Source organism: Microtus pennsylvanicus, chromosome 4 (assembly GCF_037038515.1).
Source record: "Microtus pennsylvanicus isolate mMicPen1 chromosome 4, mMicPen1.hap1, whole genome shotgun sequence".
Taxonomy (NCBI): Eukaryota; Metazoa; Chordata; class Mammalia; order Rodentia; family Cricetidae; genus Microtus; species Microtus pennsylvanicus.
The window spans coordinates 71,416,053-71,487,603 of NC_134582.1; the positions used below are offsets into that span (position 1 = coordinate 71,416,053).

Consider the following 71,551-nt stretch of genomic DNA (forward strand, 5'->3'; position numbering starts at 1 on the left):
CACCTGCCTGGGCTGCCTGTGTCACCTTTAATGTAATTGGCAGAATCTGGAGAATTTTTGGTGAGATAATAGCTCAGAGCATGCATCAGCTCCTGGGGTTCCATATTTCTTGCTTATTGTTGGACAGTGTTATCCAAGAGGACCTTTCAAGTACTGTTATCAGGCACAAAAAAGAATGTATTTTACCACAGTGTAGTACTCTAATGTGTATATATTCCACACTTTCTTCATCCATTCTTCCATTGAAGGACATCTAGGTTGTTTCCAGGTTCTGGCTATTACAAATAATACTGCTATGAACATAGTTGAACAAATGCTCTTGTCATATGATAGGGCATCTCTAGGGTATATTCCCAGGAGTGGTATTGCTGGGTCCAGGGGTAGGTTGATCCCTAATTTCCTGAGAAACCACCACACTGATTTCCAAAGTGGTTGCACAAGATTGCATTCCCACCAGCAATGGATGAGGGTACCCCTTCCTCCACAGCCTCTCCAGCAAAGGCTATCATTGGAGTTTTTGATTTTAGCCATTCTGACAGGTGTAAGATGATATATCAAAGTTGTTTTGATTTGCATTTCCCTGATCGCTAAGGAGGTTGAGCATGACCTTAAGTGTCTTTTGGCCATTTGAACTTCTTCTGTTGAGAATTCTCTGTTCAGTTCAGTGCCCCATTTTTTAATTGGGTTAATTAGCATTTTAAAGTCTAGTTTCCTGAGTTTTCTATATATTTTGGAGATCAGACCTTTGTCTGTTGCAGGGTTGGTGAAGATCTTCTCCCAGTCAGTAGGTTGCCTTTTTGTCTTAGGATGGAAATAGAAAACACTATACTGAGTGAGGTAACCCAGACCCAAAAAGATAAACATGGGATGTACTCACTCATAATTGGTTTCTAGCCATAAATAAGGGTCACAGAGTCTACAATTGGTGAACCTAAAGAAACTAAATAAGAAGGTGAACTCAAGAAAAAAACATATAGTTATCCTCTTGGCTATGGGAAGTAGACAAAATTGCCGGGGAGAAAATTGGGATCTTGGGAGTGGGGTGGGATAGGGGTTAGGGGAGATGGGGAGAGAAAAGGGAGAAGGGGAGGATGGAGGAACTTGGGGAAAAAGGATGATTGGGATAAAGGAAGGTTGGATAGGGGAGCACGGAAGCACAATTCTTAGTTAAGGGAGCCACCTTAGGGTTGGCAAGAGACTTGAACCTAGAGTGGCTCCCAGGAGCCCAAGGAGATGTCCCCAGTTAGTTCCTTGGGCAGCTGAGGATAGGGAACCTGAAATGACCCTATCCTATAGCAATACTGACGAATATCTTGCATATCACCATAGAACCTTCATCTGGTGATGGATGGAGATAGAGACAGAGACCCACACTGGAGCACTGGACTGAGCTCCCAAGGTCCCAATGAGGAGCAGAAGGAGGGAGAACATGAGCAAAGAAGTCGGGACCACGAGAGGTGCACCCACCCACTGAGGCAGTGGGGCTGATCTATTGGGAGCTCACCAAGGCCAGCTGGACTGTGACTGAAAAAGCATGGGATAAAACCGGACTCTCTGAACATGGCGAACAATGAGGGCTGATGAGAAGCCAAGGACAATGGCATGGGGTTTTGATCCTACTTAATGTGCTGGCTTTGTGGGAGCCTAGCCAGTTTGGATGTTCACCTTCCTAGATATGGACGGAGTGGGGAGGACCTAGGACTTACCACAGGGCAGGGAATTCTGACTGCTCTTTGGACTGGAGAGGGAGGAGGAGAGGAGTGGGGGGAGGGGGAGAAGGGTGGGAGGAGAGGGAAAAGGGTGGGAGGAGGGGGAGGGAAATGGGAGGCTGGGAGGAGGCGGAAACTTGTTTTTTTTCTTTTTCTCAATAAAAAAAAAATTAAAAAACCACAGCATGCTCAATGTGATATTTGGGACACTGCCTAAATTTTTAATACTTTCATGAACAACTGAAGACTTATAAACTCAAAGCTTCATATACAACCATGACCAATCAGTAGTTGTTCTTTGCAACTTCTATAAATCCAGGCTTAAAAATAACAAGGAGAAAAAAATAATTGTATATAGTCTTTAAAATTTTCATACATGTACATGATGTATTTTTATCTTATCCACCCCTACTTCCTCCCTCTAACTTACCCCCAGGACCTACCAACCGGCCTCCCTCCCAACTTCAAGTACTTTTAAAAATTCTTTAACTCTGTAAATAACCTACTGAGTCCAATGAGTGCTGACCTTGTGCAAATGGTCTTTTCTAAAAATGTCTTTTCTAAAAATCTAAATCAAGAGGCTCCATAAGCAATCACACAGCACAGAAAGGCTTCAGACTTAGTCCAGCCTCGTTACTAAATAAACACATCTCACAACTGCACTCTGCTTCTGCATGCTGTCACGGTGGGTGATCGTGATGTGAACAGAGCCCAGCAGATGCTGAGCACAGTGCAGATTCAGAGAGGAAACACGAGCTCCTCAGCATCGCACCCCTGACATCCACTCCATCAGCTGACAGTCTTAGGCAGTCTGAGACCTTTTTGACCACTCAGCCTCCAGTGCAGCCCTCTTCTCTCTTCTCCCCTCCCCTCTCTCTCCTTTTTCTCCTCTCCTCCCTTACAAACCATTTCCTTGCCCTGCTCCCCTCTCCACCAAGACAAATTCTGAGGCTGCTTTCTCTTCCACAGCCCCTCTCTCCCACAAATGCTTCTCTTTCAAAGCCAGATAATTTGTGGGTTTTTTTAGTCCCTGCTTCTATTAGTATTTCCCTTAGAGTATGTCCCTTCTGGTCCATAATTAACGTTTGGCACTATTTCTATCTATTTTATAAGAGCCTTATCTCAGTATCCTTTTCTTACCCTCCTTCTCCTCAGAAACACTATCCTCCTTAGATGCCATATTTATAAGACTTCATCACCAGCTTTCTTCAGACTCAGTGAGGAATGTGTACACTTTGAGAGTATTTTTCTCTGACAGGTAAGGGATTCCTAAATCCTGTTCCATGTGCTTTAGTAAGCTAAGAGTGCTGGTCAGACTTCATTCCTTTTCTATGGAACCTGCTCATTTACTTTAGAACTAGTATTAGTTCTTCTCACAGCTGTGCAACATACCTGACCAGAAGCAACTGTGGGAGTGGATTCTTATTTTGGTCCATCATGGTTTGTAAAGGCACAGCTTACAGAAGCAGGAAGCTAACTGGTCAGATGCACACACAGTCAGGACACAGAGAGTGAACAGGAAAACAGATATGTAAAGCCTCGCGTCCTCTCTTGACCTACTTCTTCCAATAAAACTCCACATCCTATAGGATCCACAACAGTATCGCCAACTGAAGACCAGCTGGAACACATGAGCCTATCAGGTGCGCTTTGAATTCAAATCACAGCAGATTTCTAACCTGTCTTTCCTTCGTTTTTACAATTCAGGGATTTTGCCAGGATATTTCTAAGTGGGATTGCTTTGTTTTTCATTAAGTCTACCCTGGGAATGGATGGATTTATTCACCCTAAAGACTTCCATTAGGGCTCCAAAACCACAGAGAAACCCTGTCTCGAAAAACCAAAAAAAAAAAAAAAAAAAAAAAAGACTTCCATTAGGAAACTTCCTTCTACTATATGCTAAACAATTAATTTTCTTCCATCTGTTCCTTCTTTTGTTTTTGTTTTTTTTTAGACTTCTGATTCACTGTGATTTGCATATTGCCATAGGTTCCAATCGTCCTTGTTTTCTGTTTGTGGTATTTCAGTTTTATTATCCACAGTTGGTCTCTGGTCCACTCCAGAAACCACTCTGTTTTTATAACAGATGAACTGATATCTTGATGTGTTCAAAAGTTATGCTTTTTGAGTTCCAGGAATTTTTTTTTCTTTACTAAGTTCTCCTTAGGAGTTCTCTCTGCTTCTGCGCAAGTTCACTTCAGGCTGTGGAAACTGGCTGTGTCTTTTTTTTTTTTTATTGAGAAAAGGAAAAAAAAGTTTCAGCCTCCTCCCAGCCTCCCATTTCCCTCCCCCTCCTCCCACCCTTCTCCCCTTCCCCCCACTCCTCTCCCCCTCCCTCTCCAGTCCAAAGAGCAGTCAGGGTTCCCTGCCCTGTGGAAAGTCCAAGGTCCTCCCCCCTCCGTCCATGTCTAGGAAGGTGAACATCCAAACTGGCTAGGCTCCCACAAAGCTGCGGTAAAAAACAATGACTTTTCGAATTTTGCATGCAAATGGATGGAAATAGAAAACACTAAGCCGGGCGGTGGTGGCACACGCCTTTAATCCCAGCACTCGGGAGGCAGAGGCAGGTGGATCTCTGTGAGTTCGAGATCAGCCTGGTCTACAAGAGCTAGTTCCAGGACAGGCTCCAAAACCACAGAGAAACCCTGTCTCGAAAAAAACAAAAAAAGAAAAAAAAAGAAAACACTATCCTGAGTGAGATAACCCAGACCCAAAAAGATGAACATGGGATGTACTCACTCATAATTGGTTTCTAGCCATAAATAAGGGTCACAGAGTCTACAATTGGTGAACCTAAAGAAACTAAATAAGAAGGTGAACTCAAGAAAAAAACATATAGTTATCCTCTTGGCTATGGGAAGTAGACAAAATTGCCGGGGAGAAAATTGGGATCTAGGGGGTGGGGTGGGAGGGGGGTAAGGGGAGATGGGGAGAGAAAACTGAGAAGGGGAAGATGGGGGGAACTTGGGGAAAAAGGATGATTGGGATAAAGGAAGGTTGGATAGGGGAGCACGGAAGCACAATTCTTAGTTAAGGGAGCCACCTTAGGGTTGGCAAGAGACTTGAACCTAGAGTGGATCCCAGGAGCCCAAGGAGATGTCCCCAGTTAGTTCCTTGGGCAGCTGAGGATAGGGAACCTGAAATGACCCTATCCTATAGCAATACTGACGAATATCTTGCATATCACCATAGAACCTTCATCTGGTGATGGATGGAGATAGAGACAGAGACCCACACTGGAGCACTGGACTGAGCTCCCAAGGTCCCAATGAGGAGCAGAAGGAGGGAGAACATGAGCAAGGAAGTCAGGACCACGAGGGGTGCACCCACCCACTGAGGCAGTGGGGCTGATCTATTGGGAGCTCACCAAGGCAAGCTGGACTATGACTGAAAAAGCATGGGATAAAACCGGACTCTCTGAACATGGCGAACAATGAGGGCTGATGAGAAGTCAAGGACAATGGCACGGGGTTTTGATCCTACTTCATGTTCTGGCTGTGTCTTCCCTGTACAGACTGCTTCATGACTTCTACATCAGAATTGATGTAATTAGGAGCTAATTAGAAGAAAATAGTGTGAATATAGATCTAAACTGTATTTTCACAACAAGCACACGGCCTCCTACCTGGTCTAGACTGATGAGATGAAAAAATGGAGGCTAAAGTTAGGAGGACCTTAGGCACAGACATTAAACTGTTATTTCATATGGACCTCCCATCCTTTGACTGGGCTGTTCTTCCAGTTGGTAGTTGATCCCTTAACCTACAAACATCAAGCTATTTGTGCAACTGCAAACAACAAAATGATAGTCAGGCATCTGTGGCTGATTCTATTGCATATGCTGAGCCTAGGGGAAAAAAACTACCTCTTCAAGCTGAAGGGCGTTGAGGATATATCTCTCCTTCTTTGGTTCTCTGGACTCAATAACGGATCTTGCCCAGTTAGGGAACTGTAACATCACAGCCCATCACTGCAGCTCTGTCAGGCTGGTGTGCCCAGAAAGCCCCACCATCACCTCCCCCACCAAGAAGAATAGATGGAACATTTGCAGTGTAGTCACTGCCCAAGAGAAACAAGGCTTCTCTCTGACTCCAGTCGCATCCCCACAGGCCCTTAAATGAAGAGGCAGTCTGCTTCTCTGGCACTACAGGAGAATTTATAGAATCATATAGACTCCCAAATTCTTAGAGTGTCATAAAAAGGAGTCTAGAAGAGATATGGTCAGGAGAATGCACTGGCACTGGTCACTGCCTCCCCAAATTCAGTGCTGCCTTCTCGTGACTACACATCACTCAGGGATTGTTAACTCATCCAGCCTGAAACCAACACTCTTCTATTACCATATTGTGATGGTTTGAGAGAAAATGGCCCCGAAAGGGAGTGTACTATTAGAAGCTGTGATCTTGTATAGCAAACATGGTCTTGTTGGAGAAAGTGTGTCACTGTTGGATGGGTTTTGAGGTCTCCTATGCTCAAGCTACTCTCAGCGTCTCAGTGCACTTCCTGTTGCCTGCATATCAAGATGTAGCCAGCATCATGTCTGCCAGGATGTCATCATCTCTTTGCCATGATGATAATGGACTGAACCTCTAAAAAAATGTAAGCCTCCCCAATTTAATGTTTTTCTTTATAAGAGTTGCCATTGTCATGGCATCTCTTCACCACAAAAGAAACCCTAACAAAGACACTCAGGATGATTGACTATCTTCTCAATTCTTCAGCTGATGCACCCAGACATCTGGGAATATTTCATTTACTCAGTTTTTCCCACATGGTTTGTGGATTGTGAAATATAAACAAAAATTGTAGGTTCCCACTCTGATTACTCTAAAGTTATTATTATTATTATTATTATTTTCACAGACTAAAGTGGTAGGGTTTTTCATTTAGTTAGTCCTAGTGAATAGTTTTTTCTCTTTATCAGTTTCTATGACTAGTAAAAGTAAAAAATAATACACCTACAAATAACGAATGAAAGGAGCTGGAAAGATGGATAAGTGGACCAGAGTTCAGTTCTAAGAACCCAGGATAAACTGCTCACAACCATCTGTAAGTCAGGCTCTGGGGGACTTGAGGCCCTCTTCCAGGTTCCATGGGCACCTGCAGCCACCTGCCATACACAAGTACATGTACATAAATAAACAATAAAATAATTTTTTCTTAAAGAATTAAAACTATTTTTTGTTAACAATTTTGATAAAAACCACCATAATCAAATGAAGTATGTAATACTCCATTTTATATACACTCAACATAAGTATGCAAGTGTTCAATATATGTATGTGTATATTGTACACCTATTCATGTAAATGCAACTAGGCAGGTTCTTGATTATTTCATTGATATTTGTCTTAACAGCCAATACTATGACATAAATAAATACTATCAAATTTTAAAAGATCCATCTATGATTGACATATTAGGGGACTCTACAATATACACCCTTGAAAAACATACATCTTGTATTATGTAAGATGTTCACAAGAAAGTGTGCCATAAACACTGAGATTCATGGGAACTCCATAATTTTCTTCTAACTATTAAGTTTTTAAAAAAGGTAAAAAGCTAGGCATAGTGGCACATACCTTTAATCCCAATACTTGGGAGGCAGAGGCATGCAGATCTCTGTGAGTTTAAGGATAGCCTGATCTAGATGCCAAGGGCTATGTAGACACACACACAGAGAGACTAAAGGTTTTAAAAATATTTATGATTCCCCAATCACTACTAGATGTCTAGACTCTGTAGGTACTAACCCCATCTCAGCACATGCCCAAGGCACATGAGCGTCCTCCATAAATAACTTCCTATGGATAGTTCTGCTCTGAGTCACTTTCTGCTTTTCACACTTGGGTTGAAGACAGATGACACAACCCAAAAGATTCATGTGTTTGGATCTGAAGTCAAGTCACATCAGCCAGTTAAAAGAAGACTTCAATCTTACCTTCAGGACCGTTTTCACCTAATCCATCCGCGGTCAGGATGTCCTTTCAACAGGAGACTGTTATTACCATTAATTCTGAGACCACTGTTTCCTATCATGTTCACTCAGACCATGCATGCCTCCACCTTTGGGGAACTGTGGTGAATTCTGAAGTAGAGGCCGGCGGTATAAACTAAAATCCATTTCTATTTACGAACACCCCTTCTCAGCTTTTCTCTCAGGCCACACCCACACCTAGCGATCTATCATAGGTAGGAGGCACAGGCAACTTCTGATGAGTAAGGAGAGATAAGGTGTGTTTCTAACAGTCTCAAAGGGTGCTTTGTCTTAACATCAAGGTCTTGGCAGTTCAGTGTAGTGGTTCATGTGGAAAAACACAAGTTTTCTGTAAAGGACAAGCCTCTACTAAATTCCATTCTAGACAATTCCTAAATGAACAGATATGTGTGTCGGCACTAAGGCATGATTTACAAAACCAGGCAGAGCCAGAACTAAAGCCGGGTGTTCAAACAAAACCTTGTGCATGAGTTTCAGAGCCACATGATTCACAAGAGCCAAGAAAGTGGAAATAATTCGGTTGTCTGTCAATCAATGAAATAAGAAATAAAACACGGAGTGATTTAGGGTTGTAGCTTCTTAGCAAGAGAGCACCTTCCAGCATCATGAAGACCTAGGTTCAGTTTCCAGTACCACCAAAAGAAAAGTTTTACTTGTATATTGGAGGAAAAGGATTTGCTTTTGGAAGTAGGGTGGTAATCCACCATTCCAAAAAAAAAAAAAAAAGAAAGTTTTGAAAATAAAATAAAATATAAGGTATATCCATACTTGGGCTCAAAATAAAGTTCAAAATGTGAAAATCAGAACTAAATCTCTAGTTCCACAATAAGGACAAAGAAGGACTTCTGCAGTTACAGTCTTGTTGTGCCAAAGAACTACACATGGAGCAACATCTTGAAATATTGAAGTGGGTGCCTGCATGTAGATTTGAAGTGGTTTCTTCTCAGCTGGGTGAACCTGCTTTCCTCTTGACCCCCTTTGGGCATTAACTGGGTCACAGACCACGATTGTTATCAATGTTCCACCTTCCAAAAGGAGGGTCCTACAAAGGCTCTGACATGAGCATATGTCTATCATTTCTTCATCTTTCAAATAAACCCTGTTGATTTGAAAATGGGTGGAAACGCTGTAAGCTTTTGGCTGAGACATGAGCCTTCCTATAACTGAACAATGAGAGCATTTAGGCAAGAAAATAAGAGTTAGGCACCTTGGGTTCAGATTCTAATATTGCTATTACTCCATTAAGTGATCTCATCTCTCTGAATGAGACAAGAGGATCTGAGTTTGAGACCAGCCTGGTTTACAGGGCAAGTTCCAGGACAGGCTCCAAAGCTGCACAGAGAAACCTTGTCTCAAAAAAAAAAAATGAATTGATGTGGGAAGTCTTTCTGTATATGTGTTCCTTTTATTGGTTAATGAATAAAGCTTTTTCGACCAGTGGCTTAGCAGAGTAAAGCCAGGCGAGAAATCCAAAAAGTGATATAGAGAGTAGGCAGAGTCAAGGAGACACCATGTAGCTGCTGAAGGAGAAAGATGCAGCCAAATTTTACCTGTAAGCCACAGCCTCATGGCGATACACAGATTAATAGAAATGAGTTAATTCAAGATATAAGAGGTAGCTAGAAATATCCCTGAATCATTGGCCAAAAGGTGTTGTAATTAATATAGTTTCTATGTGATTATTCGGGTCTGGGTGCCTGGAAAACAAAAGAACAACAAATGATTAGATAGATAGATAGATAGATAGATAGATAGATAGATAGATAGATAGATAGATGATAGATAGATAATTGATAGATAGATAATTGATAGATAGATAATTGATAGATAGATGATAGAGATAGATAGATAGATAGATAGATAGATAGATAGATAGATAGATAGATAGATAGACAGATAGATAGATGTTTGTGGAAATCCCAAGTATGGTAGCAACCCATAAGAAATATTTTTATGTTTCTTAAACTTTTTCTTATGGCTTCAAATAAGAATGAAGAGTCTCATATAATCAACATAGTTGTCAGCACTTTTGTACCATATGATAAAGAAGAGACAAGAAAGAGGGAAGAGGGAAGAAGGACAAGGGATGGAGGAAAGGAGAGGGCAGGGAAGGATTGAGGGGCAAGAGGAGAAGGAAGAAGAGGGGAGAAAAGGAGAGGAGAGAGGGAAATGAGAAAGAAGGCAATTATCTTACAGTAATTTGCTATTCGCTACTTAGTTTTACTGCATTTAGTTTTACTGCATTAAGTAGAAATATATATAAATGCAAAATATTAACATTCATTTGAAGTTTTAAGATATACATCTAAACTTCATTGCGAATCTCATTGTGGCTTCAATGAATACTTTAGAAATGTTTTCATTGAGGAGGTTTTTTTTTAATTGTTGCTTTTGTACAGGCAGTTTCCAGAAAAACTATTTTCAAACATAATTTTAAAAAAAAAATATGTTGTAAAACTTATTTCTGCTATTAAATTAGGCATCTAGTTTACAGTAAGTGGCTTATTAAGACACTTTTACAGACTTAACATTAAATATTATCATTTCAGTAAGCTAAAATCTGCATATCAGTGCTGGATGAATTGTCACATGTTATGTAAGTTGCAGATTTATAGCCCACTGTACCATGTAGTGGGTTTGTAATTAGCAGAAGAGTCAAAGGATTTGATGAAAACCGGAGCTATTTCTGTGAACAGATCAGTGACAGTTCCAAATGTTTTTCCTAAGGACAAAGTGTGCTTCTCTGTGATGGGACAAGAGCCACTCTAAAAGGAGAAGTCGATCTCACTTGGATGCGTTTGATTGGAAAACACTCTCCAGAGGTCAATTCCTTCTCCAGCTGGTAGAGTGCTAGCAGGCCGTGATATGTCATCACCGATTCTATTCAAGGATTAATGGCTCCAAAGAACAAGATGCCTCACTAAGTCTTCCTGTAAGATTATACCCAAGTGTGGCTCGTCCCACCATTCCAGTCCCCTTTGCACACTAAGGGGCAGAGGGTGGCTTTTCACGAGTCACAGAGCAACAGGGCACGTGGGTAATCCGTACATGTTCTAAACCCCTCTCTAGGTTCAGGCCAAGTCATAGCGTTCATGAGAAACTGCCAAAACAGAAGCTTGCCTGCTCAGGGGCAGGCAGGGGAGGGAGAGATGGGATTTCTTTAGAACCATCTCTCACCATGAGGGAAGGCTACAGTGTCCCTGGAGAAATAGTGCCTGATTCTACTAATTTGGCTCAAATGACCTTGAAAGACGGAGGGATTTCTGTTACTCCCTCTACTCCATATATAAAAGCTCCAACAATGAGGTTTCAGAATAGCGCCTGTGGCTTTCGCAAAGCGGGGCTGAGGAGGCCAGAACCAGAACGCTTGCCCTTCTTTGCAGCCTAACAGGATATCAGCTCACCTGCGATTCATCTTTAAGGTATGATGCGTTGAGCTTGTGTTGTCACATGGGACCAGCCCACTGCAGCCAGTTGAGATGTCTTCGGTGAGCTGAGGTTTTATTTTGGGTCCCCCCTCCCCACATCTCTGGTTTTCTTTTCCCTAAATGTCAGTGATTAGTGAATTTCAAGCTCAAGGGTGTGAAAAAGCCAATCAGTATCAATCTCACAAAGTGAGGCTCTGTGAAGATTAACCAAAATAAGAAATATACTTCATGTTGATGGTTGGATAAACAGTACTGAGAAACATTTGTTAGAGGTTCCAGACCACAGAAGCTCCTCGGGGAGCCAATAAATAGGAGGATTAAAAATTAATTTGAGGTTTTTACTTGACTGAGTAACCTAAGACTTGGAAAATTAAGCTGGAGAATTTTTGCTTGTTTCTGTTTTTACAATTGGCCATTCTGTGTTCCTTCATTGCAGAGATAGGAACTCATGTGTCCTCCAAAGTCAACTTGCAACAAATGTTACTTGTCTAAGTGGCTATTTCATGTAAAGCTGCAAGTGAGTTGTGCAACTCTTAAGGGGAAGTTAATCAGTAAATGAAATTTAAGAATCAACAGTTGAAACCTAGCTGGGGGACAGTCACTTACTCACATAAGAGCAGTCTTTTTTGCTATGGGTCGTTGGTACCATTTGCCCTTCCCATATATGCAAGACAGCCAGATAGTCTCATCTGGAAAGTGAAGAAACTGAAACCTACAATTTTCTATTCCCTAGATCTGGCAATTTCCTTAACTATTCAAGTCAGGGGGACCCCCAGAGAACACACACCTCAATTCATAATGAGGCGATGAAAGTATCTTTCCCAAAATTTAAAAGAAAATGTCTTTCTCTTAAATTATAGATCAATAAGCCCTATAAAATAAAAGGTATTTAAAAACTAACTATAGTCTGAGAGTGTAGCTTGGTTAGTAGACTGCTCATCGAAGATACATGAGACTCTAGGTTTGATCCCCGACGTTGATAAAAAGACAGATGGAAAGGAAGGAAGGGAGAACTACATGCTGCTAACAATATGGTAAGCATAGATCATTTTGCTTTTATTACTTAAAGCATTTCATTCGAAAGTAGGAGAAATTGGATTTACATCTGACCATTTAGAGACCTATTTGCTATTAGAATTTTGAATATTTCTTTCTACTTAAATGGGATTTTGTGTCTTTCCTATTAGCAAAAATGTGCTGTGAAGTTGGTTAAAGTCTGTGTTTACTAGTACAAATGATGGTGTTCCTTTTTATGGATGCAGCATAATTAAACTGTGATACATATTGATTACCTGTCTAGGAGTCTGGCCTGGTGCAGTTCTTTATCCGCATAAGATGTGTTGAGTGACAGCTATGTTGGGCTTGCTGGAGTGCGCATTCAGGCGCACTCTCTTGAATCTGCGCTGTCTTTTCACTGAGGGGCAAATGGGTGAACAGCCTGGTTTTTCTTCCCTAAGGAGAGGGGCGAGATGGAAGTAATCTATAAAAGAGACTCATCCACGTACGCAGAAAAATTAATGATCATATGAACTACAGGGGCAATGAGAGGTTACATAGTAAACATTTCGTGACTCCATCCTGTAATGATACTTCCAGGAGCTTATGCTTCAGGCTACACCTGGTGGTGTGAACAAAACATCGCTAGCCCAGATGTTTGTTTACTTGTTGCAGTAGACCCAACCAGGAATTAGTTAAATGTCTATCAATACATGAATGGTTAAATAAGTTATAGTATATCTGCAGTTTACTATGCCTCTGTGGGATCAACATGCAAATAAGTACTAAAGTGAGAAAATCAAGGCCCACACACACATTGGTCCTGCTTGGAGAGAATACACACATATATGCACCTATACGCTTTCATTAAAATTGAAACACCAATAAGGCATTGGTAACAGTGATTGACATTAGTCAGTGTTGCTGGCTGCAAGGAGATAGGAGAGAAAGACTTTTTCTCCTTTCTTTTTTCTTTTTCCCTTTTTTGGGGGACAGAGTTTCTCTGTAGCTTTGAAGCCTGTCCTGGAACTAGCTCTTGTAGACCAGGCTGGCCTTAAATTCACAAAGATCCACCTGCCTCTGCCTCGATTAAAGGCATGCACTACCACTGCCCAGCAGGGAAAGGCTTTTATAATTAGCTTTATAACCTTCAGTAATTATTGAAATATATTATCATATGCATGCAACTTTTTAGTGATCTTAAGGAGATCTTTATGAACTTCATAGCCCTTTCAGAAAATATTCTGAAGATTTTAACAAGAAAGATTGAATAAATCATAGTTTACAATAGCTTTTACATGCCTCTTCAGACACAAGGACCAACACAACAAAAAAGGGAAGAGAGGAGTACCCTAGAGAGTCTCCAGGCCAGGAAGGGACATCAGGTGCTTCTGGGAGTCCATGGGTTTTTTTTCCTTGTATCATTTCCTCCTATGCAGCCCCAGTGATTATGCTAAGGGCCTTGTCGCTGGGCCAGCTCACATTGGTTCCTCTGCCTTCTGACATTGTCCTCAATCTGTTGCATTTGGCCACTCCTGCTTCCCGTGTGTCCCTTGGGGTTCTGATGAATCCCTCTGTTATTGATTAAAATGATCAATCCAATCTATTCAGAAAGCAGGCCCTGTGATTTGGTGTGGGACAGTGGGGGTGCCAGGATTAATCTCACTAAACAACACCATAAGGCACTGAGATGCCTTCCTTACAGATACCCCATTCCAGTGTCTATGTCTTTCTGTGTGTTGTGTCCTTGTGTACAATGGCCAGTAGAGGACATCAGGTGTCTGGCTCTATACTCATAGTTTTATTCGCTTGAGACAGGATCTCTCACTGAGCCTTAAACTATACATGTCAGGCTGGGCTGGCTTGCAAGTGAATCACCCCACCCTATCCCTCCATTGCTGGAGTTACAGGCACAAGCAGCGATTCCCATCTTCAGCGTGGGTACGGAGAATTCAAACAGAGGTCCCTGTGTTTGTGCTGCAAGAGTTCTCACCGACTGAGTCATCTCCCTAGGCCCCAATTTTGCTGGATTTTTTTTCACCTGCATTCTGGGCAGTGAATGTACATTCCAACGTTTACAGGGCAAGTACTTTACCAACTGAGTGATCTCCTCAGCACCCCCAGATTTTTTTTACAAGAAATGTTAAGATCAGAGTGGCTGGAGTCCATTGTCTCAGAGGAGATGTGTAGCCTCTTATCATTATCCCTATGGGAAAAACAATGGCATTGACTAGTGACAGTTAAGGCCATTGGGCTGGAAGTTTGAGGAAGGGAACTAAGAGACGGTGTTTAAAGAGCAAGCAAGATTTATTAAAACAGAAGAACAGTTTCCTGAAGTAGAAAGGAAAATGCCACTGAGATTCCAGGAGCTTTGCCATCTTCCCAACCCCCAGAGAAAGCAGGAGGATCAAGCAATGCCTTTCCACTGCCATCTGAGTGCAGATGAAGTATATGATTGATGATTTTCACTGGCTCTACCCGGGTAGTTCCAGAGACAGTAAGTCACAGCTGACAGGAAAACAGAATGGACCCATTTGAGACCTGTTTCCTGCCTTAGACCTATGTTTTCCTAAAATCGCTACCAATTCTTTTTCATTTTTGATACAAGACCTCAAGAACTCTGTGCTGGCTTCAGACATGCTCGGTAGTGATGGATGACCTTAAACATCAGGTCCCCAGCCTCTCCTTCACACATGACATTGGTGGTGATTCATGTGGTACTAGGAATTGACCACAGGGGTTCACGTATACAAGGCAAGCTATATTAGACAAGCACTCTACCAAAGTAGCTACATTCCCAGTTCACAATTTCATTTCTTGTGGACCCAAGCTGCCAATGCCAGCCACTACTGTGCTGCTCACAATCAGCACAGTAAAGGAAGTAGAGAGTATAAAACGTATTTTAAGAGAGAGAGGGAAACCAGAAAGAAGACCTGGTCTAAATCAAAGTGCACTTTATGGTATAGAAGTTGTCAAAGCTTCAGTTTTCCAGCAGCACAAGCAGCTGTGAATAACCTGTAAGAGAGTGATGACAGCAATCGTTTTTAGGAGACCAGTCACTTCTTCAGCATGCTCGGCATCATGCAGTGAATGCGATTATTCCGCCTGATCACAGAGAGGGCACAAATCTAGCATCCTAAGTGGCACCAGAAGCTTTGCTAAAGGCATCTGTCCAGGCTCTAACACTGGGCCTTGGACAAAGGGGAAGCCTCTTGTCCCTGTCATCTCAGATTTTCTAATCCTAATAGCCCAGCAACAGAAATAAATAAACCTTAAGAATGAGCTGAGTCAGTATGCAGCAAAGCATCTGATATGGTGCATAAACCAACGTTGATGAGTATATGTTAGGGTGGTTCAAGGTGGTTAACATTTCTTATGCTTGCCATGGGTGATCAATAGATTGTGAGAATCCTGCAAACATCAATGTCATCTCTGAAGAATGATACAGCAGTCCATGCATGAAGTACCATGAGCTGGATCACAACAATTAGTCTCTGTCTCGTGGGTAATGAAACTGGGACTCAGTACGAAAAGCTCATGGTAGTGACCAGCCTAATGTCCTCATTCTTGGTTCCTTCATATACCTGACTGACAAAACACAACCACAGAGTTGGTGAGTCCTGGGATGGAAGCTGTAGGGAGGACCGTGCCCACTTGCCCACTTATGAGACATGGTGAAGACTGCTTAAATGACAACCAGTGGGCTCTGTTTCGTGAAGTCAGATAGCATTTGTTCAGGTGTGGTATAAGAAAGCTGTTCCAGGACAGCCAGGACTGTTACACACAGAAGCCCTGTCTCAAAAAACCAAAAAAAAGAAGAAGAAGAAGGAGGAGGAGGAGGAGGAGGAAGAGGAAGGGAGGGAAGGAGGGAGAGGAGAGAGAGAGGGAGAGAGAGAGAGAGAGAGAGAGAGAGAGAGAGAGAGAGAGAGAGAAGTTTTTCTTTCTCTTCTAACTGGCAGCGAGGGAAAGAAAGCCACAGGGAAGAAGGCGGTCCCTGCCCTCGCTGTCGCGAAGAAACAGGAGGCTAAAAAGGTAGCGAATCCTTTGTTTGAGAAAAGGCCTAAGAACTTTGGCATTGGGCAGAACATCCAGCCCAAAAGAGATCTCACACACTTCATCAAATGGCTGGCTACATTAGGCTGCAGAGGCAAAGGGCAGCCATCTTCTATAAGCAGCTCAAAGTTCCTCCTGCCATTAACCAGTTCCCCCAGGCCCTGGACCTGCAAACAGCTACCCAGTTGCTTAAACTTGTCCAAAAGTACAGGCCAGAGGCTAAGCAGGAGAAGAAGCAAAGGCTGCTGGCCCATGCTGAGAAGAAAGCTGCCGGCAAAGGGGATGTCCCAACTAAGAGACCACCCACCTATCCTTCCAGCAGGACTCAGTCATTACAGTCACCACCTTGGTGGAGAACAAGAAGGCTCAGCTAGTGGTGATTGCCCACGACGTAGACCGCATTAAGCTGGTGGTCTTTCTGCCTGCCCTGTATCAGAAGATGGGGGTCCCTACTGCATCAAGGGAAAGGCCAGGCTGAAGCGGCTGGTCCATAGGAAGATGTGCACCCCTGTTGCCTTCACACAAGTTAATCGGAAGACAAGGGTGCTCTGGCTAGGCTGATCAAAGCTATTAGGACTGATTACAACGAGAGATAGGGTGAGATCCGCCAGCACTGGGGATGCAACGTCCTGGGTCCTAAATCTGTGGCTCAAATTGCCAAGCTGGAGAAGGCAAGGCAAAAGAACTTGCCACTAAACTGGGTTAAATGTTCTGCTCAGTTTTCTATACATAAATATAATTATAAACCTTCAGAGAGAGAGGGAGGGAAGGAGGGAAGGAGGGAGGGAGAAAGGGAGGGAGGGAGGGAGGGAGGGAGGGAGGGAGGGAGGGAGGGAGGGAGGGAGGGAGACTTGGGGGGCTAAGAATATTTGCTACTTTTCTTTCAATATGACCAAGTATCTGACAAAAATGCAACTAAAAGAAGAAAGGGTTTATCCAGGTTTAGAGTTCAAGGGGTTTCAAGCCCTAGTGTCGAAAAGATAAAGTAGGAAGAATGTTAGGCACTTGGCCACATCACTTCGGTAAGCAGGAAGCATATAGCAGACAGGAAGTGGTCCACGGTCCCCAGTGACCCATTTCCTCCAGCAATGCTCTACTTCCTAAAGATTCCATAGCCTATCAAAACAGTACCAACCACTGAGGATCAAGTGTTCAAACACGATCAAACCACAACACTAAAGGAAAAAGTTCAAGGTTAGCACTATGGATAGATAATACACCCCAGACCCTGAGGAGAAAAGGGCAGGCCTTGGACTATACTCAGAAAAACCCATCTTTTCTATGATGTGAAGAAAACCCGTCTTTTAAGCCGGGCGATGGTGGCGCACGCCTTTAATCCCAGCACTCGGGAGGCAGAGGCAGGGAGATCTCTGTGAGTTCGAGACCAGCCTGGTCTACAGAGCTAGTTCCAGGACAGGCTCCAAAGCCACAGAGAAACCCTGTCTCGAAAAACCAAAAAAAAAAAAAAGAAAAAAAAAAGAAAACCCATCTTTTATGGCCAAGATGACAAGATGAGGTTGCACTTGGTTTTGAACACATTGTCTTGAAGCAGTTAGTGCAGGTACTACTCAGGACCACAGGTCAATGCCACCATTGCCTTCCTTGTCACTTAGTTCATGACCCATTCCTAAGGGGAAATTCCTCCATGGAAACAGAACCCCTAAGTTCTTTTTGTTTTTTTCTGAGACAGGGTTTCTCTGTGTATTCTGTAGTTGTCCTGGAACCTATTTTGTAGACCAGGCTGGCCTTGAACTCACAGAGATCTGCCTCTGACTCCCTAAGTGCTAGAATTAAAGACGTGTGCCACCACCGCCTGGCTACCCCTAAGTTCTTTCTGAACCCAAACAGGCCATCATACTCCAGATCCCTAATAGTCTCTCATCCAACTTGCCTTGGACAGGCTCAGCCTCAGTTTACCCCTTGGGTATGTGGACATCTATGCTTTTAGCTGATTAGTTTTCCCCAGTTCCTGGATCTACAAATGCCTTGCCTGCTAGACTAGATGTTCTCCATAGCCAACTCACCTTTCAGTCAAACAAACAAAAAAATAAATAAATGTCAGACTTCATGAGGTGACAGCTTGTTGGAGGAGTGCGCCGATTGTTGGTTCCCCGGCCACCCAGCTAGATTAGACCCGAAATAACCACACAGAAACCAGCACTGCTTGGCCCATTAGCTCTAGCTTCTTATTGGCTAACTCTTACGTCATAATTTAACCCATCTCCATTAATCTGTGCATCACCACGGGGTCGTGGCCTACCAGCAAAGTTTCAGTGCCTCTTTCTCCAGCGGTGGCAGCTCCATGGCTTCTCTCTGACTCCACCTTCCTTTCTCCCAGCATTCAGCTTGGATTTTTCCCACCTACCTATATTCTGCCCTGCACAGGCCCAAAGCAGTCCTTTATTAACCAATGGTATTCACAGCATGCAGAGGGGAATCCCACGTCACAAGCTGGCTGGCTACCTGCTGGGCTCTCCTCTCTTCTCCATAATGCTGTTTAGCTTAAAATGTCAATTCTCATTTTAAATAAAAGAAAGACATTTCTATGAGTATGTATTTGGCCATCCTTTCTATGAGTACCAAATATGTGATTTGAATTTGAAAGCTTTAGAAGCAGGGTTTGGAGCTACAACACCGTTAGTGGAATGCTTGCCTGACATGCATGAAGCCCTGGGTTGCAACCCCAGCATCACATAAACCCAGTGTGATGTGCACACCTATAATCTTTGGAAGGTGGAGCAAGAGGATAAGCTTAGCAAATCTGAGGCCAACCTAAGCTAGAAGAGACTCTGTCTCCAAAAAAAAAAAAAGTGTTTGTATTAAATTAATCTATAAGCCATATACCTGATGGCTTCTTACTTTGCACACACATTCCCCCCAGCTCAGCATAACAGTGTTGGGTCTGTCTGTCTGTCTGTCGTGTGTTTGTGGACACACATTTATGGGATGCAGGTGGAAGTCAGAGGACAACTTTTAAGAATCGGTTCTGGCCAGGCTGTGGTGGCGCACACCTTTAATCCCAGCACTCGGGAGGCAGAGGCAGGCGGATCTCTGTGAGTTCAAGGCCAGCCTGGTCTACAAGAGCTAGTTTCAGGACAGGACAGGAACCAAAAGCTATGAAGAAACCCTGTCTCAAAAATAAAAAAAAAAAACCAACAAGAATCGGTTCTGTCCTATCTTGTTGGGGCCCGATGTCTCTTGTCACTTCTTCTTCTGAACTTTGCACTGTAGCTATGTGGTTCCTCAGGCTTGCTGGTGGCTCTGCTTTCTCCTCTTCCCTTCCTGCCTTAGGAGTACGAGACTACAGATGTGAGCCATGGCATCTGGCTTTGTACAGGGGTCCCAGCGATCAAACCTGGGTCGTTAGACTTCTGCACCTAACACCTAGCGCTTGTCCTCACTGACCCATCTCTTCAGTTCAAGCAATGAACTGCTTCTCACATGTGCACCCCAAGCAAGTGAAAGGCCGTGGATTCTCCTGTAGGTACAACTAAACCCGCAGGGAACTCAAGTGCATGGAGATGCAGGCATTCCGTCTCCTGGTCCTATGAATAAAAATGTAAAATCTAACCTATTTTTGTTAACAGTTCCTCTTCCAATAAACAATAACTAGAAATATGTTAGAGAGCTCCACACTGAATCCATTTTCCAGGAAAAGACTAAGTGGGAGATGTGTGTGCCCCTGAAGACAGGAGACTGTGCAGTCATCAGGCCTTAAGACAGCCCAGGTCCACAGACGCTCAGAGCACTGTCCCTGCTCGGAGAGATCTCAAAAAGTCTTACCCAGAAAGGGTAAAAATGGTCCTCCCTCCCACCTTCTTTCATTGTCTAGGTCCTGGGATAGTTTAAAGGGCAATTTTCATTTCTCAGAAAGTTCTTTTTATAAAAAACAGTCATTTGAAAAGAATCATTAAATTAATTTGAGAACAAATGAATATCTGTTAAATTCCTCAAGTCACCAAAAATAACAAGACCGAATTCTTCTCTTAAGGAAACTAGGCCCCACTAAGTCACAAACATCCAAGCACTGAGGTACCTGTCAGTCAGGGGAGAGCTCTGAGATCCTTGGCAGAGAGAGAATGTGAAGTCACTTTGCCTTCTTTAAGGGACCGAAGTGTGGAGGAAACTCGAAAGCTGTGTGGACAAAATCAACTAATGCCTCTGAGCATCTGCTTCCTCATGCGCAAAATGAGAAATTAATTAGCTCAAGTTAGCCATCCATAATGTACGAAGAGAGTCCTCTGTGAAGATGAGCAGACCTAGGTTTAAACTCGGCTCTGTTTTAGTCACTAGGGAGGCTAATTCTATTGCTCAGCCTCCTCATCTGAACAATGAGTGTAAAACCACCCATCTCACAGAGCAGCACCGACGGAAAACAGTACAGTGGGTAAAACACTTCTCATCAGGCAATGTGCTTGTTGTGCAAGTGTGAGAAGCTGAGTTTGAAACACCAACACCCATGTAAAAGCCAGGTTAGCTCTGTCCCCACATTGGGAGGATGCAAAGACAGACAGGTTCCAGGAACATATTGGCCAAAGACTTGAGTCAAATAAGTGATCTTTCTAGTGAAAACTCCTGCCTCAAGATATCTCTGGTCTCCACATGAGTACACATAGGCAAGTGCACCCACATACACACACGCACACCACACACACACAATCACAACTGATTCAAAGAAATTTGTTTTTAAAAAAATCAATAAATTTGTAGTAGAAGAAAAATTGACATCCACAGGTGTCTCATTTGGGTAAAATTTATTTTAATTTCTGTGTTTTAGAATCATTTACATTACTATATTTTTCTATACTTTACAGTATAGCAAAATGGCTAAAAGACAACAAAAAAAGCCAACTGCTTAAGAATCAGATTACCTTCATGAGCTACAGATTTCTCTTTGTTCAACTATTTTCAGAGGGGCTGGAGAGATGGCTCAGAGGTTAAGAGCATTGCCTGCTCTTCCAAAGGTCCTGAGTTCAATTCCCAGCAACCACATGGTGGATCACAACCATCTGTAATGAGGTCTGGTGCCCTCTTCTGGCCTGCAGACATACACACAGACAGAATATTGTATACATAATAAATAAATAAATATAAAAAATAAATAAACTATTTTCAGAATACTTTTTGCATCATCATGATTATCTTCATCTGCAGATCCAAAAACTGAGTCATTCCATGAGCGTGTGATGATGGGAAAAGTGTCAATTTAAGCTCCTCAGGTGCATCCCCAGATCAGGGTGTCACTACTTGCTGGGCTATGCTCTATCTTTCATGTTGCAGGGATGAACAGCCAGTACATGCGCAGGGAAGTCTTCTGCTGTGAGACCTGCGATGAGCTCAAAAGCTTCTGGGAAAAGGAAATTAGCAAGCAGACTTGCTACCGAGAACTTGAAGAAGATCGTCAGGAGAGAAGCGCTCTGAGAAAGTATGTGGGTTGCTTTTCTGTCCTGGATTCCTTGGGAATAAACCAAATGTATAGAGGGGCCCAGTTCTTTTTCATCACTCACTAGGATAAGAAGGTGGGTGGTGGATTCTATATTACAGAGGAAGGAAGCAAGAACAAGATCTGGAGGAAAAGAAGTACATTAAACTCACAAGTCCCAGAGAAGTGTCACCACAAATTGCTCAGTACATCAAAGAAGGAGCAGGTTTTAATCAGAACATAGCAGCCAGGAAGGAAGTGTAAGCCGCACCTTTTGGTGGATCTCCATGGCAAAGCAGGAAAGAGAGGACAGTTAAGGGTTGACTAGTTTGAGCAATCCCAGTGGGCTTCTGACTGGCTAGACACCAGTACTGACTCTGGGATGCTTTCCAAAGGGGAACACAGTGACTGGTGTGGAAGCTGAATATGGAAAAAGTTGAAGCTACAGACTTTGGTGGAGATGGTTTGGAGATTGGCTGAACCTTTTACTGGGATGAGAATGTAACTCAGTTCTTTACCTAGAATGTACAAAGCCCTGGGTCAGATCCCAGCACCAAAGAAGGTGTGATGCAAACATCTGTAATCCCAGCCCTGGACAGGTTAACGCAGAAGGTTCAGAAGGTCAAAGTCAACCACTTAGGCTACATGAGACCCTATCTTATAACAGAGGGTGAGGAATTAGTCCTGGGAAGAGCAGTCTTTCTCCAGTCAGGACATTTTTAAAAGAAGTCAGAACATAAAATACAGAAAGTCAGAAACCAAGGTTAATAGAACTACTCATTCAATATTGCCAGTCTTCACAGGGTTTCTTGGGTCTATCTACAGCCTGATTCTCACTCAACTGTCAGCACCGCTAATAGTTTCAGCCCAGAGAGCTGCTTGCAGCGGAGGGCTTTCTTGCTGTTTGGAACAAGTTCAGTAGTATTTCTTGCCTCAAAACATTGGCTGTCAGCAGGATTCCCATTCCACACTGTGGTAAAGGTGCCTGGAGGGCAAAGTGGTCCCTACTGAGGACCAGTAGCTTACAGACATCAACAATACTTTCTTCAACACAGACAGAATCAAGTTTCAGGTTGTCCAGATGACTCAGCATGTGAAGGCACTTGCCACATAAGCCTGAAGGCCTGTGTTTGAATCCCATAACCAACATAAAGGTGAAGGAGGGGCCTGACTCCACAAAGTTTTCCTCTGACCTTCATATACCTGTCATGACATGACACACACACCCACATATACACAACATGCATACACACAGGCACACATACACAATAATAATAATTTGAATTAAAAAGATTCTGTTTCCTATAATTGTTTACTCAAGAGATGGGTGTGTTGATACAAGCCATAATCCTGGAAGTTAGGATGTAGAGGTAGAAGGATTAGAAACTCAAGATCATTCTCAGCTACCTTAAGAGTTCAAAGTCAAAGTTGGGCGGTGGTGGTGTGGCGCACTCCTTTAATCCCAGCACTCTCTGTGAGCGCGTCTCTGTGAGTTCGAGGCCAGCCTGGTCTACAAGAGCTAGTTCCAGACAGGAACCAAAAGCTAAGGAGAAAGCTTGTCTTGAAAAATCCAAAAAAAAAAAAAAGAGTTCAAGGTCAGCCTGAGCTATAATTAGGTAGCTCAACACCTCTCTATATGCTACAGTACAATTGGCAAGTCGGGCAAGGGCCTGGAGATTGAAACACACACACACACAGAGAGAGAAAGAGAGAGAGAGAGAGAGAGAGAGAGAGAGAGAGAGAGAGAGAGAGAGAGAGAGGGCTGCCAAGATTGCCCCAAGAATGCCTTGAATGCACTCTTTAATGTGTTCCGGGGCAGCTTATATAGAGTCTCCTTAACTAATAGCCATGCCCTAACTCTCAGCTGCAAGCCCACCAGAAACCACTCCTCGGACATCAGGAACTCATGAGGGTCTTGTGCTCAGAGCAGCAAGCACAGGAAAACAAGTTGTTTACTCTGGCAGGCAGGAGGTCACAGGAAATTCAGGGTCTGGGGTCCACAGTCCCCAACATTACATAGAGCCTGTCTCAAAAATAAATAAATAAGAATAAGAATAAAGTAAAATCCCTCTTCAGCTATTCACAATTATAATCCCAGTACACAAGGGCTACATATATTCACCAGCTCTTTCACGATCAACTTGTTGATGACTCAAAAAAAAAATTTAAAAAAAATTTTTTTTACTGGGATTTTGACTGGAATTTCATTAAGTCCAATAGTAATTTGAGAAGGCTAAATTAAATTTGATGGAAGACTACCTGTTTGTAGTCTTCACTTGTTTTTCTGTTGGGACCAATTGGAGTCCTGGCCTTCAGCTGTTCTTCCCTTCTGATTGGAGTTACTAAAAGCTGTGCCTTGAGGATCAGAGGATGGGGTTCTCACCTGTTGGCCCACTTGACTGCTGGATATTTAAGCCTCCATGGTGCTATGAAATAGAGAGCTTTGTTCCAGTGATTAGACGTCCGTGTGTCTGTCTGTCTGTGTATGTTTGTGTATTTCAACCTCCAGCCCCTTGCCAGAATCTTGCGAACTGTATTGTAGCTCTCTATGTGCAGTGAGCTGCATTTTTCTATTTTCTTTCTGTTCTTTACTCATTCACAACAGTCATGGGCTTCTTTGGACAATATTTATGAATCAGTGGACCAGCAGGCATGGAAACAAATGCACTAACCAACTGCATTGTGGTGTCTCCTCCTCAGGCTTCGAGAAGAATGGAAGCAGAGGCTGGAGAAGAGGCTGAGAATGCTGGACAACCCTGATGAGGAGGGAAAGCAGGCTAACCCCGAGAACTGAGTGTTTCTAGCAAACCATCAAGGGCATCCTTTCCTAGGAGGAGAAAGACTTCTACCGAGTTAGACTGACTTACTAAGCAGAACTTCCCCTATTTGCTCTCCCATTTGAGAAAGGACACACATGTAAACCCCACCCTGTGCTAATAGGAACTGTTATTCAGCTCAACACGCTCCACACACAGGACAGGGTGGCTGCAGGGGTGGGATGCTTGGATTGTTTAATGCGAAAAACTCTTTGAATTAGCACCCCTCCCCAGGTTTCAGAGACCCACGTCGTATAAGCTGGTTCTGCACTCTGCCCTCGTTTTGAAATTTAAATGCTTCCTCTGAGCTTGCTTGAGGCAATGACCTTGCTGGGATCTGGCTTCCCCACCTCTCCAGAAATTGATCACAAAATCTTTGTCTCCTTTCTCCCTTTCTTGTGTATACAGATTTGCCACAGCCTATCTATATGAAAGTGAAAATCTTTTATGTTGCAAAATGAACTGTGAGCAAAGTAGCTTTGGCAGTTTTTCAATTTAAAATGATCATTTGGCTGCAGCTGGGAAAATGGATTTGAGAGATGACAGGAGATGGTTTGGAGATGAGTTTCTGTAACTTCTGTGGTTACCACGATAAAGGCCATGAGCAAAGAGAATGTGTGGTCTCGCAGATGGGTTAGAAGCCATGAGACATGAAACATCTAAAATTATAGGTGTTCATTTATCTTAACCAACACTTATATAACATGGGCTAAATAAAGAGAATATGAATTCTAAAAGCTGTTGAACTGGTTTTATTAACAACCAAAGTTACTAACCAGTGAAGTTATATGGTGTGTACAGTGCCTAGCTTCCTGGGCGTTGGTTTCCTGGTGTAACAACACTTTACCACTGTGCCTTTCCAGGTGGCTGGATAGATTATCAGGTGTATGGTGTAGGAGTTCCTTCTGTTTGTGTGCTGCTTACATTGGTTAATGAAGAAAGAAACTGCCTTGGCCTAGTTGATAGGGCAGAACTTAGGTAGGAGGAGAAAACAGAACTGAATGCTGGGAGTAAGAAGGGCAGAATCAGAGAGAAGCCATGGATTCTCTGCCAGAGATGGACGCCAGTTAGCCACTGCCACGTGGTGATACACAGATTAATGGAGATGGGATAAACTAATATGTGAGAGTTAGCCAATAAGAAGTTAGAGCTAATGGCCAAGCAGTGCTTTAAGTAATACAGTTTCTGTGTGGTTATTTCAGGTGTAAGCTAGCAGGGCTGCCAGGACAAACAAGCAGCCCACCCTTCCTGTCGTTGGCGCAAGGGCCCTCTCATTACAACAGGTGTAATGTTTCCTAGCACAGGACTTGGTACAGAGGGGACCCTGGATGTGTCTGAGCTCTCATCTCCTCCATTCTTCTGCCTTCTGTCTGTCACTAATCTGGGCCCATAGAAAATTCCTGGCTCACCCTAGAGCAGGGATCCCAAGCATGCCTGTGCCTACAGTCTCAGTTGCCTAAAAAAAAAAAAAACTGTTTTAAATTTTAAATTCATAGATTTCTTGGGCCCTACTCTCAGAGACTGATTTTGCTGATCTGACATGGGATTCAGGAACTGTGTTTATATCAAAATACATGGGAAACCTTGATGCTCAGCTAGTCTTGGAGCCAGTTCCCTAGAAGGCATAAAAGAGAAGGAGGGAAAGTACTGAAACATTCTGTGGTCAGACTAAAAAGAATATGAGTGATGCTCTCTGCAGGTGCAGCCCAGGGAGGGCCTGGTCAACTCCCAGAGTGCATGAGGTCAACCTTGGAAGATCAGCTGGCAAAGGCAAGAAATAGCCTCTGCCTGTCAAAGCAGGGCTGGAGGAAGGGAAAGGAAGCATAGGCTGGGTTAAGTAGGGGAAGGTCCTTAAAATGCTACTGTAGGCATTTGGTCTTCATCACTCAAGCCATGGAGACTCATCAAAGGTTTCTAAGCAGGCTGGTAACCTGCTAAGAGTTTGTCTTAGTAACTTAGTGAGGCAATGCTGGCAGCAGAGTGGAGAATACACTCTACAAACATGAGGGATTGCCCTTGCTAAAACTGTGATTATCCAAACACAAAATACATCGCTTCTGTGATCCTGAACTCTGCCCAAAGCAATTGGAAGTGCAAAAAAGAGTGGGATCTCAGTAACAAGATGCAAGGATCGCGGTGACCTTACACTACAACTCTTGGTTAGCGACTTCAAACTTGTATATTTTATCACAAAATTAATTAGCTCTTTCTCTTTAATCAGATATTACATTATACCAATTTAGAGGTGAGATCAACTGCCCTGACCCCCAAAAAAACTAAGTTAATTTTATGCCTGCATTGTTGTTATCAGGGGAAGTACAACAAAAGGTTCTTTTTCATAGGGACAGTTAAAAAACATCTCTCTGTATTAGTGACAGCAGAACTAAAGACAGCAAGTGTCCCTTTCCACAAAGTAATTTAGCAGCAAGATTGCAGAGCAGTGTACAAGCCCTTTGGGGTATTTGGGGAGGAAAAGAAGCCTGAAATGCAAAGAGATACAATGGCATTCACAGGCATCCCAGTTGACAGGCGGGAGACACTGGTTAGGAAAGATTTACTGTCCTGGACTGACAGAGGAGATGGGCAATACTCAGCCAGCTGGGCAAATCAGAGGATCATTTATAATACAACACTGGGCAGCCCCACTCCCACCCCAAATACCATGACAAAGTGCAGACCAGGCACAGGGCCAGGTCTCTGAACAAGACCTTGACAAGGACAGGGGTTGGGGGTATGTTAGGAAGGAGCCCAAGTCGGTTCCGTTAGCTCTGACTTACACAATTCTCTTTTTGAATATATAGACTGTAAAGAAGAAAATGGGATTGTACCACTAACATGACACTCTTACATTAGCTTTGACTGTAACAAATTTTCCTCTGAAATAATAAATTACTTGCATGTTTGTGGCAAAAAAAAAAAATCAGGAAAGGAAAAAAATATACAAATGACCTACAGGTGGCTAGTGGCAGTAAACATGGCTGACATTATAAAGATTAATAGTCATCATATACACTCAAAAAGATAGGCAAGTAATTTTTTTTTTTTTTTTTTGGTTTTTCGAGACAGGGTTTCTCTGTGGCTTTGGAGCCTGTCCTGGAACTAGCTCTGCAGACCAGGCTGGGGCAAGTAATTTTTTAGAATATGATGTTATGTCATCCACGTAAACTGTTCTGTTTTAATATACTATAGACCTATTAGAACTGAAGGAGCAAGATCTGCTTCTTGTTACTGTTGAGTTCAGTGCATCTAGATGCAGATTATTTACTTGCTATTCCTTTATTTTTATTTATTCATTTATTTTGGCGAGTGTCTCAGTAGCTGATTCAAACTGTTGATCCTCCTGCCTCAGTGCTGGGATTATAATCCACTACAACTGGTCCTCTTTTCTCTCTCATTTCTTGTCTTTCTGGCTTTTCTCTCCATTTCCTTCCCTTTCTGGGTCCAGGCTGGTCTTGAACTTCTGGATTCAAGTGGAATTCAGCCTTCTGAGTTCTGGAATTACAGATTATGCCACCATGTCCCGTTTACAAAGAACTTCAATTCCTGCCAGACAAAGTGAGGTGTCTTCCCTTAAAGATATCTAAGGGAAGGAGAAGTCCTGTACCACAATGAAGCAGACTGAGTTAATATATGATCTGTGCTATATGATGGAGGTAAGGAGTGGGGTCCACATGGCTTAGGCTATGTCATGAGGGTCACCCTTTCTTTAAGTAACGGAGCAGTTCTTGGCTCATGTATGACCAAGAAGACATTAAAGTTGTCCATCTCTCCTCTTATCCCATACCCTAGCATGAGTCAGGGTGGGCTGGGTGTGGTTTTGCTATGTTTACAAACCTTCTCTGCTAAGGCCCCAAAGGACCTGGGCAAGGAAAAGCCAGAATCTTGGCTTGGACTAGAACCAAAAGAAATGAGAGTCCTCCTTCTTGCAGATCTGCTCACAGTAAGGGTGGAGATGCTGTCAGAACACCTGAACTCAGTCAAACCACCACACTTGCTATTCTGTTACTGTCCTCTGCTATAAACTAGAATAAACACCCTGAGTAAACATCACTTTGCCTCTTCTGAGTACCAGCCACCTACAGGAAGCTAAGTATCTGAAACGTAGCCTAGGGCAGGGCTCTAACTTTCTTCACATGGGTGTCTCTAAATGTAATGATAGCAGTAAATTCAGATATGTTATCTAAATTTTCATGCTTTGCATCCCTATGAAGCCTTGTGATGGAGAGGACCATGCCGACAGTTTGAGTTTGGGTGTTAAAATTGGTTTTAAAATGAATAAAAGAAGAAGAAGGAGTGTAGTTCAGTTAGTAAAACCACCCTGGTCTATATGTGATTCTGTCAAAAAATAATAATAATAGTAGTGGTAGTAGTAATAAAACAGAAAAGATTAATAAAAGCTCACTTCAAACAAAGTGTGGCCTAGTCAGGTTTTTCCTCCCAAGAATTTTTAGAAGATTAAATTCAGAGTATTTTACAGTAAATATTTAGCAGTCAACAGCCAACAAGTTAACGTGTATCTGTCCAGGGTGGAGCAGCAAGCAGGGACAGTACTTTGCAAAGGAAGAAAATCTACAAATCTAGCTTCTAAGTGCTGCTTGCTGGACTGTGACCTAGTCGCTAACACAAATAACCAGTTGTTATTTGTAGAGCCTGGGGATTAAATGCCATGGCTTTTGAGTCAGGAAACTCTGGGAGCTAATCTCTGTGTTGCCACAAAACAGGCAAGTTAGTTAACCTCTGTCAGCATTGGTTTCCTCGCTGCTCTGGCTTGGATAATGAATGTCCCCCCAAAGAACCTGTGTTACAGGCTTGATCCCCAGCCTAGTGCTATGTGCTGGTGGTACTGTCTTTAAAAGGGAGAGCCTAGTAGGAGGTGCTGAGGTCATTACAGCTGTGTCCCAGAACACCTGGGAGACCCTGCCCTCTCCTCTCTCTCTCTCTCTCTCTCTCTCTCTCTCTCTCTCTCTCTCTCTCTCTCTCTCTCTGCTCCCTGAGGTTGTATCATTTGTTTATTTTATCATTAGTGGGGAGGGTCATAGGGCAGGTTTAGAGGTCAGAGGACAACTCTGTAGAACCAGTTCTCTCCTTCCTCCTTTACATGGATTCTAAGAATCAAACATCCCATGTACCTTTCTCAATGAGACTCCAAGTTACCCAGTCCCACTCCCATCCCTGCTTTTGATGTAAGTGATCTTACTCTCTTCTGTGTTCCCACCACAACATATGCCTCACCAGAGACTAAAACAATTAAGCAAAATGAACAGGAATAAAAACCTCCTTCATAATTATCTCAGATATTTTGTTATGATGACAAAAAGCTGGCTAACACAGTTACCTTCAAGATGTGGTAATAAATGCTACTTCACAAGAATTCTGGAAGGATTATATAAAAAACTGGCCATGTTATACTTTAAACTGAATCCCTCAGTGGGAGAGATGGCTCAGCAGTTAAGAGCACTGGCTGCTGTTCCTGAGGACTGGGGTTCACTTCTCAGCACCCAAATGGTGATTCACTATCATCTGTAACTCCACTTCCAGAGAATCTGATGCCCTCTTCAGGCCTCCATGGGCACTGCCTGCATGTGGTGCAGTTACTTGTGTAGACAAACACTCACACACATAAAATTCAATCTTTTATTTATTTTAAATATATATATTTAAATATATATTTTATTAAATAAATCCTTTTAAAAAAAATATGTGCATTGAGGTGACTTTCCTCTGAGAAGCCAACACCTACATTTTCCAATGTGATTGCTGTTTTTAACAAAAATCTCAATCCTTCAATTTACCAATAAAATTCAGGAGCCAGTTGCTGGGGTAAAAGCCTACTGGTTCACGAGGCTAAAAGCATCCAGCTGACCTTCCTCCTCAGTCGATATCCCAGAAGCCTCTCTTCTCTCCTCCAGTCTCAAACAAGTCTCCTCAAACTCAATGCCCCTCCCTTCTACTTCATGTGTGTCTCCCTATTCATCCTCCTGACTCCCCCTTACTCTCTATGTTTTTTAATAATCCCATGTTCATTTCCTGTCAGCTGGTTGCTTGCTCTGCCTCTTGACCTAAGGTTTGACATATTTAATCCTGTTTACAATATTCAAGCAGAAAGCTCTTGGATTAAGCTGAGTCACACCATAGCTAGAAGCAGGTTTTCCAGTAAACAATGCAATCGGGGCTCACAGTGTGATCAGATTTCCTGCAACATGTGGTTTCTTTCCTTCTTGCATCTTTCTCTTAACCTTAGCATTTAGAATCTATATTAAAATCTCTTAATAAACTGTAACTCTGCTTCAAAACAATAAATATATCAAAACAATTTATATTTATCATTTTTTGGTTTTTGTTTTGTTTTGTTTTGAGACAGGGTCCTTCTATTATATAGCCCTGACTGTCCTGGAACACTATGTAGGATGGGCTGGTCTCTCACAGAGATCCTCCTGCATTGGCTGGGATTAGAGGATATACCATCACAGTCAGTCACATACGCTGTGTGTGTGTGTTTATGTGTATCTGTGTGAGATTGTGTGTGTGTATGTGTGTGTGTGTGTGTAGTGGTTGGTGGGTGTGTACATTTCTGTGTGTGCATTGTGAATTCAAGCACACGCATGCCATAGTACACATGTGGAGGACAACCTTAGACATCCATCCTCACTTTCCACTTTATATAAAGCAGTGTCTCTGGATGGCCCTACCCCTCACCATGGGTGTGGCAGAGCTGGTCTTGATGACATGAGCCTAGGAGAGCTGGCTCTTTCCCTCACAGGAGGGGGCTAGTCCCAGTAACCCAGACCACCAGCTCAGCTACTAGCCAGAACCACACCCTGGGCCTTGGATTGATCCACCCTAACATCTGCCCCATCTATGACCTGCTGGAGTGCATGAAGGGACTGGTCCTGTGGAACAATACCCACAGGCCCTGCTTGACTGGGACAACAGCAGTCTGAGAGGAGCTTGGGTGAGGACCAGTGATGATGGCTACCAGAGACCTTGAACCTGATCAAAGACTCGTCGTGACGAGCATTTAAGGGTGGGGCTGATTGGACAGAAGGGTAACTGAGTAACGCACTGCAGCTCCTGATGCCTAGGATGAAGGAGGAGGTGTTGGAGAGACAGAGGAGCAGGTGGGGATTTTGTTTTGTTTTTAATTAATTTTCAGGGGCTGGGGGCATGCTGCAGGAATGAGAGGTGTATATTGAGGAGCTGGGAGGTGAATGAAAGTGGGATGCATGATGTGAAATTCCCAAAGAATTACTAATAAAAAAAAAACAGCAGAGTCTCTGTTGTTCACTGCTGTGCATGCCAAGTGAGTTGGCCCGAGACCTGCCAGGGATTCCTCTATCACTACCTCCCATCTCTACTTAAGAATGCTAGGATTATGGGTGTTCAAGCGAGGCGTCTGTCTTTTACACAGGTTGTGGGGATTTGAACTCAGGTCCTCATGCTCCTTTACACACTGAGCCATCCATCTCCCCAGCCCATATGCTGTTATTAAGACTTAAGAGCAACTCTGTCTCGGAAAATCCCACACTTCTTCTTGACTATATATTTGTGCGATATGCTTAGAAACTTGTTTTTCATCAATTCCCTTCTTGGTCCTACAAGGTAACTATAAACAGAATAGAACCCAGGCATTTCTGCCTTCAGTTTGTATTTATCTGCTTTATGCATCTCACTTTCTTTGTTTACAATTCCTCCTGTTCCGCACAGCTAAATGGTACTTAAAGATCTCCAGTCATTGGCCCTACTTGCAGTCAGTCACATCAAGTCCCAGCAACAAGATTGATAAATTCCTTTATGATAAGGAATGCCTAGAACAGACACCACTACCATTTCCCACTACCGAAAAAATGAGGTTGGCTAATTTTCACAACAAAACTAGCTCTGCAGTACATAAAAGGTATGTTCACAATGCGGAAGGAGGTCTCCTGAGTATGCTCTGGGTAACATGGAAGACAGCGTGGTCACCGAATAGGAAGTAGAACATTCAACAGACCAAAGCTCACACTTAGACTGGTTTATGTCAACTAAAATCCTGTTCATTGATAAGTCTAAAGTCTCCTACTTCCCCTCAGACTGCAACCTCATGAGAAAGATACAAGCAATTCAGACTAGCGCTAACACATGAACAAGTACATCTGAATCTGGATTTCGCTGCAGCAGTTTCCAGTAAGGAATATTTGAACTGAGTAGCTCATAACCAACATGCAGGCTGTTAGATGCTTCCTTCTGCTCACAGCAAAGGTACAAGCAGAGTCAAGTTTAGAAGCAAACGCTACTTTCTGAGTGTGGAATCAGCACAGCACTTCTCACACTTTGCTCTTTAGGCTGTTTTCCCACACTCCGGGTGTGCCGCTGCCTCCCACTGTCGAGACGGAAGGCTTTCCTTAGACACACTTATCATACTTATTATAGGTAGCCTCATTTACATGGTGTTGGTTTTTTTAGACATGCGATGGTCTTTATGGTTGACCTTTGTGAATGAACACATTTTCCTTAGCTCACAGTCGTCTCAGATCTGAGTGTTGGTTTTAACACTATGTCTCATTCGCTTGTCCTTATTCACTTTTAAACTGAGTGTGATCAGCCACCTCTAGAGAGATGGGTGTTTAAATCTGGCCCTGATTTTGGTTGGGTCCCTTTTGTAAACTGTAAGAAATTTCCATCCACTGTCATAATTAATGGACTGTCATTCAATCCAGCAAATGTTTACTTTTTAAGGCATGCGTGACTAACAGCAGCTATGTGTGGCATGCTCTGTTGTCTACGTTGACCTTTGTTGTTCTTTTGACCTTTGGTTGTTGGAAGCTTTACACATCTTTCATCAGTGGGACATGAATAGAGTGAGCTTAGTTCAGAGCAGGGGTAAGGTGTCCTTGGAGGTACAGGTGACTTAGAGGAAGGGACAGTGGATGGTCACCAATTCAGGACTACTCTGCCTTGAGAGGTACTCAACTATGTATGTTGTGATTTTCCAAGATCGCTAAGTGAAAAGGCAGCAGTCCCAAATCCTCAAGCCTCATCATGTGACCCCCCCATCATTCAGCACCCAGTGTCTGCCAGATATGCTACAATTCAGAGGCTTTCTGATAATGGCCACCACCCATGAGTCCAAAGGCTTAGACTTGAACACACAGGTGGCAGTGCACATCTAAGCCCACTCTGGGAGTTGGGGGAGCTGTCCTTCTGTGTGTGTGTGTGTGTGTGTGTGTGTGTGTGTCTGTGTTCATTCATGTATGTGTATGTGTGTGTAGAGGATGCAGAGACTGATGTCTGCTGTCTTCTTCAAACATTTCTCACCTTACTTACTGACTTGGGGTTTCATTGACCCTAGAGCTCACAGATTCAGCAGGTTCCTAGGATCGTCCTGTCCCTATCTCTTAGCACGGGGGTTGTAGGTGTGCACCTCTGTGCCAAGATTGTTCTGTAAGATCTTGGATCTAAATCCAGGACCTCCTGCTTGCACAGCAAACACTTTGCCAACTGAGCCATCTCCCCCAGCCTCCAACCCCAATTTCTGTACCACATACCCCATGGATGACTCAACCAAGGTTCAGTCGCAGAACCAGTGTAAGTTGGGGGCCATCTATTCAGAAGAGGAAGAAATTGTGTCGGTTGATCATCAGAGGGGACCACCTGTTGTCTGAGGCAGACACAGCATTGTTTATTTTCCCGATGGTCCACTAACACTGGGCCTTCTATTCCCTCTTCTTGCAAAGAAACCTTCCTAATTCTACTGGCCCTTTTTTTTAAATTGTAGTTTAAGGTGGCTGGAGAGATGGCTCAGTGGTTAAGCGTGCCTGCTGTTCTTCCAGAGGACTAGAGTTCAGTTCCCAGCACCTTTATTGGTGTGACTCTCAACTACCTGTAACTGTAGCTCCAAGGAATCTGACTCCCTCTTCTGACTCCATGGGCACTGCACATACCTGCACACACTCACACCTACACATATTTAAAATAAAAAGAAATCTTTTTAAAATGCTAATATGTATCATATGAAAATTATCATTTAAAACACTATATAGCATTTATTGCAAAAAAAATGCAGAATGTGTCACCCATTGACTCATCATTCTTGCACAGAGAAAATTTAAGTCTTTCTCATTTTGCTCTAATTTTAGTGCAAATATCTCCAAAGATCCCATTCTCTTTTGCTGGTAAACTGCTATATCCTTAGTCCCCAAACTCACTTATTCAGAGAACCCTTCCAAACCCAGGACCCAGCACCCTGCCATGCCTGCCCCCAGGCTCACATTAGCCTGGGATGCAACTGTTCCGTGGGTATCTGTACCCTCACTTGGACTGTGAGCTCCATGAGGGCAGCAGTCAGAGCCTAGAGCAGTGGTTCTCAACCTTCCTAATACTGTGACCCTCTAATACAGTTCCTCATGTTGTTGTGACCCCCAACCATGACATTATTTCATTGCTCCTTCATAACTGCAACTTTGCTACTGTTATGAATCAGAATGTAAATATCTTATATGCAAGATATCTGATATTTGACCCCCAAAGGAGCTGAGACCCACAGGTTGAAAACCACTGGCCTAGAGGAATGTGGGGCACATGGTAGGATCCCAGTATATACTCATTCTATAAAGAATTAAATGAAGAATTGATGAAATATGAATTCTGCCTGCATTCCACACAGGAAATCTCTGTTAGCCTTAATTCCTAGCCTTTACCTTAGGAAAACTGAAGCCCATAGTGAAGTATCTTTTATTTTCTCCTTTCTCAAATACAAAAACAATGTTGCACAACTATTAATTTCCAGTTCACCTCTCACAAAAGCCAGCATCACCTATTCAACTATAAATAACAGATTCTCCTTTGAGTTTACTCTTCTAAGGTTTCAACCTACTGACTCTATGAACAGACTGCTCAAGCATTTTGTCCTGTCTGTAAACTAATGAAAAGGGGTATTTCTTTTGTGCGAGCTAGTCTGCCCGACCTACCTCATCTTCAGGGAAGGTCCCTGTCTGGAGTCAGTGGTGGAATCTAAAGACAGCTTTCTCTGGAAACAGAGGTGCATCCGAATCTGCCACGTTCATGGGAAAGTGTCACACGTCTGACTCCAGGAAGCCCCTGCTGTGGGGCTAGACAGGATTAATTCGGAAAAAGACCTAGAGTCTATGGTGATTTGAATGAAATGTCCCTCATCTTCTCAGGCATTTGAATCCTGGTTCCCAGTAGGTGTTACCATTTAGGAAGGCTTAGGAGATATGGCCTTACTGGACGAAGGGTGTCACTGGAGGTGGGCTTTGAGACCACCATTTTGAGTGCAATCTTTTGATTCCTGCATTCATTTTGAGATGTGAGACCTCGGCTTCCTCTCTAGCCATCTTGTCTGCTACTAGCTGCCACACTTCCCTATCATGATGATGATGGTCTCTTACCTGGAGCCATAAGCTCAAAATAAATCCTTCCTTCTGTATGTTGTCATAGTTACAATGTTTTGTCACAGCAATAAAAAATAACTAATAGACAGACACTCCAACTCTGATTCAGCAAGAAATCTGATATTCACAAGACCTTTCGACCGCGAGATTAGGAGTAGCAGCAACAGCATCCCAATTCTACAGATGAGGAAGAAAGACAGAAGACCAAACAGCCAATGGGGCCAGTAGGGACCAGGCCAAATTTAGCATCAATTCTTGGTACTCATGATGGTGAATTTTGACTGTCAACTTAATAGGATCTAAAGTCAAGTCTCCTAGACCTGGGAGATAAGCCTCTGAACATTTGTGTGATTGAGTTTCTAGACTGGATCCATGAAGGTAGAAACTAAGTGTGGGCAGTACCATTCCATAGGCTAAGGACTGAATAGAAAAGAGAAAGTGCGCTGAGCACCAGCAATCCTCTCTCTCTGCTTCCTGACTATGGATGAAATGTTGCCTCATGCACCTGTCTGTGCTTTCCCGCCGTGGTATTCTGTACTCTCAAACTGTGAGCCAAAGCAAACCTCTCCTCCAGTTTCTTTTGTCAGATATTTGCTCACAGCAACAAAGAAGTTGCTGGCACCACGCCAAGACCTTTGTTCCACTTTGGTGAATACGGCATTCACTGCTGCAGCTTCAGAGGCGACCTCCATTATGATGGCACTGTTGGTGTGATTATATAAACAAAGACCTCTGATCATTCTGCACCATGTACAAAGCCATAACAAGTGGGAGGACTTACAGCCTGTGATTACAACAAGACCTTGGCAGAAGTTAACTTTGTAGTTATCTGAGAAGGGTCCTCCCATGAAGACCAAGACAGTCTGGTCACACACACACACACACAAGAAAAAAAATGCACTGTGAGCCGTGCCATGAACATGGCCAAACATCTCGTGTAACTCACATCTCCAAATGGCAACCTACCCTCACTTTCTGCGGAGTTTCTCTTACCAGGGTGGAAAGCTATGGTTGGATGCCCTCTGCCTCCAAGTATAGCCTCTGATAGATCTCCTGGGACTCTTCCAAATCCTGCCTGTCCCCATCCTTCTCACAGAGAATGTGATGAAGAACACACTAATCTCCTGTATCAAAAGTAGGAACAGAATGAAGTGCAAAGGGCTCCCACTGCAGGATCAGCGCGTGCTGAGATAACTCCTCCAGCTCTTGGCCCAGGAGGTGATGAAAGACCCAGAGGCGCCTGCGGTGAGGTCACCGTCCAAACCTCCTCCCACCTGTCCTTCACCATCACAGTGCCCAGCCACCACCCTCTGAGCCAAAGATTCCAGTGACCAAAAGTCCTTTCGCAGTCCCTGTTTCCCATCTCTCTGCTGGGTTTTCCAGTTTTGGAGACACGAATCTGCCTTTCATCACCTCTGCCACAGTTTCCCTTCCTCACTGCCAGTCTGTGACCCTCACCTCCTCTTTCCCTGCCCACAGCTTATATTCACTTCCATGTCCACTATCTAAAAAACCCTGGAATAGAAAGAAGATAGAACCCAGTTTTATCCACACACTCCTCCCTAAACCTTGGTATATACCTCATTGTAGGTAAAATGTCTTTGTTTTAAAATAAATAAATAAATCTTACTGGAGGGACTGGTGGTTATGTCATTTGTCAGTGCTTGTCTAGCGTGTGCAAAACCCTGCGCCTCATCTCAAGCACTGCATAACTCAGGCATAGATTCAAGCACTCCTGCAATCCCAACACTTGGAAAATAAGTGAAGAAGGATCAGAAACTGAAGATCATCCTCAGCTACGCAGTGAGTTCAGGAACAGCCTAAGCTGCATGAGACTCTCTCCAGAAGGAAAGAAGAAGTGGCGTTGGAGGGGGCAGGTGAACAAGTGAGCTGTTGTTCTTTAAATTGGCCCCAGTGTTTCGGATTATAAATGGCTTAACACTTTTCAAGGGATGGGATTTTATAATAACTCCTTTTCATTTAAAAAATTATTACAGGGGCTGGAGAGATGGCTCAGCATTTTAGAACACTGACTGCTCTTCCAGAGGACCAGGTTCAATTCCCAGCACCCACATGGTGGCTCACAACTGTCTGTAACTCTAGTTCCAGAGGATCTGACACCTTCATACCAATTCACATCAAATAAAAGTTAAATACTTAAAAAAAAATACTGGTCTTTTTTTAAAAATCCCTTGGGTGGCGGGGAGGCTGAGATGTGTTCAGAGGTTTGCTGTGCTGTGTGTATGTATATATGTATGTGCAAATATGGTATGTGTGCATGTGGTGTGCATGTGTTTGCATGTAGTATGTATGCGTGTGCATGTGTTGTGGGGGGGTGCATGTGGGGTATGTGAATGTGTATATTTTGCATGTGTGATGTGTGTGCATGTGGTATGTGTGTATGTTTGTGTGTGGTGTATACGTGTGTGTACATGCAGTGTGTGTACAATGTGGGAGTGTGTGGGTGTGGGGGGAGGTGGCTTGTTTTTGTTTGCTTTGACTATAGCATGTCCTGTAGCCCAGCACTCTCTTCCTGTTGTCTTCCAATCCAGATATAGAACTCTCAGCTACCCCTCCAGCACTATGTCTCTCTATGTCCCACCCTGGTTCCTGCCACAATGACAATGGACTAAGCCTCTGAACTGTAAGTCAGTCCCAATTAAATGTTTCCTTTATAGGAGTTGCTGAGGTCATGGTGTCTCTTCATAGCAATAGAAACCCTCACTAAGACACTGTGTTTGCACAATGGATGATGTCCTCTGGGAAGAAGGGTCCTCAAGGTTTTCTATTTGCACCAAATGAACTCAGTGTTAAATACAAAGGGCAGCTTTCCAGGGCCATTAATACTGCCTCATCTGCTGTGGAAACAAGAACAAAAGGCCTCGCAGCCAGAATGCCATCAACCCGTGGATCCCAAATGCTTCAGAAGAACTACTTACTCAGTTTCTATTATCACTGTATATTACTAAAATAACCAATCGGCTTATATATGATCATGAAAATTGATAACAAAGGAAGATTTTTCCAAATAGGACCCAGAACTGTAGTTATCTTAGTTGTAACTACAGTGACCTTCCACCTCCTTCAGCTCCTGGAGCCCCCTTAGAGAAAAAACAAAAACAAAAAACAAAAAAAAACCAATGATCTGAATACTGGGGCTTTCCCCATGCTCTCATTACTCTGAAATCTAAAAAGTAAAAAAAAAAAATTTAAACACTCTTGTAATCATTTATTTTGAAGTACCTGAGCTGTGGCTTTTCTGACTAGGTATTTGGGTTTCAAAGCAGCTTAACCTGTGAGTGAAAATACATCATTTCCTACACCACGAAGGCTCCATGCTGAAAAGGGCAGGTTCCTACCAGAGGTGACCCCAAAACGGTGAGCAGGGGTGTTGCTCAACGGGGAATGCTTGCTAGGATACATAAAATCCTGGGTTCTGTCCCCAACAGAAATCAGTCTTGGTGGCCAATGCTATAATCCCAGCACCCAGGAGGTAGAGAGAAGCAGGAGGATCAGGGTTACAAGGTCAACCTTGGACACATAGTAAGTTCAAGGCCAGCCTGGACTGTATGAGATCCTGACTCCAAACAAATTATAAAATAAAATAAGTTCTGGTGGTCATTTTCTGTCAAGCTATTTCCTGAACTACTCAATTTCTCCACTGGACGTGGTCTGTATGGCTATCAGAAGGCACGAGTTTCAGTCTCTCCCAAGCACTTTCTCATTGCTTGGCAGTGAGGCCATAATTTTTTTTTATTTTTTTTAATCCAACTTTCATTTACAAGCTATTTGTGACATTTTTCTAAGCATTCCCTCCTAGTCCTTTGGAATAACACTGTCAGAATCTTGCCCTTTTGCTGTAAGTGAGGTCTATGTATATCAGTTTGAAAGACCCTACAGACCCCCTCCTCAAAACCTGCAGCTAGCATGCTCCCGGGGGAACGTCCTGTTTGCTTTAAAAAAAAAATTCTCCGGATCAGCTGCCAGCCTGCTCTTGTAAGAACATCCCATGTGCTTGAGAGAGCAGGACGTCTATGAGATAAGAAGACTGCAAGGCAGGATATCGATAAGACAGGACATCAACAAAGCAGGTTGACTGCAAAACAGGATATCTATAAGATAAGAACAGGATGACTGTTGCCAGGCATCCATGCTGAGAGAGGAAACCATTCATGCCCCCGCCTCATTCCAGTCAACTGATAACCACGCTTTTGCTTCTGTAAACTTGCTTTTTGCTCTTCCCTATAAAAAGACCCCCCCCCCGAGTCTGCAGGCGCGCAAGTCCTCCGAAAGACTTGCTGCCCGCAGGTACCTGTGTTTACTCAATAAACCTCTTGCTAATTGCATCCTGTGGCCTGGTCTCGGAGTGTCCTGGTTCTGGGGTCTTCATCGGAGAAAAAGGTCCTCTCTGAGGGTCTTTCAAGTTGAATGCTGAAGACATGGGAGGTTGAGACAGAAGGATTTCTTCTAGTTTGAAGCTAGCCTGGGCTCCAGAGTGAGTTCCAGGCCAGCCTGGACTATGGAATAAGACCCCATCCTTTAAAAAATAAGTAAATATAGAAATAAAGAAGAAAAACTGGAAAAAAGAAAGAAAAAGCAGAACAGAATTGGCTGTTTGAGCTCTCAGATCCCACTTGCTGAATGTGGAGGGTCTTGGTGTTCTCCCGAGATCCAGCCTCAGACGGATAACATATAGCATCTACCTCCACCAGACATAAAAATATCCTACTAAATGGGGAAAAATTACCAATAATTATTTTATCAAATAATAAACTCAAAACTTTCACAAAAATTGATACAAAAATGTTCAAAGCTGAAAAAAATTCTTATTTATGAGCTGATAAACTGTTTTGTATTCATAGTTAAGGAACTGGATTGGGCTGAATAATAAAGTGGTTCAAGGGGCTGGAGAGTAGGCCCAGTGGTTAAGAACACTGACTATTCTTTGAGAGGACTTTGGTTTGGTACCCAGCACTCACATGGTGACTCACAACCATCAGTAACCCTAGTTCTAGGCGATCTAACACCTTTTTCTGTCCTCCTTGGGCACTTCATGTGTGGTATGCAGACACACATGCAGAAAAAAATTCAAATACATAAAACAAAAATACATAAATCTCAAAAAATAACAAATAAATAAAGTGGTTAGACTAGCAAAGGAAAATGCCCCAGTAACATTTTAACAGGTAAATCAGAAATGCCTTAAATGAGAAAAACCCATCTCTGACTTTCTAAATATCTGATTTTTCCACAGATTTTGAATTCCATGTGATGAGACTGTTTTCAGGAGTCCAACAGCATCCTCTGCTCACAGGCCCCAATCACTAATAACAGCACACTCGAGTACCAAATAATCACCCCATGATTAATGTTCGTACTTCAGAGATTTCCTTAATTGCTCTGAACATAAATCTCCGAAATAGTTATTAAAACATCTGTGCCTTCAAAAGATTTATCATTAGTTCATAATCTTTTCTGATAGTACTTTAAATTGGAAACATGGTCAGGGGTTCTAGCCCAGACCTGCCACAGAAATCAGCAGTACCCCTGCCTCACGCCACGTGGCTGGGGTGGGCGGAACCCAGCCAAGCACGGTCAGGGGATTCTAGCATAGAATCTCCATGTGTCAAGGAACCGTGGTCCAGCCCAGTGTCGCAGCAAACTGAGCAGGACAAGGAGACCCACACACAGGTCTGGGGCTGTCCACCTGAAGAAGAAAACATGGGCCTACTCAGCACCCCGCAGCGCCAACCAAATGGGCGCTGATAGAGTGAGCAGAGGTGTTGGGGGCTGCAGACCCTGGCCCCTTGACTTTCTTTGCCTGCCTCAGACCCTTTGCCTCCTGGAGTGAACTGAGCAAAACAACTTGTTCACCTGTGCCTGCAACTGAGCACGAGACCCTGAGGGCAGGGGAGTGGGTTCTGGTGAGGCCAGCAGCTGAAAGATCCCCAGAGCTGGGGCGTGGCTATCAGTTGCGGGTCCCTATATAAGCTTTCCTGGAGCACAATAAACTTGGCATTCTTGTATCAAGGATGACCCGTGTCTGTCTCTCTCTCTCTCTCTCTCTCTCTCTCTCTCTCTCTCTCTCTCTCTCTCTCTCTCTCTCTCTCTGTGTGTGTGTGTGTGTGTGTGTGTGTGTGTGTGTAAGTCTCAGCTTAGTTCCTGGCTCGCATACCTTCCCGAAGAGAGGGAGAAGGAGAGATAGAATGGTTCGTGTCCTGTGGACAGAGGCATATCTGAAGAGGCAAGAGAAGATGTGAGTGAACTGGAGTGAGTGACTTGATTGATGTCTGGGCCTGGGCTGTTGTGGGACCCCTGTCTGGGTTCCTGGCTTTACACAGCCACAGTCTCTGTTGATGTCTCTGGCCCCTCTACCACCAAGAGGACATTATCATTAGTTTGAGAGGACAGGGCTGTACAAAGTTGGCCCCTACCCCACTGGCTGCAACACTAGAGATGAATGGGAGAGCAGGTCACACCCCTCTCATATACCACGTGGTGGTATGAGTCAGGGAAAGCTGCCTTCCTTCCCTTGCACCTCGCCCCTCACAACCTGCAGCAGGTTGGGGACCTGACTGACCCAATCCCTCACCAGCTGCAGAACAGGCCATGTGCCTCTCACCCAGGAATAGGCCCAGGAGAGCAGCCCTGAGAGCATGAGAGGGGTGTAGCTGGTACCACCTCCCTCGTCTGTGGTGAGGTGGTGGAGACAAGGTAAAGATGCCCTCCCTCCCTGCCCCTACCACCTCCAGTTGGCAAGGGAGATGACCACTTTGCCAACTGCGACACTCAGGAAAGTGAGTTCTACACTTCATCTGGGCAGCATAAGAGCCTGTCATAAACAAAACAAGCAAACAAACAAAAAGCAATACCTATTTCTTCTTTTTAGAACTTCTGTGTGAGGAGTCAACAAGCCAGAAAGTGTCATTCCTGTGATTTTCTAAGACCCCTGTGCTAAGAGCAACACTCAAGGGTTTAAAATGAAGTTCAGCTGGCAGAGTGAATTAAGTCCTGGGTTCCATACTGATCACCAGAGAAACAAAGTGTGTTATCCACACCTTGTGATGCCAGCACTCTGGGAATGAAGGCAGAGGGAGCAGAAGTCCAAGGTCATCCTAAACTATACAGCAAGTTGGAGGCCAACCTGAGCTACAGTACCAGTCTCAACAAAACAAAAGCAAAAACAGAAATGAAAACATCATCATCATTAATGGTAAAGTGGGCATTTAAAAGACAATGGAGGGGGTTGAAAAGCCAGTTAGGGCACTGGTTGTTCTTGCAAAGAACCTAAGTTCAATTCCCAGCATGCACATGGTGAGTTACAACCATCCATAACTCCAGTTCCCAATCTGACACCCTTTTCTGACCTCTGAAGATACCAGGCACACACATGGTGCACATACATACAAGAAAGTAAAACATTTACAAAAACAATTTAAATAAATTTCTTTTAATTTTTTAAAAAAAAAAATAAAGGAATATCATGAATGCCCATAAAGTTTTAACTTACACAGAAAAAGTCAATTCACAGAAAGAGACACCAAAACTCCCACCAGGAGAGACAAACGGTCTGACTGGGTCTAAACCTGCTAAAGAAGCCGAATCAATAATCACCCTCCAAACAGAAAGCCCCAGATGGGTTCACAGATGAGTTATGAACACTTGAAGATGCAGTCATACCAATTTTCTTCAGTCCACTCCAAAAATAAATAATAAGTCCGAGGAAATACTTTCTAACTCAGTGTGAGTCTGGCAGTGCCCTGATGTTCAAAACCAGATAAACACAGAAGGCAAGGACACTACTAGTATTTTTCAGGAGCATAGAAGCAAACATCCTCAACAGGCGCTTAGTAAATTGACACCAACTGTACATGTTTTAGAGGTATAGAACACGACGACTTTGAGAGGAAAAGCACGCACCACCAGGCCCCAGGTACAGAGAGCTTGGGAGCAAACCCAAGGCCTCACGCCTGCTAGACAAGCTCTACTCTCCCAAGCCTCCATTTCTGATTTGTCACTTATACCCTTTCTTGTCTTCGTCTGTACTAAAGGATTTTAAAAGTACTTTTACATTAAAACATTACGTATAGGCCGGGCGGTGGTGGCGCACGCCTTTAATCCCAGCACTCGGGAGGCAGAGGCAGGCGGATCTCTGTGAGTTCGAGACCAGCCTGGTCTTCAAGAGCTAGTTCCAGGACAGGCTCCAAAGCCACAGAGAAACCCTGTCTCGAAAAACCAAAATAAATAAATAAATAAAAATAAATAAATAAATATAAATTAAAACATTACGTATGCGCTTACAACGGTGTCTTCATTTGCCGCAGTTGCTGCTTCGAGCTCCGATGCCCTGGAACCTGTGGCCCTGGCCTTTGAGAGATGCTTGAGCTGCACCTCAGTGTTTACCCTCTGAGGACTTATTTCTCTTCTTTCCTCAAACCAAGGTACTAAGGCTAATTTTTCTACCTTGTACACTTTAAACTAATAAGAGCTTTGTTTTTGTGACCTTGGAAGTCTGACAAAGTTGCACAAAAACGTCCCTGAAGACTGCGATGGCAACACATCCATGTATATCTCCAGTCTAAAAACAAAAAAGAAAAATAAATCAAATGAATAAAAATCAAAGTGGCTAGCCTATAATTAGTGATCCTAGAGAAGCTAAATAAGGAGAACCCAAAGACAAACATATAGGCATCCTCCTGAATATTAACCTTCAGCAAGAGATGAAAGGAGACAGAGACCCACATTGGAGCACCGGACTGAAATCTCAAGGTCCAAATCAGGAGCAGAAGGAGACGAAGCACGAGCAAGGAACTTAGGACCGCGAGGGGTGTACCCACACACTGAGACAATGGGGATGTTCTATCGGGAACTCACCAAGGCCAGCTGGCCTGGGTCTGGAAAAGCCTGGGATAAAACCGGACTCTCTGAACATAGCGGACAATGAGGACTACTGAGAACTCAAGAACAATGGCAATGGGTTTTTGATCCTACTGCACGCACTGGCTTTGTGGGAGCCTAGGCAGTTTGGATGCTCAACTTACTAGACCTGGATGGAGGTGGGGGTTCCTTGGACTTCCCACAGGGCAGGGAACCCTGATTGCTTTTCGGGCTGGGGGGGGGGGGAGACTTAAGTGGGGGAGGGGGAGGGAAATGGGAGGCGGTGGCGGGGAAGAGACAGATATCTTCAATAAATAAATAAATTTAAAAAAAAATCAAATTGGCTGCAGCGCTCAGGTGGGCAGGCCCTGTACCTCGCCTGGGCAGCACAGTAGAGTCAAACCTGTTGGCCGAGGTGTGGGTGAGCCAGCCCAAAGCTGCGAGCATGGGAGAGCTGTCCCCATTACTCATCTGTCATGTGGTGGCATGGGCAGGGGAGAGATTCCCACCCCACCCCCACCAACACCTGTGCACGTGGGAGAGCTGGCCCTGAGGTCACAGGAGAGGGAGAGGGAGCCTTGGCCCTCATCTGCTACAACACCCGGGAAAGGGGCCCCAACACCATGCCTGGGCTACACAGAAGAGCTGACCCCGAAGGTGTGGATGTGGGAGAGCTGACCCTGAGGACGTGGAAGCAGGACAACCGGCCCTGCCCCCTTGCTCATTGCTTAAAAGGGCCAACTTACCAAGGCAAGGCAGGAGAGCTTACCCGGGTAGTGAGGACCAGGGAGAGCTGACGGACTGACCAATCCTGCAACTACCCTGCCCAGGGCCAGGGTTTTGGGTTGGCCCACCCCAATATCCACCCCATCTGTGATCTGAGGGAACATGCGAAGGGTTCCGCAGACCCAAAGCTTCAGGATTTCCACAACACAGGGCAACAGCAGGATAACCAGGGGAGTTCCAGTAACGCTGGGGACTGCGGACCACCAGGCCCTGAATTTCTTGTCAACAACTTGTTTTCCTCTGCAGACCCTGATGGCAGGGAGCAGGTTCGAGATCCCGAGAGCTGGGGCGTGGCCAGAGCCCTATATAAGCTGCCCCTGAGAACATGAAGTAGGCATTCTTGGCATTCTTGTATCAAGGACGTCCCTGTGGCCCAATCTATCTGTCTGTTTCTGTAGGCGTGTGATTTTATTTTTATTTTTTTTTTAATATTTATTTATTTATACAATGTTCTGTCTGTATGCCTGCAGGCCAGAAGAGGGCGCTAGACCTCATTACAGATGGTTGTGAGCAACCAGCTGGGAATTGAACTCAGGACCTTTGGAAGAGCAGGCAATGCTCTTAACCACTGAGCCATCTCTCCAGCCCAGGCGTGTGATTTTAAATGTTCAGCCTAGTTCCTGTAGCTCAGGGCGAGAAGAGTGCGGAACGGATGTAGTTTTACACAGTAAGGGCCCAGCATCCATAGTGTAGCAGAAACCAACACTTGCAAGTAAAGACATGTGGACAAAAGGGCTTACTGCGTGACTCACTATGTCACACTACAGCTTCCACGACAAGATTATTTTCCCCTTTTTTCCCCTTTGTTTTTTTCTTTTTTCTCTTAAATTCTATCTTCAAGGGCAAAGGGCAGATATGCAGGGACAAGAAGGGAATGAGATCGAGACGCATGATGTGAAAGACACAAGAATAAATTTTAAAAGTTTTTAAAAAATCAAAGTGAGAGGGGGCAGAAAGGAAAAACAGAAAAGTGAGACTAGAATGATCTCTCTGTGGAGTGGTAGAAGATTCGAGTATTGCTTAAGGTGCTGGGAAGCTGGCTGCATGGAGGCTCCCTTGGTGCAGACACTTTAAACAGACGGGAATGAACAGAAACGTGACTCTGCATAGCCCTCAAGTCAACTCTTTTCCACTGAGTCTTCACTAAAGGCAAAGCTGCTGCGTAAAGTTAGTCCAACAAGTGTCTTAAACAATTTAAATGCATATTGGTAACATAAGGTTCATGGATTTATTTGAAAATTGCCTTGTAAGATTTGTAGAGAAATAACAACACTTCAGCAATATTATAATGGATTTCATTGATTTGATCACACTGTGTTAGAATATAATGCCTTTCTAGACAGTAAAATCTGAGTTTATTCGTGGAATATGGAAAAATTTTAACTTCCAAATCCCAAATCTTAAACACAGAGGTCACATCACACTACAGTTTGCAATCATTGGCACAGCTGAATGTCGACAAGCACAAAGTCCTTTATCCCCCTCATTTCCTAACTTCTCCTAGTTCTCAGTCATAATACTTGATTGTGTCAATACTTTTCCCAAAATCATTTAATAATTTCACTAGCTACTCACAACTTGACAATGAAATTAATATCCCTATTTCTAACTAACTCTTGAAGAAATTAAAGCTCAAAGATTACACATAAATTTTCCACGGATCACTGTAATAATTAAAACTCCTAATCCTCTGACTAGTTATTTTCTGGGATTTCCACAACTTCCTGTCTTCCGCCATCCTTTAATGTGATGAGAGGTGATACAGTAAATACTTCTCTATTGGGAATCAAGCACAAGGGAGGAATTTACAGATCTGCTGCCTCGATCGGTTCATTTCTAATCTAATTTATGTATCTCAACTCTCTTACCAACCTTTGTAGTTCCTAATAGTGTTTTGTTTTCCTAACAAGCACCTATATCACCTTAAGCAGAATTAGTCAGGTTCATAAACATAAATGTGATGGGGGAGTGTCATATATCAATCTGTTGATTTCATTGGTTAAGCAATAAAGAAACTGCTAGGCCCATTTGATAGGCCCACCCTTAGGTGGGTGGAGTAAACAGAACAGAATGCTGGGAGAAAGAAGCTGAGTCAGGAGTCGCCATGATTCTCCCACTCCAGACAGACGGAGGTTAAGATCATTCCTGGTAAGCCAGCTGGTGGGCTACAGCAGATTATTAGAAATGGGCTAGTCCAGGTGCGAGAGCTAGCCTAGAAGAGGCTAGATAGAAATGGGCCAAGCGGTGTTTAGAAGAATACAGTTTCCGTGTAATTATTTCAAGTAAAGCTAGCCGTGGGGGCGGCCCCGCCACTCCTATTTTCAACATAAATGGAATGTTTTCTTAAGATGTAAAAATTGCAAAAAAGTTTTTCAAATCCTCAGCAAGTAAAGGCACTTGCCACCAAGCCTAACACCTCAGTTGTATCCTCAGGATCCAGAAAGTAGGAGGAGAGAACTGGTTCCCACAAATTGTCTTTTAACATCATACACATGTAGAAAAGTAAAAATAGGAAATGGCTTCCTAAAATTCTTAATGGAAATTAAGTAGGAAGGGACTGTTGGAGAAAAAGAATACTGGGGAGTAAGACGGTAACGGGGTAAATAAAATCAAACTGCATCAAAAGCGTGTATGGAACATGATAAATCGTTTCTCAAAATTAATACAGGCCTTAAAAGACTCTAGCTTAATTTATATATATTTGCATTCCTGTGAAGTTTGAGGTTTTATGAAACCAATAAAGGTAATAAATACAGTGGGTAAAAGACAAAAGAGAATCAGTCTCCTTGAGTTGGCAGTGACGCAGTAATAGGTACAAGTAACTGAGCTTAAAGGTTAAACATAGAAAGTTTCAAATATGGCATCTGAATTTTAATCCTTGTATGCAGGATCTACCTGAGAATATACCCTGTCTCTGGTTCATTTTCACAAGTAATGAAGCGTTGATCAAAAGCACCAGATAAACAAGATAATGACCAACTATGACTTAAGAGTTCCTTTAAAAAGCCAATGTATGTAAGTATTTTACTGCCAAATTACACTGAGAAAAACAGCAAATGCCGTTTATTACATTGGCTCTTAAATGCAGTCACTGTAAGGATTGTATGCTTCAACAAACTTGAATTGGCAAGGAACACGGAGCATGCTGCTTTGTCACCTCTGTGACTGCCTCATTAGTTATGTGCTCAAGTCATAACCATCACACAAACTTACGCCACTCGCTACTTCTCAGAGGAATGTGTGAGGCCACACAGACCTTTCATGACAGCATGTCTATCTGCCTGTGGCCCATTTGACACATAAAAGATTTTTTTATTTTCACATAGATGAGAATCTTTTTTTCTTTGTAGCATCAAACTTTTTGAACTTGATAATGAGCATTTAATGAGCGTGACCTACCGTCTTGTTTTCTAACATGAGTGACAATCCAGGACTTTAAACTTTATGATGTAGAAATGGTTTACACACGTAGACATGAAAAGCTAACTTTAGAAAAACAAGCAATGGTGCTTCTTCCACAATCTCTCTCCACCTTGTTTTCTGAGACAAGGTCTCAGAACCTGGAGCTAGCCCACGTGGCTAAGCTGACTGGCCATTAACTTCTGGGAACCACCTGCATTTGCTCTCCCAGCTCCAGGATTAGCAGCATGTACCACAGTGTTCAGCTCTTTTACATCAGGGCACTAGAAATTTGAGCTCAGGTTACAAGGTTTCCACAGGAAGCCATCACCCAGGCCCAGATTTTCACCACTCTATGCTCTCTAATTCTCTCTATAACTATGCATGTTTTCAGACAGCATCTTAGTCCTCCGTAGGCGCTCCTTGTTGAAGCGTAGCCTGTTTGCTACCAGTGCTAATCACACTGAAATAGCCAGCAGGAGTCTGCCTGGAGTATCTATATCCATACAACCACCTTCAGAAAGCTGTGAACACATGAACCTACTTCAACTTCATTATAGCCATCGGTCTCCTAACACCTGGCTGTGCTGCTGAAAGCCTCGGCTCTGAAAGCATTCCAAATGCCCACTTAAGGCCACAGTGCATCACAGAGCTTGAGAAGACAAGCTGCACAAATGCTGAACCTTACACTTTAAAATCCTCAACAGCTGGCTGGAAGAAGCAGACCTACAAGTAATCTTCATTTAGCTCCTGAGTGGGCTTTGTAATCAAAAGTAATTTGGTGCAAAGCATATTGAAATGCCTCTCCCTGGCAGCAGGCGGGTTGATTTATTCAGGTGCCCACATAGCGTATACTGCTCTGCAGCCCTTTGTGTCCCATTTCTCTGTGATGCTGCTCCACTGGGCTGCCTGTGCTTCCGTAGTGCACAAAGGGTTCACTGTCTCCATGGTCGCTGGCTCATGGACATGAGTTCAACTATGTTCATAGCAGCATTGTTTCTCATAGCCAGAACCCAGAAACAACCTAAATGCCCCTTGACCGAAGAATGGATAAGGAAAATGTGGTACATTTACACAGTGGAGTACTACACAGCAGAAAAAAATAACATCTTGAAATTTGCAGGCAAATGGATGGAGCTAGAAAACATCATATTGAGTGACGTAACCCAGACCCAGAAAGACAATTATCACATATACTCACTTATAAGTAGTTTTTAAGCATAAAGCAAAGAAAACCAGCCTACAAATCACAATCCCGGAGAATCTAGACAACAATGAGGACCGTAAGAGAGACAGACATACATGGATCTAATCTACATGGGAAGTAGAAAAAGACAAAATCTCCTGAGGAAATCGGGAGCATGGGGACCATGGGAGAGGGTTAAAGGGGAGGGGAGAGGCAGGAAGGGAAGCAGAAAAAAATGTAGAGCTCAAGAAATCAATTTTAAAAAGAACATAATTTCTGGGAAACAAAAAGGAAAAAAAATAAAAATTTCAAATTGTTTCTAAGCATTCCTTTAGAAAGACAAAAATAAGTTTACAGAGGAATAAGTATGTTCACTAACAAGAATCTCAGGGCCAAGAGTCAAACTAAAATTTGAATCTATATTTTGTGGCCAAAAAATATATGCCTGTAACAATTCTCTATTTACGCTAAATTAAAATTCTGAGTTGACATTTTTGTAGCACCCTGGTTGGATGGACATTTGCTTGGCTTTAAAATGTTTTTTCCAAGCTTGTGAAGTAGCTCAGTGGTAGAGTAGTTGTTCAACGTGTGTACCGCCCTGGGTTTGATCCCCAGTACCACAAAAAGAAAAAAGAAAAAGCAAGTCAAATTGCTTTTCAAACACACAGACATCTAGTGAGGGTGATAATTGCTTTCTGCGTAACCTGCAAAGTTCATAAGCCTTTGTCATTGTCAGCTTAAATGGGATCATCCATGGGGCCATTAAATTTAAGCTGGCTGTAAAGGCTTTCAAAGGGCGACTGTTTCCAGCTGATAAGAGCTTCTGCTTTTCAAACTTTCTGCATGACAATTATTTTTAGCTCTTTGCACTGACCACTGGAGATGTAGTATGAAGGATCAGAAGCCCATATTCATCAATGTTCACTCAGGCTGCTTCCCTGGTGGACATTCTCTGAGATGCCTGCTCACCCTGGTTTGTGTCTGGTCACTCAAATTTGGATGTACCTCAGAAAGGTCTATCTCCCTTCCTAGACTGTAAACTCCAGGAAACAGGGCTTGTGTCTGTCTGTGTCACTACTGCCTCCCCAGTACCCAGGAGATCAAAACGTCCTAATGTTGCTTGGAGTGACATTGCATTCCTTAAATGCCAGTACTGGGCAGGCTGATGCAAAAGGATCACAGTTTGAAGCTAGTGTGGACTACACAGTGAGACCTTGTCTAAAAAATGGGGGGTGGCTCAAGAGATAGCTCAGGGGTTAAGTAGTTGCTCTTGCAGAAGATTTTCAGTTCTCAGCACCCACATAGTAGTTCATAACCATGGGTAACTCTAGTTCCAGGGGATCTGACATACTCAGCTCACTTCCAAGGGCACCAGGCACACACATGCGTACACATACACACACACGGTACATATACACACACACAACGCTCATACACATAAAATAAAAAGCTTAAAAAATAAATAAAGTCATTTATTTGAGCCAGGCATGGTGATACACACCTTTAATCCCAGCACTTAAGAGGCAGAGGCTGGCAGATCTCTGTAAATTTAAGGACAACATTGTCTATAGAGTGAGTTCCAGGGCAGCCAGGACTATGAACAGAAACCCTTTCTAAAAACCAAAGAACTAAATGAAAATTGTTTAAATGTAAAAATAAAGCCAAACTTCCTATTGAGTACCTGATTAGTGCGTGAAACTGCTCTGACCCTCAGGAAACCTCACTTCCCAAGGTCCTGTCCAGGCATCCACTTCTCTACAGTCATTCCCAAGGACTGTGGTGAAATTGAAGGGTCCAAGCCCAGCCACAGAAAAATGTGTAAGCCATAGCCAAGGCTTTGTACTCTGTTCAAACATACTGGGCTCCCTCTCTGCACTAGAATGTGCTGGGTAGGACAGTACAGTGGGAGGCCCCTGAACCGGCTTTCTCTCACAGTGTATCATCTGGTGGAAAAGAAAGATGCTAGCCAAGTTATCACAATAATAAATGCATTAAGGGCTGGAGAGATGGCTCAGAGGTTAAGAGCATGGACTGCTCTTCCGGAGGTCCTGAGTTCAATTCCCAGCAACCACATGGTGGCTCACAGCCATCTGTAATGAGATCTGGTGCCCTCTTCTGGCTTGCAGGCAGACATGGAGGCTGAACACTGTGTACATAATAAATAAATAAATCTTTAAAAAATAATAATAATAATAATAAATGCATTAAGAGCTTGCTCTGCAAGCTTTAGAACTTGAGTTTGGATCCCTTGTGCCCTTGTAAAGCAACTGTGATAGTGTGTGCTCTAAACCCAGAACTGAGCAGTGGAGGCAAAGGAAGCCCAGAGCTTGATGCCTTGCCCATCTAGCTATGTGATTCAGGGAAGGTGCTAACTCAAAAGGAATGTAGTAGAAAGTAATAGAGAAAGACATTCAGTGTTGATTTCTGACTTCTGCATGATCAGCATGGGTGCACACACATGTATACATTTTTGTATATAAATACACATACACACACAAAACAGGTGCTCTGAACTACTAAACCAGTTTATTACAAACAAGAAACATTTTGTTCTATACATTCATTTAGATTTGGCTTTTGTTTATTTATTTTGATACAGATTTTCATGTAGCCTGAAAGACTTTGGGGCACCCCAGCATTACTATACCCCCCTTCCTGGGAACCAGGACCCTGGTAACCATCCATGCGTGCACTGGAGCTTTGAGTACTTTCCATCTCCTTTGTAGTCTTTCTTCAATAGACCCAGACTCTAGAACTGGGTTGAGACGACCTGCAGGTGTTCCTCCTTGTTCAACCAACCCAGCAGCCGCCATGGCTTTGATCAGTTAGAGTTAGCTGACCACTGAGTGAACTAGTCAAAATAGTTGACAAATGATTTCTGGACTCTCCCTTTTGATTCTGTACTACCCCCTCCCTGATTTTGTGGGATTTTTTCCTTTAAAAGAGCCTGTAATAGGCAAAGCAGGGGTCCTTCTCCTCTCGAGGCTGAGGGACCTCTGTTGCGGCAGCAGAATAAAAATTCCTCTTGCTATTGCATCAACCATGCTGAGAGTGTCTCTTGTGGTGACCTCCTTCTTGGTGGGGCTTTAGGGCCCAATAGCCCAGACTGGTCCTGAACTTTTTATGTAGCCAAAGATTAATCCTGAAGTTTTGATCCTCCTGCCTCCACCTTCCAAATGCCGGGATTACAGGTAGCAGGTTCACTTTACATAGTACTACAGATTAATCCAAGATCTTGTGGATGATAAGTAGGCACTGTACCAACTGAGCCTCATACCCAGCCCCATTTCCTCATTTTTCATTATAAATGCCATGATGGAAAAGTAGAAAACTATTTCTCACTCCAAAGTGTTAAGTAAGGAAACAAAGATGTTGTCCTAGGAGGTACACACACATGAAAACATAACCCTAAAATGTACGTGCATATGAAAAACGATCCAAGAAAGATACATGTATGAAGAATGATCCAGGAAAGGACATGTGTATAAAGAATGATCCTGGAAGGTACATGTGTATGAAGCCATAACCCTGGAAAGTATGTATATATGAGATATCATCCTGGAAGGTACACATGTGTGAAGATGTGATCCTGGGAAGCATGCATGAATAAGGATTGATACTAAAAGGGACACAGGTATGAAGTCATGACCCTGTAAGAGAAGGTAAGCATAGCTGATCTTCAGTGAGCTACTGTTACATTGGGCTAGATCATAGTTTCTCCAAGACCTAAATAAGATGAGCAGAAACAAATGATCCTGGCATTGCCAACTTCCAGGAAAATTCTAAAGACTGTCACCAGCAGGTGTGGAGTAATGGCCCAGTGGTTAGGAATATTGGCTGCTCTTCCAAACGACCCACATGGCTGCTCACAATCATCTGTAACTGCAGCACCAGAGGAAGTGATGCCCCCTTCTAGCCTCTGCTGGCACCAGACACACACGTGGTACACAGACGTACTTGCAGGCAAAATACTAGAACACATAAAAAGGGAAGGGCTGTTTAAAAAAAAAAAAAATGACCACCAGGAACAATCCCCAGCGTGAAGAGAAACAGAAATGGTGGGAAGGGAGGGGCTGGGGTAAACAAGAAAGAGACAAACTCAAAAGAATCAAGATGTTTCAGAATGGCAGAGCCCAGAAGTGATCTTCCCATCATGTGAGTGGCTCTTAGTATTTGTCTCCATTTTCACCTTAATATCAGCACTGAGGTTAGTTTTCCACAAGCCCTCCCCATCCCTCCTTTACCCTACTGTCCCTCTTCCCTTCCCCTTAAAATCATCAACTCCACTGCTCTGGGCTGACCAGGTCTGACGAGGTCCCCTCATCACAGGGACTAACTTATCCTGAAGGTGGTAGCTGCTTTGATGGTTAGAGGTCCCTGTCTCCGAGGAGAGGGCAGCCTGAGGTGAAAACTGCCCTGACCAGACTGTTCCTATCGAAGTCACATGATTTGGCGCACTAGGAATGACTTCTTGCCCTCTGGGCCTGTTGGGGTTCCGAGAGTTTAGGAAATTCATGTTTTCCTCGGCTCCTTTCCCTCCTCTCCTTGAGTTACTCAATTCTGTAGAGCGTGCACCGAGATCATCTCACAAAAGCCTATAGCGCCATCTGCTGCCTGCATTTTCTGAAGCCAGCCCCCGTTACCTTGGCTGAACCTCCTGGCATCTGGAAACTCCACATTGCTTAATCTGCCTGTGAACCCATCACAGAGGAACAGAAATTGTCATCCATGTTAAATCAGCGTTAAATTGTATTTGCTGTCTAATAAAATTGCACCTAATTTTGGAGATGCATCCTTCCTTTATTTCTGGTTGACATAGAAGTGGCCAGTCTCAAGCCATCTGAGATTCATGTCACGACAGGGAGCATCAGGACAGGTATAGAAAAGATACACTCAGGAGGATCCCAAAGAGGGTCAGACTGTCCCCCAAACCACCACCATCCTCACATCAGAAAAATCTCAAAATTAGAGGAAATGCAAAACTTCTAAACTGTGGAAGGAGGCTGTTTTCCCCGTGTACCTCAAGGGCCTGACAATGAATGTCCTATGCTCCCTGCTCTTTAACTTTCTCACCCATATGCTGGTTTTTGTTTTTGCTTGTTTGTTTATTTTTCGAGACAGGGTTTCCCTGTGTAACAGTCCTAGTTGCCCTGGAACTAGCTCTTGTAGACCAGGCTGGCCTCAAACTCACAGGGATTCACCTGCCTCTGCCTCCCGTGTGCTGGGATTAAAGGTGTGCACCACCACCACCCGGCCCCATATGCTGCTTTTAAGTTCTCTTTCTGACTTGATACTATGTTTTCTGGGCTGCAGAGCAAAGCTAGCTCTCTGTATCTCACGGGATTACCCCAGGATGGGGTAGGAGGGGAAGTTGCTTCAGAATCTTATATAAGGCCCCAAATTAGTGGTGATTGTGTAGCAATTTCCTCAGAAACAAAACCCTCCATCTTGGAGGGAGGCTTGTAAAGACACAGGATGCTCTGGAGGGAGGTAAAACAATCCATCCTGCAAGGAATCGATTGCGCTCAAGAAGTAAACAATTCAAAGGCTTCAGGTCCCTAAAACGGGGCAGATTCACTAGGCATCCGCCATCTCCAAGCATATATCAACTGTAAAAGAGACATCAGACAACCTGGACTGTCTAGAAGAATCTCTGACCAGCTGAGCAGCCCGAAGGTTATGAACCACACTCCAGCTTTTCAAATTTCACAAGCTATCACCCATGATGGAGTGGGTTTGGGAGTCTTTAAGTCATTTCTGCTTCTGTAAATAACCCCTCACCCATATCCCTGTAAGTAACCCCAATATCTGTAGGAGGGACGTTGCTTGTTGGTTCCCGGCCGCCTGGCTAGCTTAGACCCAAAATAATCACACAGAAACTGTATTAATTATATCACTGATTGGCCCATTAGCTCTAGCTTCTTATTGACGAATTCTTATATTAATTTAACCCATTTATATTCATCTGTATACCGCCATGTGACTGTGACTTACAGGGTAAAGTCCCCAATGTCTGTCTCTGGCAGCTCCATGGCTTCTCTCAGACTCTGCCCTTCTTCCTCCCAGCATACAGCCTATCTTTCCCTGCCTAGTTCTGTTCTTTCCTGCCATAGGCTCAAAGCAGTTCTTTATTCACATTAACCAATAAAAGCAACACATAGAAGGATCTCCCATACCAAATGTCTTAGGGTTGTTTTGTTTTGTTTTGTGTGTGTGTGTGTGTGTGTGTGTGTGTGTGTGTGTTTTGTTTTGTTTGTTTTGTTTTTTCAAGACTGGGTTTCTCTGTAGCTTTGGAGCCTATTCTGGAACTAGCTCTTGTAGACCAGGCTGGTTTCAAATTCAGAGATCCACCTGCTTCTGCCTCCCATGTGCTAGGATTAAAGGAGTGCACCACCACCGCCCTTTAAAAGAGACCACAGCAACTCTTATAAAGAAAACATTTTAATTGGCTCACTTAATTTCAGAGGTCCAGTCCTTTATCATCATGATGGCGAGCACTGGCAGCGTGCAGGCAGAGGTGGTGCTGGAGTAGCAGCTCAGAGTCCTTCATCGCGCAGACAACACCAAGTGCTCTGAAAGTTACACTGAGGGAAATGAGCAAAAGGGACCTTAAAGCTCACACACACTCACACACACACACTCAATGACACACTTCCTCCAACAAGGCCACACCTCCTAACAATGCCATTCCCTGGAGGGCTCATTTTCTTTCAAACCACCACATTCAACTCCATGGCCCCCAAAGATGATAGCCATGTCATAATGCAAAAATGCATTCAGTCTTGGGCTGGAGAGATGGCTCAGTGGTTAAGAGCATTGCCTGCTCTTCCAAAGGTCCTGAGTTCAATTCCCAGCAACCACATGGTGGCTCACAACCATCTGTAATGAGGTCTGGTGCCCTGTTCTGGCCTTTACGCATACACACAGACAGAATATTGTATATATAATAAATAAATATTAAAAAAGAAAAGTATTGTCAAAAAATGCATTCAGTCCAACTTCAAAAATCCCATAGTCTATCACAGTCTCAAATTTGTTTCAAAGTCTCTTCTGAGATGCATGGCAATCTCTTAACTGTAATTCCCCTATAAAAATCAAAATCAAGCCGGGCGGTGGTGGCGCACGCCTTTAATCCCAGCACTTGGGAGGCAGAGGCAGGCGGATCTCTGTGAGTTTGAGACCAGCCTGGTCTACAAGAGCTAGTTCCAGGACAGGCTCCAAAACCACACAGAAACCCTGTCTCGAAAAACCAAAAAAAAAAAATCAAAATCAAAAGGCAGATGACATACTTCCAACATACAAAAGCACAGGATATACATTACCCTTCCAAAACATAGGTAAGGGAGAACAATGAGGAAATGCTGGAGCAAATCAAGGCCAAAAACCAGCCGGGCAAACTCCAAACTATGTCCATATCTGATGTCAAAATACTTTTTAGATCTCCAACCCCATTCATCTTTATTTCTCTTGGGCTGATTCCACCCCCTGCTCTCCTCAGCAGGTACCCCATGGCTCCAGCATCTCCAACATCTTGGGTTCTCCAAGACAATCAAGGCTTCAACCTCACAGCTTCACCCAATGGCCTCTCTAGGCCTTCAGGGACACCCCTGACATATGCCTGCCTCGGTGGCTTTATTCCATAATTCCTTTCTTCTAGCCTTAATTCTAAACCCAGAACCACATGGCTGAAGCTGCCAAGTTCTGCTGCTTCCTGGGGCTGAAACATGGCCTCCTCATTCAATTACATCTTCACCTGCTGTCTTTCATTGCCTTCACTTGAGTGTCCTGAGACTTACTATGTAGACCAGGTTGGCCTCCAACTCAAATCTGCCAGCCTCTGCCTTCCAAGTGCTGGGATTAAAGGCATACACCATTCCCTTTGGGGGCCATTTTATTTCACATTACAATACCCAGTAAAACTGTTTTACCAAGTTGGACTTTGGTGATATTTGTATCTGTTGTTGGTTCCCTATCTGGGGTAAGTAGACGTTTGTTCTTATATCCCCAGGAAGAGTGACATAAAACCGGTGGAGACGAGTAGTCGTAGGCAAATCTGCCACCTGTATGAAGCCTCTCTGATCCAGAAAATGAAGGAAGAGGAAGGTGTGAAGCAGAAGATCAGGCAAACACTATTTCTAAGCAACCGGGGGAAAACCCAGAGGTCAGCTAGTTTATGCCTCCCTCCTTCCCTTCCTACCTCCTTCCCTCTGTTTTTTTCTCCCATCTTAGATCCTTGTTAATACTGAGACCCACTCCCACTATAAAAGTTCCTGCCCTTCCTAAGCACATAAAGTCATTAGTACTTTCTTTCTCCTTTCTTTTCTCCTCTGTATGAACTTCATTTACCCCTGAGGACTAATATTAGGCTTGCTCCTGTCACACGAGGGCAGTCACTCTTCCAGTCCCTCCATACCCTTAAAACCAGACAGAAAGATGTTGTCTCTCTCAAGTTCCACTCAGAGAAAGACTCCTCTGAAGAGTTTCCTCAATCCCAAGTGTAACCTCTGGCCTTCTGCTGAGGATGGACTGGGATACTCTCAAGAACCCTAGACTTGACCAGGTGCACCTGCTGAGTAGATGAGGCGGGCTCAGAAGGAAAGAATACCCAAATGAAAGAGGTATCATGGCCAGGCTGGGATGGAAGATGGCAGCAGATAGCTTTGGAATCTCATTCTTAGTGCCTAGTTAGCAATGAAGAGACCAGGAACCAGGTCACAGGCAACTCTTTCACCTGGATGAAGCCTTCGGGTGAACTGGAGACATGAACACTTTGTTTCTAGTTACAGACGACTTCACAGTTCTGGGTAAAGAATTTCAGGTAATTTCTGGAAATTCCTCAAATACTGACACTCACAACCAGAGTGTGAATCAGTTGCCTTCTGGAAACAAACAAAAAAATACCCTGTGAAATACTGTGACTCATGATGGCTGCTCTACAAACAAATGTCACTAAGTCTCACTTTATTAAATCCACCGAGTATTTGGCCCTGTAGTAAATGCAGTCACCCATCAGTGTGCACAGGGAATTGCTTCCAGAACCCTGCAGATATCAGTCTACGGAGTCTCAGGTCCCTTATGTGAATGAAAAATCTGCACAAACCCTGTACACAGAGCCAACAAAATGGCCCTACTGGTAGAGGCACTTGTCATCCCCCTGATGACCTGAACTCAATACCTGGGACACACGATAGAAGGAGAAAACCAACTCTTGGAACGTTGCCCTTTGAACCTTTGCACATGTACTTATACACACACCCCAATCTTCTCTTTATGTCTTGCCTGCCATTAATCCTATCATGCAAATATTTTTTTGAAAGGGTCTCACTATGTAGTCCAGCCTGGAACTTGTTATGTAGACCAGGCTGGTCTTGCACTCAGAGATCTGCCAACATCTCAAGTGTTGGAATTAAAACTGTATGACACCACTGGCAGCCATACCAGGCCCAGCTTTAAACCACCTACCTTGAAAGTGAATTTGTCTATTTTTAGCTCTCATTACTCACATCTATCTTAAACTCTGAAGTCAGCTGCAGTGGCATCCACCTGTAAACCCAGGTACAGCAGAGGCTGGAAACCTGAGTTTGAAGACAAGATGGACGAGACATTAATGTTGGAGGAGGGCCCACTTGTTCGTCCCAGCCGCCCAGCTAGCTTAGCCCCAAAATAACCACAGAGAAACTATATTAATTTTTTTTTTTTTGGTTTTTTGAGACAGGGTTTCTCTGTGGCTTTGGAGCCTGTCCTGGAACTAGCTCTGTAGACCAGGCTGGCCTCGAACTCACAGAGATCCGCCTGTCTCTGCCTCCCAAGTGCTGGGATTAAAGGCGTGCGCCACCACCGCCTGGCGAGAAACTATATTAATTAAAACACTCCTTGGTTCATTAGCTCTAGCCTCTTATTGACTAACTTTTATATTAATTTAACCCATTTCTATTAATCTGTATATCGCCACATGGCAGTGGCTTAATGGCAAAGACTCAGCATGTCTGACTCTGGTGGCTCCATGGTGTCTCTCCCTACCTCTTCTTCCCAGCATTCCATTTATTTTTCCCTTCCTAGCTCTGTTCCCCTACAGCTCTGCTATAGCCCAAGCAGTTCCTTTATTAACCAATGAAAGCAACACATAGACAGAAGGACCTCCCACACCACATTAAGGCCTTGTTGAGTCCTCAAAGGGTTGAAATGTCCGGCATGCACCGGACATTGAACTCCGGATTCAATCCTCAGCACTGCAGGATCCAGAATCAGTAGTTCACACCTGCACTGGCCGCAGGATGAGTTCAGGGTCATTCTGGCAGAGAGCCTTTATCATTTATCACAGGAGCAATTAATATTCAAGGTGTCAACCGACCAGAATTAATTTCTGATGGAGAATTAAATTCTGATGCAAGACCTGCAAGAAATACAGACGCCAGAATATCTGATGTTTCTCCCTATAATTTTAAATGTGCTAAATGCATTCTTTCCCTAGCCTGTGTGTGTGTGTGTGTGTGTGTGTGTGTGTGTGTGTGTGTGTGTGTGTGTGTGTGTGTATCGCATGAATACATTCTTTATCTACTGGGCATTTTTATCTATGAATTGTCAAGAAGATGGTTCTGTCTTAGCTGTATTATCCAATTAGTATTAATACTGTTAACCTATACCGAGTTTTCATGAATAAAACAAATGCTGCCCAAGTCAGAAGTTCTAAACTTCCATTAAGAGTGGAACTAGAGTACAGCTTAAGAAAATACTGTAATTTTCCCAGCTGCCAAGATAGCCACACACTATCAACTGATATAAAACTTTAAAGTAGCTTTTAGATCAGGCCAGGTGCTTTGCTAATTGGATTTTAAGGTAAACTATTACCAAAAGAATACAATCTTAGCTGGGCGGTGGTAGTGCACACCTTTAATCCCAGCACTTGGATCTTTTTTAGTTCAAGGCCAGCCTGGTCTACAAGTGGGTTCCACAACATCTAGGACTATTACACAAAGAAACCCTGTCTTGAAAAACAAAACAAAAAAGAATACAATCTTATTTACTAGAACATGTAGCCAGCTGTACAATTTATTGAGCAAAGGTAAATAGTGCAGAGTAATTTAACTGGAGTACCGGGGACAATAATTAACAGATTCCTAACCTCAGCCTTTGTTCAGGCACCACGGAAGAAAGATTCTCTATCTGGCCAGGGTTAGCTACAAAATATAAAATAACTTCATAGCCCCCCCCTCAAAAAAAAAGAGTTACAAGCTTTTCTTTCTATGGTCAAGGGTTACATGCTGGACAGAAAAATATATCTTAAGATTGAAAATGCTTCAAATGCCAGTGTGTTGGTGAGTGTTGTATGGACTTCTCTGCCCCTGGCCCTGCAGCTCCAGCTGCTGCTGCCCTCTCTCTGAGGACACATTTGTAAACAAACAAGTCCCCAGTCCCAGAAAGCCTGGACTTTATGACTACTGGTCACAAAATGTTTAAGATGTTTTATACAATCAAAAGTATAGGATATAGGGGCTGGAGAGATGGCTCAGTGGTTAAGAACTCTTCCAGAGACACTGAGTTCAATTCCAGCAACGACATGGCGGCTCCCTCTTCTGGCCTACAGACATACATGAAGACAGAACACCGTAAACATAATAAATAAATCTTTTTTTAAAGTATAGGATATAGCACACAATTTCCTTATTTCTCTTATTAGTTTAGTTTTGTAAGGCTACCTCTATGGATAACAAAAAGACTTCTCCTTTTACAGCTGCGGTTTGCAGTCCACTAGTTAGGGAGTTAACTAAAAGAAAGTGCTCTTTTCTTACTATCTGGATTGATTGCACTGTGAATTGTTGGGATGACTGTTTCTTATTATTTACTTAAGAAATGGTATGTGACCTTCAGAGGTAATGCCTGCAAGATTCTGTGGGTCTGTAAAAGCTAAGAGAACAAACAGAAGCTGGCAGAAATGTAAAGGTATAGAGAATGTAGGAAAATAATGTAGGAAAATAAAGAAGAAAAAAGAATGTAAAATAACAAACAGACTTGTAACAGAGAACTGGAATTAGAATTGAGAGAGAATTAGAGCTAAGAAATTATAGAAAATTAGGACAGAATTAAAATAGAGGTAGAATAAAGAGACATGTTTGGAACAGCACAGTGAGCCTTTTGTGTAAACCCTCAGATTAGAGCTATTCTAACCCCCTCTACTACACAGTGGCCTCTGACCTCAACTCTGGAGGAAGTCTGCAGAGCTGGACTCTGCAAGCTTCTGTAATTCTAAACTGCACAGTGAGTTTGAGGCTAGCCTTGGCTATATGTGTTTGGTGCTAGCCTTGGCTATATAATGAGCTTGGTGCTAGCCTTGGCTATATAATGAGTTTGATGCTAGCCTTGGCTATATAATGAGTTTGGTGCTAGCCTTGGCTATATAATGAGTTTGGTGCTAGCCTCAGATACACAAGAGTCAGTATCAAAAAGAGGAAAAAATTCTGTATTGTGTGCATACATATGTAGCAATTTTTGCCAATTCATGCAAGTTTAATGTTTATCCCTAGTAAGTGCCTACTCTGATATCAAGCTATACCACATTTTTTTAATTCTTTTGCTTGTAAGTTTGATTTATATTTATAATTCCATTCTTGAAAATACCCATTTCTCTCCCTTTTTAATATAAGTAACCACCTCTATTCCAGCTAGAATATGTACTCTGCATTCAAATTACTACAAGTGTGGTAATACAGGGGGTGTAATCCCAATAAAAGTGCAGGCATCGAGGTCATCTCGGTCACAAAGCGAGTTCAAAGCCAGGCTCGTCGTCTCGTCTTGAAAAGAACAAGCCAAACAAAATCTTTGTTTGTGTGTGGGGGTGGGGGATAGACCATCCTATTGCAGACTGTAAATTTGTATTTTGTTGTATTATTACATGACTTTCAGTACCACCCACTGTTTCTACCAGGACCAAGTGTGGTAGCTGCACTATCTGGTGAGTCCACCACCTGGAAATCCAGAGCTGGCTTTCTGCTGGTCAATGTTTCCCTGTATGCCTGGGTATCACTGTGCGATGAGGAGTTAGAAAAGGCTCTGCAGAGACTGTAGGGCCCTGGTCTCCCTTATTCCTATGGTGCATTTGTGGGGACAGTTTATGATCAACTAACTAAGCTTCCTGTGTGTTTCTGTGCTATGCCTGCCCCGCCTGGTGGTTAGCTGCAGGGCATTCACTCCATTGATAATATAGTAATTTCCCACCTGCCTGGGCGGAGGTCCTTGTGCTGCAGTCAGGTAGATAAGGACTCCCCCAATGCTGAATAAGGTGGCATTCGGCTGATCTCCTTTGGAATGACCCTGGTCTCTCTGTGTCTTATTTTCAATCTCCAGGCCCTTGCCCGACTCGCGTTAGGTACAGTGGTGCGCGAACTGTACCGAGGGTGTAACACCAAATCGGGTGTTACAGAGATCACTGAAGGCGCCGATGTATAAATCAACAAATGGACTACATTTTTATCATCCTGTACCTTTGTTTCCAAACAGCGTCCAGACACAAGTTGTCACCCATTAGTTTCTTGTAGTTCTTAAGAGTCTGCAGACATGATCAGAGAAATAAATGGAGCTCGGGTTATGAAGACATCAGGATTTCCTGAGAGCAGCATGGTGTAAATCTGTTAGTTACCTCTGTGTCCCCAATACTCACACAACAACCAATGCATGTGAGGACTAAAACAAACATTTTAAGAGTATAATGTGTCTCCTATGTGTGTATATTATATACACACATTCACTTTTTTTTCAGACAGATCTCCCACTATAGCCCAGGGTGATCTTTCGCTCTTAGGAAACCTCTTGTCTTAGACACTTGAGCACTAGGGTTACAGGTATATCCCAAAGTCACTAGCAAATTTTGTTATATGTTTGAATAATGGCTAGTTAAGATTCTATTTTGTCTTAGGCCTTACATAACCATATAGTAAGTCTTAATCTCCACTATACAAGTCCTCATCATCATCTGTCTGCACCTCCTCTTGGTCCCCGACATCTCAGGATTCTTTTAGACCAGTGCTTCTCAATTTATGGGTCATGACCTCTTGGGGGTCGAACGACCCTTTCACAGGGGTCCCATACCAAATATCCTGCATATCAAATATTTACATTATAATTCATAACAGTGGCAAAATTACAGTTATGAAGTGGCAATGAAAATAATTTTATGGTTGGGGGTCACTATAACCTGAGGAACTGAATTAAAGGGTCACAGCATTAGGAAGGTTAAGAACCACTGTTTTAGACTCGTCTTACTGTAGTACTATAAAATAAAGATCATCAAGCTGGCTGAGTTACACTGGAATTTATTTACTAAATGAATTCCAGGAATGCCTGCTTCAAATGTGCGCGGCAGCCTCCGGCTTACAGAAAAACTAACTGCCCAGCATATGGAAACTGTTCATCCCTGGCCTCAACTTCTGGACCCTCACTCCCAAATAAGCACTCAAATCACATGAATGGCACAGGAAGCCTCAGGACCAAAGCAGCCCTAACTGGAAGCACCTTCTGGGTGACTGACCCCTATAAATTAAGGGGCCACCTTGTCAATTTCCCTAACAGAAACAGGCAGAAACACTCAGAGCTTTTATATGAATCTCAAATCCCGGTCCAGAGTACTCTGGAAACCAAACCAAGGCAAGCCTGCCTTCCCAGGTCTGCTCACTCTTGTGCCTCCCCAGGTACTGCTGTAAGAGGAATGGACTTGAACAGGATCCAAGGTAGGGGACACCACGGAGTGGTGGCTCTGGGAAAGGACACAGCTAGCGGTTTCCAGAGGCTATGTGAGTCTCGTTCTCTGCTGGGCTGGACATCTTCATGGTTCTGCCCCCCGAAGCCCAGTCCTCAAGCAGGCTAAGGAGTAGGATGAGGTGTGGTGTGTGTATCCATGGGGAGGCTATGGAGGCAAATCAGGAAGAGGCAGAGGAATGGCTGTCTAGATGCTCCTGCGGCAAGCAGGCAGGACTAGGCGAGCATCTCACCCCTCTGGGATGAAGGGCCGAATCAGCTCTGGGTTCAGCAGTGACTCCTCAAGAGGACGGTCCACACTGAAGTCATGGACATGAGGGGGGCCTGGGTGAGCCTTGGGTGCAGGTCCTCCTGGGCGCTGAGGAACTGGCAGCTCAGAGGGATGGGCAGGCAGAGGAGCTGTGAAGAAGTACGGATGCAGAAGGGCCTGAGGGTAGCAAACAAGAGGCAGCCGAAGAAGTCCAGTTACTACCAGCCCCCAGAACCATTCAGCTGGGTCAGCAAATCCTGCCTCTGTGCCTGTCTGGAGCACTGTCCCAGCGGTTGGGAACATGGCAGTGAGCTTGAAAGTCTTGCCAACAGAGGAAGGGGTTGGGGACATAAACCAGAGAAAGGGGCAGAATGTACCGGTATATCTCCAAGAACGATAGTTTGATGTGTGGCTATTTCCTCCCGATTGAAACATTCCCTCTGGGCAGGAGGCTCCTTATAGACTCAGGAATTAGAGGAAACTCACAAGTCCCAGAAAACACCTGAGACTGTATCTGACCGCAGGTCAGATATGTTAGCAGTGTCTATCTCGGTGAACAGACACTTGTTCCTGTCTCCCAGGACAAGTTATAAATAAAGGCTAGGGAGCTGCTGCAGGGTTTGAAGGGTTAGGACACAGGAACACAAGCCCAAGGCAAGGAGCAAGCACAGGAGGGGTAAGGACATGAAGAGCAATCAGGGGGGAAGGTGACAACACCCACACCTCCAACTCCTGCAGCTGCAAGAAGGAACCACCAACAAGAGGGGGATGGACAGAGGGCAAAGGTCACTGACTACTCCCCTGAAGAACACCCCATTGGGAAGCCTGGGCTTCCAGTCCATCACAGATTCTGAGAGTCCCCGACTGGGCAGGGTCCCATAGTGCAGAGTATCAGAACAGTGACCACAACTTGAACCTTACCTGGGAGGCTGCAATACGCTGGTGTGGAGGGTAGAGGAGGAACTGGCCCAGCAGGTCCAAGGCCTGGGGAGAGGCATCAGGCAGCACCTCCTCGAGGGGCACCGGTGCCTGCTCCTTGAAGGTGATCTTGTTGTAGTCAGGCAGCTCTGTGATCTCCTGAGCTCAGCAGAGGAAGAGGCAATGAGAGCAGGCCCCACCTCACCGCTCCGATGCAGGCTCCCTTTCACGTCCTCACTCAGATCATGGTCCCTCATCACCCACACATGCCCTCCTTGCCCCGATTGCTGAGATGTCACCCAGACAAGACCTGGCCCTTCTGCAGTCAAGGAAAGCTGGGGCCCTGGTACACCTGCATGAATAGAAGTCACTTCCTACTGGGGAAGAAAGCAATCCCACGCCTTCCCCAGCAATGGCTGCTACTAACCGGCCAGATTCGAGGGCTGGGCGTGCCCAGGATGCGAAGCACACAGCAAAGTTGCTCGATGTCATTCTCTCCCGGGAACAGGGGGGACCCATTCAACAGTTCTCCCATAATGCAGCCCACAGCCCTGTGGATACAGATGTAAGCAACTGGAGCTCTCACACACGGGTGACCACGCTACCCACGACAGCTCTAACACCTCATGCCAGGGTCAAGGTCCAGAGGTTTCTAGAGACAGAGCAGCTCCTGACAGCTACAAGACACTTAGAGCCCCGTATCTGGGTCACCCAGCTCCTCCTCAGTTTGGGGGGCAGAAATGCAAAATAACCCAAACCTCAGACCTCTGAGGACCACAAACTAGTCCACCAGAATGCTGAGCCCTCATACCTAGGGGCACAAGCCTCGCTCAAGCTCACCGCTGTCTCATCCTCAAGTCAAGATACCTGAACTGTACCCCAGACCACCTTACCCAGACGCCTCCCGCCTGAGACTATCACTGCCCTAACCTTCCCCCAACAAACTCAGAGACATCCCCATGGCAGGCGCGCATTACCTCACCCACCCCAGGGTCTCACCATAGGTCGACGCCCTGGTCGTACTGCCGGGCACCATACAGGAGCTCAGGAGCTCGGTACCACCTGGGGAAAAGGGTTTGAGATCACGGCTGGACAGCTGGTCTGATGAGAAGCTCACAGCCCATGCCCGAACAGAAGGTTCAGAGGTGTCTCTTCCCCCGTGAGAGAACTGGCAGGGATACAGCCTCATTACCTGGTGGCCACTTGATGTGTGTAGAGGCGACCACCATCTGGAGAGAAGACCCGGGCCAGGCCAAAGTCCGCGATCTTGAGCTCGCCTGAGGCACTGATGAGCAGGTTGGCAGGCTTCAGGTCCTGTGCAGACAAAAGGGGGCATCAGTCTCCCTCTACCCATAGGGCTTTGGGACAGGGAGATAGGCAGTCAGCCCCATCTCCTCTAGAGCCACAGCCCTGGCTGCTTACCTGAAGACCCTCTTCAAGGACTAGCTCACCCCAGCCCACCACAGCCCATGTTGGTACTAACCCGATGCACAATGTTGTTGGCGTGGCAAAATGCAACACCTTTGAGCAGCATCTGCAGGTAGCTCTTGACCTGTGCTGGGGCCAGGGGCCTCTGGGCATTGCGCACCACCTCTGCCAGGTCTGACAGCATAAACTCGAAGGCCAGCACAAATCCTGCACCATGTGGGAACACGGCTTTCAGCTGTACCACCTGAGGGCAGAAATCCTATCAGCCTCTAGACCAGAGGTGCTCAAACCATGGGTCTCTACCCCTTTGGCAAACATCTATCTCCAAAAATATTTACATTATGACTCATAACAGCAGCAAAATTACAGTTGTGAAGTAGCAACAAAACCACAACATGAATCATATTAAAGGGTTACAGCATCAGGAAGGCTAAGAACCATTGCTCTAGACTCACCTCCTGACCCACCAGCAGCAGCACCGTTCGCCCTTGCCCTGCCAGAGGGCCAAGGAAGCAAAGACAGCCAGGGAAAAGATAGATGGGTTAATTGACAGAAAGCTGGCTAGAAACAAGCCAAGCTAAGGCTGGGCATTCCTAATTAAGAATAAGCCTCCAGGTGTGATTTATTTGGGAGCTGGGTAGTGGGCCCCCCAAAAAGCCAAAAGTAAAACATTAACGTAACACTAGTCCCTGCAGGGAAACCTTAGAAGTGGTAGTGAATGAAGAAGATGATAAAGGTTGGGGACAAATCTACTATTTTTTTAACATATGTCTTTGTGTTTGGATGCATGTATGTACAAACATGTGCATGAGCACGTGGAGAATCACAGCTGACGTCAGGAGTCTTCTTTAATTGCTCTCCTCATTATCTGTTGAGGCAATGTCTCTACTGAACTCAGGGCTTCACCAAATACGCTGGTCTGACCAGCCAGCTTGCTCCAATAGGTCCTGAGACCTACACCACCAGACTTCACAGTACACTGGCACACAGGCATACACCAGGTGTGTGGCCTGTCACCTCCTGATTCCATTACACACACGCTCTCGGGAAACAGACTGGGACCAGTTCCTCAGCGTCACTAGCGCTGTGCACAGGCCAGAACTTTCAGGAGGCTCCAGGAAGACTGCCAGTGATACTCAACTCAAAGTCTTCAATGGATAGCTGAGGACCCACGAAGTGATGAAGAAAACCAAGCATTCCCCTTGCTTAACAAATTCCTGAAACTTGCTTTGAAAAGCAGGGAGAACTCAGGGTGACCACACATAAAGCCTTTAAACACACCCGCGGAACAAGTACAAGTTACTGAGAAATTCGTACGGTTGGGGACATACTTTAGTGGCACAGCACCTGCCTATAGTATGAAAGAAAAGAAAGCAGGGAGGTGGAAGGGGGGACAGGAAGGAAAGAAGAGAAAAATCACAAAATATTTAAAAGAGAAAAAATGAATGAGTGTATGAGCAATGAGTCAATGGGAGGGAGAAATAGGGGCTAAGCGGGCAGGAGCACAGTGAGGATTAGAAGGGAATCCTTCAAAGTGTCTGCGGGTGGGAAGGTAAGGGTGGAAATGAGTGAAAGAGGGCGGGGGAGAAGCTGCTGTCTTGGAACCTGTCGCCCACCGTCTTGTCCACCAGATCCCTGCCCAACTCACATACTGACTGTCCTCGATCTCCTGCAGAGCCTTGATTTCCCTTAGGGCCTGGTTAGGAATGCCATCCTCCAGCCGCCGCAGGGCCACCTTCTTGAGGGCAACGATCTCTCCAGTCTGTGCAGTAAAGAGAGCAGATACTGCCAGAACACCTTCTGGCAATGAAGGGCAGAAAGAGAACACACAGAGAACAAGATACCCGCAGAGATCCGCCCCTAGGTCGGGAATATCTAAACCGCCCGCCAGGGGACGCGCTCCCGCAACCCCGCTGCTGGAAGCGGGATCACAACCGAAGGGACCCGGACAAGCATCCAGAGACCCCCCGAGGCCTGCAGGTCTCAGCACCGGAAGGCCGCAGCCCGCGGCTTGAGGCAGGGGGAACGCAGCGTGGCCTCACCTCTACGTGCTTGGCTTTGAAGACGATGCCATGGGCGCCCTCCCCGATGCGACCGAGGATGCAGTACTGGTCCATGTCCGCCTGCGGCGCCCAGATCCTCCTAGACAGCTAGGATGCAGCACCGGACAAAGCGTTCAAGCCGTTGCCTAGCAACGAGTCTAACCGCGGCTCCGTGCAGCACGTGACAGGAAAGACCCGCGCTGAGCTCTGTCGGGAATCTGATCCCCGCTAGGCAACACCTTTCCGGGAACCCTCAGCAGTCCATCCGCAGATTACCTAACGGCGCCACGTGACAAGAACGCGGCTGCGTGCAGCCGGAAGGGGCAGAGGCACGCAAGTAAAGGGCGTGTTCACGCGCTCAGGGGCGTGGCTTCTGCTAGAGAGGTGGGGCGAGCGGAGTCATCCAGAATCTGTAGGCCGAGTACCCAGTGGTGAGAATGTCGTCTGCCTCTTGCTGCAGATGACTCCAGGTAGCGTTGGAGACAAGGCCAGAGCTGAGTCCTGGAGAGTCACTTGGCCCTCTAGTCTCTCCAATAGGCATTGTGAATCTAAATACCTTTTAAAAGAGTTGACTAAGCCTGGGGCTGAAGCTCCGTTAGTGAAGTGCTTGCCTAGAATGCACAAAGCCATTGGTTCAATTCCCAGGACCACATAAACTGGTCTCACTTACCTGGGGATTTGTAGTCCCAATACTTGGCAAGGTCATTCTCAGCTACATAGACAGTTCAAGGCAGCCTACACTAGGAGAACTTGTCTCAAAATCATAGCGAATGCCCATCAAGCATGTGAAATGATGGCCAAGATCCCTACTAATTAGGAGAAATGGAATCAAACCGCGGTAAGACCCTTTAGGATGACCGCTGTCAGAAAAGTAGACGATAAACTTGGCTGTGGTTGCCCTGCCTATAATTCCAGTGCCCAGCAGAACGAGGCTAAGGGGATCTCAAGTAAGAAGTTAGTTAGAAGGGTGCAGAGAAAGTACCACCCTCGTGTGTTTTTGTTGAAATGTGAGTGTTCCAGGCATGGTGGCTTATTCCTCCAATCTAAACGCTAAGGAGACTAAAGCAGGATTGCCACGTGTTCAAGGACAGCATGAGCAAGAGTGTGAGATTGTCTCAAACACAAAGTAAACAAAACCTTTAAACAGAAAGTGTGAGGCTGGGCCCCCTGTGGAATGACTGTGAGCCGCTCTTCTTCCGGGCGTGAAATGAGCGAAAACTTTCACACTACCTACATAGCGCTAAATCAGGAAAACAGAAAATTCAAGTTTGGACCACAGTGTGAGGAGGAACCTCAAATTAAAGCAAAACAAAGATGTGGTAGTGTCTCCTTGTTCTTCCAGCGCTTGAGAGGTAGAGGCAGGAAGGCCAGGAATTCAAGACCATCCTTGACTTCATGCTGAGTTTAGCTTTGATAGGCTAGTTACTTCTCAGAACTAAGGAAAATGTTGCATTGACATCCAAATTGATACACTGTATTTTATAATTTTATATATGAAGACACATACAAATTAAGTCTTTTTACTCATAAAATCATAAGATTAGAGCTTTTTCTTTTTTTTTTTTTTTTTTTTTTGAGGCAGGGTCACTTTGTGCAGCTCTGACTGGCTTGGAATTCCCTATGTAAATCAGGCTGGCCTGAAACTCACAGAGATCTACCTGCTTCTGACTCCCAAATGCTGGGATTAGACAAGATTATTTTCTTTGAAGAGTTTGTCCCAAGCAATATTGTGAGTTCCACATCTTTGCTGAAGTCTTTCCTCTTGTTTTTCATTAGTAGCCAGGATCATGAGCTGAATATATATAAAGTCATAAAAAAAAAGGAAAGAAAAACTTCTTATACTTTAAAACAGAAAGAATCAGCCCACTAACAGGTACTACAGCCTGTGAGCCCAGAACTTTGGGATGTTGAAAGGCAGAAGGAGTTCAAATCCAGCCTGGATAACAAAGTAAGACCTGCCTCAGTGACTGGGAGGGTTCTAAGAAGGGAGGAAAATCAGTTTTCTCCAGGGACAAGTCCCCTGGTAGGTTATCTAATTCCAAGTGGTCACACCTGTACATAAGCCACACTAAATAAACTTAGTCATGTGTGTGTGTGTGTGT

At 44.2% G+C, this 71,551-nt stretch overlaps 2 protein-coding genes across 16 annotated transcripts; one reads left to right on the forward strand and one right to left on the reverse strand.

Moving 5' to 3' along the window:
• The first annotated feature begins 11,054 nt into the window (after window positions 1–11,054).
• On the forward strand, window positions 11,055–25,129 carry Fam240b (family with sequence similarity 240 member B). The gene is made up of 3 exons (XM_075970901.1): window positions 11,055–11,132; window positions 21,468–21,612; window positions 24,310–25,129. The coding sequence occupies exons 2-3, from the start codon at window positions 21,470–21,472 to the stop codon at window positions 24,401–24,403; spliced, it is 237 nt and encodes a 78-aa protein (XP_075827016.1). The 5' UTR covers window positions 11,055–11,132; window positions 21,468–21,469; the 3' UTR covers window positions 24,404–25,129.
• Window positions 25,130–56,494: 31,365 nt separating this feature from the next.
• Window positions 56,495–69,743, reverse strand: Cdk20 (cyclin dependent kinase 20). 15 transcript variants are annotated; one of them, XR_012910336.1, is made up of 11 exons: window positions 69,450–69,733; window positions 69,056–69,169; window positions 67,463–67,651; window positions 67,172–67,293; window positions 66,979–67,041; window positions 66,407–66,530; window positions 65,983–66,138; window positions 65,045–65,238; window positions 63,542–63,606; window positions 58,795–58,942; window positions 56,496–56,635 (listed from the first exon to the last, which is right to left on the reverse strand). XR_012910336.1 is itself a non-coding variant. In XM_075969348.1 (10 exons), the coding sequence occupies exons 1-9, from the start codon at window positions 69,522–69,524 to the stop codon at window positions 63,582–63,584; spliced, it is 1,062 nt and encodes a 353-aa protein (XP_075825463.1). In that variant the 5' UTR covers window positions 69,525–69,733; the 3' UTR covers window positions 56,496–56,635; window positions 63,542–63,581. The 15 variants fall into 15 exon arrangements, 9 of the variants coding, with proteins under 9 accessions (XP_075825463.1, XP_075825464.1, XP_075825462.1 ...); XR_012910335.1 differs by lacking the exon at window positions 56,496–56,635 and adding an exon at window positions 56,654–56,850 and having other exon boundaries at window positions 57,063–58,942; XR_012910339.1 differs by lacking the exon at window positions 58,795–58,942 and having other exon boundaries at window positions 56,495–56,647; window positions 65,045–65,210.
• Window positions 69,744–71,551: the final 1,808 nt, after the last annotated feature.

Bases quoted from the DNA above. Each gene is read 5' to 3' on its own strand.
- Fam240b (XM_075970901.1), top strand. From the start codon at position 21,470: ATGAACAGCCAGTACATGCGCAGGGAAGTCTTCTGCTGTGAGACCTGC. The intron at 21,613-24,309 runs GTATGTGGGTTG...TCTCCTCCTCAG, and splicing joins GAGAGAAGCGCTCTGAGAAA to GCTTCGAGAAGAATGGAAGC.
- Cdk20 (XM_075969348.1), bottom strand. From the start codon at position 69,524: ATGGACCAGTACTGCATCCTCGGTCGCATCGGGGAGGGCGCCCATGGC. The intron at 67,042-67,171 runs GTAATGAGGCTG...CCTTTTCCCCAG, and splicing joins ACACATCAAGTGGCCACCAG to GTGGTACCGAGCTCCTGAGC. The intron at 65,239-65,982 runs GTAAGGTTCAAG...TGCTACCCTCAG, and splicing joins AGCGTATTGCAGCCTCCCAG to GCCCTTCTGCATCCGTACTT.